The sequence below is a fragment of the Chenopodium album genome, chromosome 10 (assembly GCF_948465745.1).
Source record: "Chenopodium album chromosome 10, dcCheAlbu1.1, whole genome shotgun sequence".
Taxonomy (NCBI): Eukaryota; Viridiplantae; Streptophyta; class Magnoliopsida; order Caryophyllales; family Amaranthaceae; genus Chenopodium; species Chenopodium album.
In genome coordinates this window covers 50431709-50503797 of record NC_137843.1, presented here as the reverse complement: position 1 = coordinate 50503797, position 72089 = coordinate 50431709, and the positions used below count along the sequence as shown (strand labels likewise).

General features: G+C 34.2%; 4 protein-coding genes, 1 long non-coding RNA gene and 1 pseudogene across 6 annotated transcripts; 5 read left to right on the top strand and 1 right to left on the bottom strand.

The window, feature by feature from the left end:
- Positions 1-636: 636 nt before the first annotated feature.
- LOC145564047 (protein NRT1/ PTR FAMILY 4.6-like) lies at positions 637-12050 on the top strand. Its single transcript, XM_081624403.1, has 5 exons — positions 637-768; positions 860-1001; positions 1185-1402; positions 9728-10171; positions 10898-12050. Exons 1-5 carry the CDS (start codon positions 766-768, stop codon positions 11894-11896), a joined length of 1806 nt encoding a protein of 601 aa, XP_081480529.1. The 5' UTR covers positions 637-765; the 3' UTR covers positions 11897-12050.
- Positions 12051-36054: 24004 nt separating this feature from the next.
- On the top strand, positions 36055-41433 carry LOC145562502 (protein TWIN LOV 1-like). 2 transcript variants are annotated; one of them, XM_081622803.1, is made up of 9 exons: positions 36055-36207; positions 36833-37496; positions 38159-38366; positions 38463-38527; positions 39587-39666; positions 39748-39803; positions 39909-39972; positions 40943-40991; positions 41070-41208. In XM_081622803.1, exons 2-8 carry the CDS (start codon positions 36917-36919, stop codon positions 40967-40969), a joined length of 1080 nt encoding a protein of 359 aa, XP_081478929.1. In that variant the 5' UTR covers positions 36055-36207; positions 36833-36916; the 3' UTR covers positions 40970-40991; positions 41070-41208. The 2 variants fall into 2 exon arrangements, with proteins under 2 accessions (XP_081478929.1, XP_081478928.1); XM_081622802.1 differs by lacking the exon at positions 40943-40991 and having other exon boundaries at positions 41070-41433.
- A 9741-nt stretch (positions 41434-51174) lies between these two features.
- LOC145565333 (uncharacterized) lies at positions 51175-51964 on the top strand. Its single transcript, XM_081625374.1, has 2 exons — positions 51175-51213; positions 51491-51964. The coding sequence occupies exons 1-2, from the start codon at positions 51175-51177 to the stop codon at positions 51962-51964; spliced, it is 513 nt and encodes a 170-aa protein (XP_081481500.1).
- Positions 51965-53116: 1152 nt separating this feature from the next.
- On the top strand, positions 53117-54380 carry LOC145565332 (uncharacterized). Its single transcript, XM_081625373.1, has 2 exons — positions 53117-54163; positions 54240-54380. The coding sequence occupies exons 1-2, from the start codon at positions 53117-53119 to the stop codon at positions 54378-54380; spliced, it is 1188 nt and encodes a 395-aa protein (XP_081481499.1).
- Positions 54381-54577: 197 nt separating this feature from the next.
- Positions 54578-56841, bottom strand: LOC145564046 (uncharacterized). Its single transcript, XR_014094733.1, has 2 exons — positions 56706-56841; positions 54578-55092 (listed from the first exon to the last, which is right to left on the bottom strand). It is a non-coding gene; the product is annotated as an uncharacterized LOC145564046 (long non-coding RNA).
- A 3399-nt stretch (positions 56842-60240) lies between these two features.
- LOC145564045 (aldehyde oxidase GLOX pseudogene) lies at positions 60241-62223 on the top strand (annotated as a pseudogene).
- Positions 62224-72089: the final 9866 nt, after the last annotated feature.

Sequence of the window (72089 nt, the reverse complement as noted above, 5' to 3'; positions counted from 1 at the left end):
GCAATTACACCTCTTCATCATTATGTGCAGCTATAATCTACAAAATTCAATGATAAATTACAAAATTGCGAAACAAAACCTGAAATCGATAAAGGGTTCTCACCTTACCTGATTCGCTTGTTGTTTATAGCCTTTGATTGTCCTTCAATTGTGATTTGAAGGACAAGAATTCAAGATTTCTGACTTGCCTGGGCTAAAATTAGGTTTTTAATTGGGGAAAAAGGGAAAATCGATGGAATTAGAGGGAAGAAAGGGAAAAAAAAGAAAAAAAACAGGTACATTAAGTAGTCACGTGCAATGCACGTGACTTTATTTGGCCGGAAAAAAAAGTCAACGCCGCAGTTTGGTCAACAGACCCTCCACACAACCTAAAATAAATAAAAGTACATTTTGTGCCACATTTTTCGTAAAAGGGCCTTTTTCACAAAGTCGACCACTTAAAAAGGACGTTCCTCGTAAAATTTCCAAATATTTATTTTAAAACAGAGGAAATAATTAACCCGAGTTAACTAAAAATAGACAGAGAGGGTACCTATTGGATTCTTTTATTTTAAGTGTCCCATCATAACACCCCCTTTCCTCTCCCCAAGTCCTTCTCTCCAACCCCTTTTTATTTATAAATCTCTCGTATCCATCATCTTCTCTACCAATCACCTTCCCCTTAATTTCTCTCTCCCTTGACCATTTTATCACTACACAAATACATACGCGCTCCTTTCCCCTCTTCTATTTCCACCCTTTTTCCTCCTAACCAAAAAAATTAAAATGGTTAGTTTTCTAACACTTTAATTATTTTCTAACACCTTGTTCGTTAAATCTTTCATCAATCCCTAACTAACAATTGAATTTATTCTTGCAGGATGTAGAAAATCACCAACTTGCACAAAAACAACAAGGCGGCGGCGGCAGTGGTGAGAAATGGGATGGCTACGTCGATTGGAAGGGCCGGCCAGCTCGCCGTGGCCGCCATGGCGGATTTATATCCGCATCTTTTGTTTTAGGTAATAATCAATAAAGTATATAAAATCAATCCTGACACTCCAACCTCAGCTAATGGTAATAACAGTCTCAGGATTGGTTTTATACTCTATCTGTAACTATTGGTATCTCCATTTAAAATGTATATATTCAAAATTAATAATTCGCTATATATAATTTTGTGTATTATTATTATTATGTAACAGTGGTGGAAGTGATGGAAAATATGGCATTCTTGGCAAATGCAAGCAATTTAGTATTGTATGTATCAAAATACATGCATTTTACGCCATCAAAATCATCAAATACGGTCACAAATTTCATGGGCACCGCTTTTCTTCTTGCTTTGTTGGGTGGTTTTCTTTCGGATGCCTTTTTCACAACTTATCAAGTCTATCTTACTAGTGCTTTCATTGAATTTTTGGTAAGTTTTTTCAAATTTTCCTCTACTTTTAATTTAATATGTCTTTTTTTTAAAAAAAAATTATATTTTCCAACAATTATTAGTCAACTTGCCTTTGTTGATATTATTTACTTAAAGTTCTAGAGTATTTTTCTATGATTTGATTCGATATACCATTTGATTTTTCTTTAGGAATTGCCTCTTAATCGAATATTTGCATGGTTGAGCCAAATAGTTATTTGGTTTTGTTATCTTGAATTTCATTAATTATTGACTTCTTGGACTATAATTTAATTTAATTTTTGTATTTTTTTTAAACTAAAAGAAGCAAATGTTTCCTTTCACATTAAGGATTAACTTTTAATTTCCTAGAAATAATAATTTTACATTTTCTAAAGCCATGTACTGATAGGTTTAATTGTAATCAATGTTTTGACATATGTATTGCCATGGGGTGTCAGTTGACACGCCAATAATAAAAACAAATCTACATAATTCAATTATTTTTGTTTCAACAATATTTCTTTAATTTTAATTTTATACTTCGTATATATTTGTGTGACTATAATGATGTTGACATTAATAACTTATTACATAAAATAAAAGGTTAATATAATTTAATACATTCTTTTACTTGTCACCAATTAATTAGTTATTTTCAAAAAAAAAAAAAGAAAATAATTTTAAAATTAATTTTCCCAATTTGTGCAAAATAGAACTCGATTTGCTTCATTTGGTCATGAACCTCCTACAGAGAAATATTAAATTGATTAATTTTATAAAGAGACTTTAAAGTTAGGAAAAGAAAATAGGAAAACAACTAATCTTTGTTGCTAGTATGGACAATAAACGTTTAGATAAAGTAGTTTTAACAAAAATTGGTTTCAAAGAACATATAAAATAATAGTAAGCCCCGAAAGCTAAGGAAAAACCCATGTTGCTAATGTCAATTTACTTCATCTATATTGTCGTTTAATGATGGGTGATTCCTTTCACAAACACAACCTAAATTTGTTTGGTAGTAATAATATGAATTTCATATTGTCTTAATTAGTGAATGATTTAGCTTTTATATGAAAAGGAAAGGGTGAATAAGTTTAGTTGCTATTCTATTCTTTATTATCAAATTCATATTTTACTTGTCATGGTAAGGTTTATTAGTTTTAATGGGTAAGTCAAAGTAGGTAACATGTACATGTAACATTTTTTAGACTAGTAGTAATTAAGATAGATCATAACTTAAGGAGTCGATATCAAGCTTAGTATGAATATTTAATTAACCAAGTCAATTACCTTTCTCCTAATACTAATAACCGTTGAAAAATTTTATGATTTGAATTCTAATACTCTTAAATATATGGAGTAAAAAAAAAAAAAAAAAAATCTGATTTAGATTAAGGTATAACCGCGTAAACCCTTTAAAAAAAGTACATTTAGTGTTAATAATTTCTCAAAGAACCACTCTATAAATTATTTTTTAAATGCACAAATTTTTGCCTTTAAAAAAATAAAAAATAAAAAGTTTGGCACAGTACATTATCCAATTTTATTCTCTTTCGTACACACGATGCTGAATATGATTTCGAAAACATTAATTTGGACAGAGAAAATTATGACCATCGGTGGATTTTAATTCTATATTTTTTTTATTTAAATAATTTTGTTGAATAAATCAAAGGGCTCATAAAATCTGTTGATAAAATTTTGGACGGATATGATAAGTGCAGTCAGTATTGGAGAGTTATAAATCGCCACGCATTCCAATGTACAGTATAACTAACTGCACTGAACCCATGGTCTTAACAACGTGGGACTCTGATCTGGATAGGACTATCTATACAAGAGACATGTTGCCCAATGTCCACGGTGCATAAATAACTACGGACTATTTTATTTTCGGGTATTGTTATATGTAGTCCTAAATTCATAGTCCCTCCCTTTTTAATTATTTGCTTCATATTTTATTGGCGGCCGTTTTAAATATTTGCTCTATTTTCTTATTTGAAAAACTTTTATAATATTTAGTTTATTTCTCATAATTAGTGAACTCAATATAAATCACATTTAATAATTTCATATTTTCTCTCCTTCGATTCTCCCAATTACTTTTACCTTTTATAATTTTTTTTTTTTGTTCACCTATTCCACTACCTTTATATTTTATTATTTTCTTCAATTTCTCCTAAAACTCCATGCATGTAGAAATGAATCAAGTATTTAAAAATGAAGGGAGTATTATAGACCCTACTCATACTCGTGTTATAGAGTACATGTAACCATGTAAGCATTTTATTCATATGTGTATTTTGAAATTATTAATTAAAATACCAATAAGTTTGAAAATCAATAAATTAAATACGATAATTTAGTATAATGTATGGAGACAAATATAATAAATTCTACTATAATTATTAAGATATACTCCGTATAGAGTATTTATTTTTTTTACACATAAGATAAGATATGAGTAATATTTATAAACATAACAAATGTTTTAAAAAAAAATCTTGCTAATGAACGCTCCGGGGCGTTAGATAAATATTTAAAATATTACCTAAAGTGGTATTTATTTGAGAATGAATGATAAAATCACGCGTCAATCAATGTAATTAATATTCATTTTAGTTTAACTTTCTACTTTTAACTATCTTATTTTACGTTTTCAGGACATTCATTAACTTTTGTCCAAAAATAAAAATACAAAGTCAACATGTCGTGATATATATGTTGCGGTCTTTAAAAACTGTATGTAACATTTTCCATTAAATTATACGCATTAATTACTTCAAACTTGGGGCAGACCAACAAACAAATGTAGGAGCGCAATATTGTCTGGTGTATGCGTAATGTGTAGATTAATGTATCAATTTTTTTTTTTTTTTTTGGTTGTTATTTGGACTTGCATACACTATTAATTGCTAATACTAATAATATTGCTTACCCTATTAGTATCATGCAGCATCCTTTACTTTGCTTTTGCCTTTTGCAAGTTGATTATCCTCCGGTATAAACTTCTTGTTTTTGTTTTCTTTCTTTCTTTCTTTCTTTCTTTCTTTCTTTCTTCCTCATAATAATTCTCTCTTTATGATTTTGTTTTCTATTAAACTTTTGCAAGTTGAGTCTAAAGCTAAAATACTAAAGCGGTGGTTTCTTGCTAATAAATTAAATGCGCCCACAAGTTTTAACAATTAATGATCTGAGTAGTGGTTTTTGCTTATATGGTGCACTTTACTATTCACATTAGCTAGTTTTTAAACCTTCTCACTTTCAAGATAGCATTCCAAGAATAGAAAGTGATATATTTACAAGCCTTCGATCTATAATCTACCTAAACAAGTTCAAAGTAAAATTTAAGTTAATCGAAATATTTATTTTTTTTGAAAGCAAATCGAAATATTTATTATATCATTAATGAACGAGTGATTTTGTCATACAATCCTAAATTAATACAATACTTAAAACAATTTAGAAAATGTAATTTTAAACCCTAAAGTTCTAGTTATAACCTCATAAGAATCATGTCTCCACTATATATACCTAAAGCTGCGTTACTCATCATTCACCACTATATTTATATGCTATACTCCTCTCTGATTACCCGAAAATGCCATAGGACATGCCCAAGCTTCTTGGATCTAAACACATTAAAATTGAAAACATATTTTTAAAAATTTATAGAATTTTTACTAGCTATATTAAATTTATCAATATATTTTGCATAAAGTAGTTGTCAAACTTTGAATTGGAAAAGCTTTAAATTTGGGGATTGTGAAAAGTGGATTAAGAATTGGAGCATATATATACGAAGTATCCATTAATCAAATGGAAAATATGAGATACATTAAAATTAAAAATTAAAAAAAATTAAAAACTTCAGGACAAAAAAAAAAAATACTCATATGCATGATTTCTTCTGATTTGATTTGTTCCATTAATAAGGGATGCATTATGATTATCGTATACTTGTATACCATAATTTTAGGACATTTTGATACCATAAACCCATAACTAGTGGGTTATAATTAATTAAAGTAATTTTGCAATCAATTGTTAATTGTCTATCGACATGAATTGAATATGTAACAAGTGTGATTTCTTAATTAGAGTATATGATTCTTTCACTACTGCAATCAAGAATCTTTACCATTGAAGCTTTTAATACATATCATTTAGATGTTTCATTATTTAGTATTGATACACTGAAATAAACTTTTCTTTCTTTGGTCTGGATGATAATGATAAATATGCATTTTTATAGTATTACTTTCGTCCATGTTGCTAGAAGATGTTCTTATCTGTTGGTATAATATAAGAATAAGTCGTTTATGGAAGGGGTACGGGTCTCAATAAAAACTACTTTTTTATGCGTAATAGAATACTTTAATTTGTGAATTACGGTTTTAATCCTATAACGACGGACTAACAACTCATAAAACAAATACTAATTCGAAAATGTTTGATTAACAGATAGAGTTTTTGTGTGTTTAAAACACATAAATAGCGGAAGGTATACTTATAAAGTTACAATAGATGTATGTTTAATTAGCGCATTATTAGTATAAGGTTTATTAGGATACTTAATCTTGATGAATAAGCGATTTTTATGCATAGAATAATTATTTTAAGAAAACTTCCAATTAAGTAATGGGATCAAAAGTCCACCAAAATGTAGTTTATTCATATGTAATAATTTGTATTAGCCTCAAGATTTAGGCCGGTACTACAATTAGTACAATATACTTGCTCTTCACCCAAAAAAAAAAAAAAAAAAAAAAAAAAAAAAAGAAAAAAAAAAATATACTTGCAAGTGGAGCATAAAATATGGTTGAATTTATAAAAATAATTCTTAAGTAAGTTGTACTCATATGGCTTGTTAATATTGTTATCTTTTTCTAGCTGGCAAAATATTATATTTATTTAAAGTAAAATTAACAATAAAATCTAGGAAATTACGTTGACCAAAGGAAGAGTTGACCACTTGAATAACGTTGGATGCACTATAGATAAGTCAAACCACAACCACTTCAAAATAATACATGAAGTTTATGTTAGTTCTTAGTTAAGTGATTAAAAAGCTTAATTATTTATACATTGCTAATTATTTTATTTTTAAGGAGAAAATACATTATTGTGTATTATCATCAATTGATTATTGATATTATTAAGAAATACTGTTTTCTTAGAAAATGGTATGTTAAATTACACTTGTAAAAACTTCAGCGTCTCGATTGTTAATTGCTAGAATTTGATTGGAAACAATTTTTATGATCAATCAACGTTACAGGCTTAAATTATTAGCTGGTCAAATAATTCAAACCAATTGTATAACTACTACTCCGTATATTATTAAAGAATTAGCGTTTTGACCCGTTCGATGCACGGATTATTTCTTATAGAATTTTTTGAGGTGTGTTTAAGAAAATGAAACACTCCATCTATACATATATATTAAAATGCGTTCCTAAAAACCAATAAAGAGGCAATGTTAATTAAAAACGCATATAAAGAGGTTTGAACTCCTAACCTCATGGAATTACACCACATGTCTTACCATCTTAACTACCAATAATTTATGCTCAAGTCTTCCACATAATACAAAATTGCATCTAAACTCAAAAACAAAGAGACACATATTATTCTTTATATTCTCTTCAATATTCAACTTTACATTCCAAATTATTAATATTTTAAACACTTTATTACTAAAAAAAATTACTCAAAGTAACATCCCGGGACAACGCCCGGGTGACACACTAGTTTTGTTACTTAAATAATGCAAGTTATGAAATGTCTAGAATCTTCAATTGTTTAATGCTATATAATCTATATTTAATTTAATCAGAATGTGAAAAAAATAATGTTAATTACATGTAATGAATTAACTTAAAAAAATTATTGATGATTTTTATATAAATGTTTTATAATTATATAGAAAGAAAAAAAAATGTTAAATAGTAAATGTGATATGTGGTGCTATTTATTTGTGTATGACGGTTTGTGTCATTATATATATATACTATGAAATATACTAACTAAATATAGATAGATATACATGGTACGAGAGGAGCCAATTTTCAAACTTGGCCTTAAATTTTTTAAATTAGGAAGAGAAATGAATTATTATTATTTTTTTTTTAATTTTTTTATTTTTTTGTTTTTCAGATATGAATAAATGGATTTTATTAAGGATAAATCGACTCCAATTGTCCTAATTATGATATGTCTTCTTTAAAATGACCTTATTATCGACTAACTCAAGGAGACCCTAACTTTAAGGGGAGTCCTTCTCAAATTGGTCTTTTACATATTTTTTTTCCGGTTTGACCAATTAATAGTGCCACCTGTCCTGCTTTCATTAGGTGTACTTAAAATAATTAAAGTTTTATTGTACCACTCTAAATCCTTTAAACTTGTTCCATTCAGCTTAAAATAGTACAAAGTATTATTTAGTAAAACAGACCACAAAATATTCGACATATGTCAATTATAACCAATTTATCTAGTCATAATAAGGTAGAGATTGTTTTAAGATGAAACCCTTTAAAATTAAGACCGCCATGGATTAATTAATTAATTGTTGAGACCTTTTAATGAAGAATGTCCACATATAGAAATGGTACTGGTACATTAATCTTTCCTTTAATTAAATATATGTGGAAATGCTTAAGGGAACTTAGGGTCCCTTCTCCCATGCACACGCAACATGCACGTAATGACTTCTGACTTATGAGCGATTAAAATTTGTAGTGTACCAAAAACTCCAATATTATAATTTATAACTGGTCATTGGAGTGACTTATAAGAAATGGCTAAAACCCATGCATTTCCGTTATCGTAGTTTTTGTTGATAAAACAATTTCTGTTTTGGATTGGTTATACTTTATTTTGTTTGTTATTTGGCTGACCAACTAATTTTTTTGCTATGGATGATATCCACAAAAAAAGATATATAAGTAAATAAAGTATGCTATGGAAAATGTGCACCAATTTTTAAATTTTTCTCTTGGTTTAGTATTTTTAATTTTTCACCAAGAACAAGAATGAAATTGAATAAAGCCCTTATGTTTAATTTTTGGATTATTGGTGCTTGCAATGAGCATTAAAATTTTTACGTAAAGCTTTATTTATATACCTGCTTTGTGTTTTAAGATGACCACGGATACACGAAATACTTTATTTTTCTTTGCAAAGACTAATGTGAGATTAGTCTTACCATAACGACTTACAATTCACAACATTTCGAAAAATGCAGGTTAGTTTAGAGATGATATATATAAATCTAAGCGTGATTATTATTATTATTATTATTATTATTGAAGTACTTCTGAGACCGCTTTAGCATGCACATGTAAACTATTTCATACCAGGGAAGAGGGAAAAATCATCATACATATAAGCTTGTAAAGTTACTTTCCTATCAACTATTGGTTTTGGGACAGAATCTTCTATGGGTTTATAGTTAAGTTAGATTTATCATAATAACCCATATCCAGTTCATCTTGTTTAAGACATTCAACATTGTATCATAACCTATATTTGTTGAGCCCTTAATAATTGTGCATTATTGCCATGGCATAGGTTTAGGGCCTCTATTTAAAGAATTATAATCGTGTCTTGTGTGTATTTGTGTTACCTTCTAGTGTGATCTAATTCTAATGGAACTCATCAATGTAACTATGATTTAAGAGATTTTTTCTATATAATTGAGGAGTAACTTGATGTGTATGTCTCACCACCATATATAGATTGGTCGGATGATCATCGGATGATATTTCATTGTTATTTTTCTTTTGCTAAAGTTGGCCTAAATTATTCTAAACCGCATTAAAGTATAGTTTCTCCAGTCTTCTAACATTAAAGACAAAATCCCACATGAACGAAGTGACCCAACAGTTTTTTGTGTTTTCGCAAAGAAATTGACATTAAATAGTATTCTACGAAAATTATGTAAATATCAATGTCTACGTTTTTATTATGCATGATAATTGGGCCATATGGCCCACTAGTTTCCTAATCTATAGGGTTGATATCAACCAATGAGCAATTTTTCACAAATTAATTTGTTCCAAGTATGAAAAAAAAAATACATGCATTTTTGTAATTTGTTTCTTTTTGTCAAGAGATATGGTCCTAAATCACTTTCACTTATCAGTAATTGTCAAATGCGTAAACATAATATACATTTATACATTAAGTTATAGAAATTGCAATGCCATTGGTTACTCAAATCGTAAATTGTTGAGTTGGAATTATTATAAATAATAAATATAATAAGACAACATATTATTCGATCTACCTTGAAAGTAACTAATCTTGATTATGACTTTTTTTCTTTTTTTAATACAGGGATTAGTTGTCTTAACCGTGCAAGCTTACAAACCCTCCCTACAACCGCCGCAATGTAACCCAAAGGACCCCACAACAACACCATGCCGAGAACCTAACACCTCGGAAGCAGCAATGCTCTACATAGGACTCTACCTAGTGGCCGCAGGTGTTGGAGGGATTAAAGGGTCCTTACCAACCCATGGCGCGGAGCAATTTGATGAGAGCACTTCTCAAGGAAGGATAAAGAGATCTACGTTCTTCAACTACTTCGTGTTCTGCCTATCAGCTGGTGGCCTCATCGCCACAACTTTCGTGGTGTGGGTGGAGGACAACAAGGGATGGAAATGGGGCTTCTTTATCTCCACCTTGTCTATATTGTTATCTATTCCTGTCTTCCTTGGTGGCTCTCCATTTTATCGTAACAAGATCCCCTCTGGAAGTCCTTTAACTACCATATCAAAGGTATGCAAGATTATCATAATGTATTTTCTTTCAATATAAAATTATCTCAAAATATATATTTCTTGGAATTAATGTAGGTGCACAATCATACCATGTGAATTTAGTGTGCATCCAAAGTGTTTAAATTAGCAACCAATCAAATTGGTTTCTTTTTGGTTAATTAGTGAGGGTAATTGACAACTTTCTCACTAATTAGCGACATATGGGCTAATTTATGTAGGATCATAATCAACTCCATAGACAAAATATATATATATATATAAAGACTTTTACAACTGTCACGAAAAAGAGCTACATACATAAGAGCAATTTCAATGGTTAGTTGTATTTAGGGACTTGCTTGTAATTTTAAATAGTCTTTAATTACAAGCTTGACTAGCTAGCTAGAATATGCAATTAGATTGGCCAAACTAATTTGCTTAAAAAAGACTTGCTAAAAGTAAAATAGTCATAAAGATTAAAATTATAATTTAAACAGTAAGTTAATAGCTAACTATTGGGATCCAAACTAACTAGAAAGATAATTTGCTTTAAAGCTTGACAATTGGTTTGCCATTAGTAGAGTTGCTCTAAGAAGATAAGTTTATATTAAAAAGGTGCATTAGACTAATCAACTTATGATATTGACATTGTTGAAATCAAGATGTTTAGGCCTTACATCATTGTTTTATCTACCATATAAAAGATGGAGGAGTAACTAACTTTGCTTTATTTTTCTAAATGCAGGTATTAGTAGCTGCTACACTCAACAGCTGCATAAGCAAAAACACCTGCAATGCAGTAGCAAACATGGCCGCGAGCCCACAAAGCTATCCGCTACAAACGTCTAAGGAAGGCGAGGAATTAATGAAGAATTGCCAAGAGATAATAGAAACCGATCCTTTGGAAACATTTACAGAGAGCTTTAAACAGTTAAACAATGCAGTGAACTCAAACCCTTTTTCTCCATCACTAAAATGCACCATAAAAGAGGTAGAGGAAGTGAAAATAGTCCTGAAAATCTTTCCAATCTTTGCAAGTACAATACTTCTCAACTGTTGTCTAGCCCAACTGTCTACCTTCTCGGTAGAACAAGCTGCGTCTATGGACACCAACCTCGGCTCCTTGAAAGTACCCCCGGCCTCACTCCCCGTGTTTCCAATAGTCATCATCATGGCCCTTGCACCTGTCTATGACCACATTATCATCCCCTTTGCGCGTAACATTACTAAAAGAGAGACCGGTATTTCTCACCTCCAGAGGATTGGTGTTGGCCTAATCCTCTCGGTTGCAGCCATGGCCGTGGCTGCCCTAGTTGAGGTCAAAAGGAAACAAGTAGCAATCGATCAAGGAATGGTTGACTCGGTTGAACCATTGCCATTAACTTTCTTTTGGATTGCTATTCAGTACGCGTTGCTTGGATCAGCAGATCTCTTTTGCTTAGCCGGGATGCTAGAGTTCTTTTTTACTGAAGCTCCATCAAGCATGAGGTCTCTTGCAACCTCGCTCTCTTGGGCGTCGTTGGCCATTGGTTACTACCTTAGCTCGGTTATTGTTTCCATTGTTAACGCGGCTACTAGAAGAGGGCATGATGAGAATAATGCTTGGTTAGCCGGGAGCAATTTGAACCGTTACCACCTTGAGAGGTTTTACTGGTTGTTATGTGTTTTAGGTGCCTTAAACTTCTTAAACTACCTCTTTTGGGCATGTAAGTACAAATACAGATCAACTGGATCAATAAGGTGATTCAGAATTAAACCATTTTGCATTTTCCTTTAGGTGGGGAGAACCTATAAACTACATCTTAATTCATACTAGTGATATACTACGATCATCACTTGTACATTATTACATCTATTTTTGATTTTAACCCCGAAAAATTATGGGGGTCGAATTTTAATTAGGTGATCAACCAATATTAATACAATCATTTGTAACCAACAATAATCTAATTAAATGATATTAATAATGACAAACATATTAAAGGTAATAATTACAACATCTAGACAGGTGCAATATGAAACTCAATGGGCTACATTTAACCAATTATCCAAAGAGGCAAATAATCAGGCAAAGGTTGGCCTAAGTCATGAGATCAAATCCCACTACCTTGCGAGAGAGGCGAACCCTACCTTGAAAGAGAGGCGTTTTCTTGCGGCCAATTATGGCTGAGGATCTTGCTAAACACTGTGCGAACCTTCGTATCCATGATTCGGAGAATGAAATTGTCGACATAGGTGATGTTGAAGACTACGAGTCCAATGAACGAATATCGTTGATGCATGTAGGGAAATTATTGTCCGATCGTTCCTACAACCTTGAGGCTTTCAAGAAAACTATGATTCAGGCCTGGTATGTTTCGAAGAGGGTAATTATAAATGCAATTGGCACGAATTTGTTTGCCTTCTAATTTTTCCATTGGAAGGATAAAGAGAAGGTCCTCACAGGAAGATCGTGGTGTTTTGAGAACAACTTAGTGCTGATTGAGGAGATAACGGGAGATGAACAGCCAACTGATGTTACCCTTACCCATTCCCCCTTTTGGATTCGATTGGAAAACCTTCCTTTCAATCGGAGGTCTGATGCTGTTGTTAGGACATTAACTGCTTCCATGGGCGAACTGATTGAAATAAAAAACGATGACCTGGGCTGGAGAAGTATAGGAGAGTGAAATTGAACCTGGATATTACGAAACCTTTACGTCGATTCTTGAACGTGAAGGGGAAAGAGGGAAAGGTGATCCAAGTCGGAATTAAGTACGAACGACTTCCCTTTTTTTGCCTTATGTGTGGATTAATTGGCCACGACAAGAAAGATTGCCTCAATGTGTCTGAAGAAGATCAGGGGTTGGGGCTAGGGTGGAGCTTGCGCCTGAGAGAAACTCCTAGGAAAGGGAGGCAGAAGCTATTAGAGGAGGTGGAGGAGGTTAAGTCAATAAGGAAAACCCTGTTTGTGAGCAAAAAACCTTTTGCTGATAAGACGAATAAGGAAGACCTCTTTGTTATGATTGAAAACAAAGAAGCTGGAGGGCAACTCATCAGTGGAGAGCAAACAATAATAGAGATATAGGAACGTAGTAATACTCCCAATTGCCACATAGCAGGTTTGGAGATTATGACCTTGATGGATGCTGACAGAAGTATTCTGGAGGAAAGGGATGAAAATGAGGCAGAGAAGGATGAGAACAGAGAGTATGCCAAAAATTCAGCACCTTTGACTTTTGTAGTTGGAGCAGGTGGTACAAAAAAATCGGTGAAGAGGGGTGTGAAGTTTAAAAAGCATAGTGTAGAGGATAGCGAAATGGGTAAGCAGGAAGTAAAGAATGGGAAAAGGAAAGAGATGTTAGCTAGTGAGGAGATGGAGATTGATGAAGTGCACAAAAAAGCTAAAGTTGATAATGGTTTAGTAATCGTGGAAGTAGCGGGTGTTGGGTGCAACCAACCCCGCAAACAACAATGATAGGCCTTAGCTCGAACTGTCGGGGATTGGAGAGTCCCCGGGCAGTCACTGCTTTGAAGGGTATCCTTCAAAAAAAACATCCTCACTTTGTTTTTCTTTCCGAGACAAAGTTAATAGGTCATGAATGGGAAGGTGTGAAAAGGAAGTTGAATTTTCAAAATTTTGTTGGTGTAGACTGTGAAGATTCAGGGAGACATCGTAGTGGTGGCTTGGCTATGTTTTGGAATGATTCAATTGACTTGACTTTAAAGTCTTCTTCTTTGAATCATATGGATTTTGAGGTATGTGATGATGAGCAGTTTGTATGGAGGTTAACTGGAATATATGGTAACCCGAATGATGGGAAGAAACATGAGACTTGGCAACTGTTAGAGAGACTTGGTACTTCAAATGTGCACCCTTAGCTTTGCTTTGGAGACTTTAATTATATCCTAGCCCATGATGAAAAAAGGAGGTAATTCCACCAGGCAAAGTGACATAGATGGTTTTCGTGAAGCTATTACAAAATGTAACTTCCTGAATATAAATTTTGAAGGGCCATTATTTACATGGAGTAACAATAGGGTGGCTGATGATAATATAATGGAGAGATTGGATAGATTTTTTGCTACTGATGAATGGCTCAAGCTCTTCCCCCGTACCATTGTGGAGCATCTCTCGAAGCGTCGCTCTGATCATATTCCCTTAAAAATCACGATTCAAGAGCAGCTTATCATTAATAAGAAAAAAAAGAGAAGATACAAGGGGTTCAAGTTTGAAAAGGAGTGGCTTCGAGACGATGAATGTGGGAACATAGTTATCGAGTCCTGGAATGTACTTGATGGGTTTGATGTAAGAGGGAAAATTGAAAGATGTTCTGCCAACCTGAAACAGTGGAGCAGCAAGCGCCCGAGAGACTTTGATTTTGAGATAAGCTTGAGAAGGGAGAAGATGAAGCAAGCTATGTTAAAAGAGCCCACGGAAGAGAACTTGGAGGCAATTCGAGCCATTGATAATGAAATTGACGAGCTAGAAAAATGCGAGGAAACTTACTGGGCTCAACGTAGCAGGCAGGACTGGTTGAGGGAAGGAGATAAGAACACAACCTTTTTCCACAAAAAAGCCGAGCAGTGTAGACAAAGGAATACCATTAAGGGTATCATGGATGAAGGTGGGAATTGGAGTAAAACGGAGGTGGAGGTGGAGGCTATTTTTGTGGAGTATTTCAAGAATCTTTTTTCCACCTACGGGGATAATGAAATGCAAGAGGTGCTTGATGTTGTGGACTGCCATGTCACAAGTGAGATGAATGAGGAACTTGCAAAGCCATACACGAGGCAGGAGGTTGTCAAAGCGCTAAAACAAATGCACCCCACAAAAGCCCCGGGTCTGGATAGGATGCCTGCTCTCTTTTATAAGAAATTGTGGAACGTTATTGGTGATGATGTGACCGCATATGTGTTGAATATTCTGAACGATGGTGCTCCGATTGAACAAATAAATCACACCAATATTGTTCTCATCCCGAAGATAAAACAATGTAAGTCTACGAAGGATTACAAACCTATAAGTCTTTGCAATGTCCTCTATAAAATTGTGTCTAAAGTAATCTCGAATAGACTCAAGATTGTTCTCCCTGATGTGATTAGTGAATCCCAAAGCGCCTTTGTCCCTGGTAGGCTTATAACTGACAATGTCCTAGTTGCTTATGAATTATTCCACTACTTGAGGAAAAAAGAAAAGTGGAATAAAAGGGTATATGGCCTTAAAGCTCGATATAAGCAAGGCTTATGATAGGGTGTGTTGGACTTAATGATTTTGATGATGACACAACCTCACTTACTTACAAACTAATAAGTGCTTGATTGTTTAAGTGTGTACTCAGTTGCAAAGACCAGGAGAATTAAGTGTCTTGTAAAGATACCGTGAGGAACAAGAAGGCTAGAAGTAGAGCTATCCATAAAGAAGAGTTCCTTTGCAGGAATCGGTGCTTCAGAAATGAATACTTGAGAAGAGAAGGTTCACCTCAAGGAACAGAAGCTTCAGAGCAGAAGTTTCACCAGAGAAGAGAAGTTCCCCTTGAGGAACAGAAGCCTTGGAGTAGAAGCTTCACCAGAGGACATGAAGACTAAATATATTTTTATACTATAGGATTTATGTAAGTATGAGATATTAAGTTGCACTCGAAAATTCTGTGTGGATTTGGTCCAAAAGATAAAATTGTGCATGCTAATTTTTAGGAAAACTGTTTTCTAAACGTTTATCTTTTTCCAAATTAAAAGGGATTTTATCTTATTTCTGATTTTTGAAAATATCTTCTAAATTAAAAATCTCCCACGTTTTCTAATAACTTGCGGCCTACTCCTCCATGATTTTCTTCAAGTCATGGTGCTGCACATTGAGGAGTTCATGTTTCCTTAATTTTAGGAACATGATCTTCTTAAGTGGGTTGGAGTAGTGGCGTAGTGGATTTGCTGCACAAAGAAGTTTTTCCTAAAGAAAATTTTGGTCTATAAATAGCTGTTGATTTCAGATGGAAAAACTCACCTTTACTCATATAAGTTTTCAAGCTTTGATTCGAGTTAAGTGTCAATTCCACATAAGTGATATAGAGTGTTCTTATGTTCTTATACTAGAGTTATTTATTTTTCGAGTTGTAATTTGGGGAAAGAGAAAGTTTGAGTGAATTTTTGTATGTGAGAAAGAGAAGTGAGAAAGAGAAGAGAAAGAGAAGTGAGAAAGAGAAAGAGAAGAGAAGAGTAACAAGTTGGGTGACTTGTTCCTCGGGGTTTCAAGTTCGTTAAGGAACTTGAAGTTTGAGTCTTTAGTTTGTAATAGGACCATTTTCCCTATTCTAGTGAAGATTCTTTTCCCAAAATCCCAAGTGGTCGTGGTTTTTCTCCTTGTTAGGGCCAAGGAGTTTTCCACGTAAAAATCTCTCTTGCATCTTTTAGTTCCTTCAGTTTATCTTTCTGTTCCTTTAGCTTACTTAGTTTTAATTCCGCAAAAAGTTTGGCTAAACTCTCATACTACAATTCAACCCCCCCTTCTTGTAGTATTCATTGAAACAACAATTGGTATCAGAGCCTAACTTCTAGGAAAATCAGGAAACCCTGAAGAAGAAAGGTCTTGAAGAAAATGAATACTCATGAAAAGCTCGAGGAAGGATACTCAACTCAGAGGCCTCCTATGTTCAACGACAAGTTCTATACCTACTGGAAGAACCGCATGGAAATCTTTATCAAGGTGGAGAACTACCAAGTCTAGAGGGTCATCGAGGTTGGTGATTTCGAAGTCACCAAAAAAAACGCTCAAAATGAGGTAATCCCTAAGCCTATGTCTGAATTTGAGAAAGAGGATTTTGATAAAATGGAAATCAATGCTATGGCTGTGAAATTGCTCCATTGTGGACTTAGACCTCACGAACACAATCATGTTATGGGGTGCAAGAATGCTAAGGAAATCTGGGATTTGCTGCAGATTACTCATGAAGGAACCAATGAGGTTAAACGCTCAAAAATCGATCTGCTTATGTCAAAGTATGAAAGATTTGAGATGCAACCTAAGGAAACCATCCAAGAGATGCTAACCCGTTTTACTAACATCGTAAATGAGTTTGTTTCCCTTGGTAGACAGGTTCCTACAGATGAGCATGTTAAGAAGATTCTTAGAAGTCTTCCGCAAGTGAGAAATGGAGAGCTAAGGTGACAACCCTTCAGGAAACTAAGGACTTTACCAAGTTCAACATTGAACAACTAGCAGGTTCTCTCATGACTCATGAGCTGCACCTTGGAGTCAACAACGAATCCATGAGGAACAAGGGATTGGCTCTTAAGGCTGATGAGGAAGAAGACTCAGAAGTAGACGAGGATGAGGCTGCCCTAATTGTGCGAAGATTCAAGATGTTCAAGAAAGGCCGCACCTCAAGGAACTTCGGGAAAAAGACCTCAAATCTAAAACCTGACTACAGCTGCCACAAGTGTGGATCCCCAGATCACTTTATCAGAGACTGTCCCCTCTGGGAAAATGATAAAGGAAAAGGAAAGGCTAAGGAATAAGTAAGAGAAAAATTCAACAAAGCAAACTACCAAAAGTCAGACATGAGGAAGGCCATGATAGCAGCCTGTGGAGACTCAGACAGTGAAGAAGAAGAGGATGACCAACCAGAAGAGGAGACGACTAATCTTTGTCTGATGGCTAAATTAGATGATGAAAAGGCCTACCTTGAGGAACTCCAGAAAGAGGTATTTCTTGATCCTAAACAGCTTAAAACTCTCTCTAAAGATGTCCTAATAGTATGTCTAGAAGAAGAAGAATTCTTTAGAGATACTTGTCTGAAACTGAACAAATGTGAAAGAGCTCTTAAGTTTTGCAAAGAACATGGTGCTTGGTTGGAAATAGCCTATGCAAAGTCTCAAAGAAAATTAAGAGAGCTTGATTTTAAATATAAACACATAACAGAGATAGCTGATAGAATCAAGAATGAAAGTATTCTTCTGAATGTTGAATTAACTCAGTATAAGCTCATGAATTATGATATCAGTTCTAGCAGTTCCTCAAGCGATCAATTACTTAAATTCAATGTTGATTTTGAAAATTTGAAAAATGAACTCTCTACTTTAAAAAGTCAAAAGGATCAACTTGAATCAGAACTGAATGCTAGAAAGAATAGAAGTATTGACCCAAAGGTCATACCTAAGTGGATAGCTGAAGCTCAGGGAAAACGAACTGAAGGCCTTGGTTACATGACCAAGAGAAAAGGTAAACAAAAGAAATATGCTGAGCTACCTAGCATGAAGGTATGCACTTTTTGTGGTAAGACTGGACATCTCTATGGTCAATGTAGAATAAGAGAAGAAGCTGATAAAAGAAATGTAAAACAAGTGTGGGTCAAGAAAACTGATATTGCATCCACGTCTAAGGAACCCAAGGAAACCTGGGTTCCTGATCCTAATGCTTAGTTTTCTTACAGGTCCTAGTGAGGGGGAACAACTCGTGGTATCTCGACAGCGGGTGTTCAAAGCATGTGACTGGTGATAAATCAAAATTCCTCTCACTAGAAGACTACCCTAGAGGAACAGTAACCTTTGGGGATAATAAGAAGGGCGAGATCATTGGAAAAGGCAAAATTGAAATATCAAAATCTTATTCCATTGATAATGTGTTCCTGGTCGAGGGCTTAATGCACAATTTGCTCAGCATATCATAGTTTTGTGATAAAGGAAACTCTGTAATTTTTACTTCTAACTCTTGCAACATCATCAACAATAAGTCAGGAAAGGTTGTTCTAGAAGGAACAAGAAGAGGGAATACTTATACAGATGACCTCAACTTAATCCCAAGGAACAATTTTACATGTCTAAGTGTTGTTAAAGATGATCCCCTGCTATGGCATAAACGTTTTGGACATGCTAGCTTTTTATTACTGGACAAGCTAAGGTTAAGGAACCTAGTTATGGGACTTCCTATAATCAAGTTCCTACAGAGCAAAGTTTGTGATGCATGTGTGAAAGGCAAGCATGTTCGTTCATATTTTAAATTGAAGAAAATGGTAAGCACTACAAAGCCTTTGGAATTAATCCATATGGATTTGTGTGGTCCCATGAGGATTCAAAGCACGAGTGGCAAGAAATATGTTTTGGTTATTGTTGATGATTATTCCAGATTCACTTGGGTTATTTTTCTTGCTAGTAAAGATGAAACTTTTAACGAGTTTGTTGTTTTTGCCAAGAAAATACAGAAAATCAGTGGTCACTCCATGGTTCATCTCAGATCAGATCACGGAACTGAATTTGAGAACTCAAGATTCGATGAGTTTTGCAGGGAAAATGGCATGAATCATAACTTCTCAGCTCCAAGGACTCCCCAACAGAATGGAGTTGTAGAAAGGAAGAATCGAACCCTTGAGGAAATGGCTAGAACGATGTTGATTGCAAGTGGATTGCCAAGGAACTTCTGGGCTGAAGCCGTGAATACAGCATGTTACATCCTTAACAGTTGTAACAATCAGAAGTATCATCAACAAGACTCCCTATGAACTATTCAAGGGAAGGAAGCCAAGCATATCTCATTTTAGAGCCTTTGGTTGTAAGTGCTTTGTACATAACAATGGTAAGAAAAACCTAGGGAAATTTGATGAAAGAAGTAAAGAGGCCATATTTCTTGGATATGCCTCTGATAGCAAAGCTTATAGAGTTTACAATAAAAGTTCAATGTGTGTTGAGGAAAGCATTCACATAATCTTTGATGAAGTTAACTAGTTTGTGAGTGTGCAGGAACAAGAAGATGATAATGATTTTGAAATTGGATTGATAAGAGACAGGGATGAAGAAGAGACTCAGAAGCAAACCAAAGAAAAGCAGCCTGCTCAAAAAGAGGATCATCAAGAGAATGAGGAAGTTCCTCAACCAGATGAACAGGCGAATGAGGAACTAGCAGAAGAAGCAGAAGGGACAGATCAAGAAGCTCCTCAAATTGGAGTTACTTCTAGGGAATTTCAACCTAGGACATTCAAGTATAAAAGTTACCATCCAACTGATCTCATAATCAGTGACATAAGAAAAGGAACTCAAACAAGATCGCAGATGAGGAACTTCTGCGTGTTCCATGCATTTCTGTCCATCCTAGAGCCTCGAAATCATCAAGAAGCCTTGGGAGATGCTCATTGGATAGTGGCCATGCAAGAGGAACTAAATGAGTTCGAGAGAAACAAAGTTTGGCACCTTGAGCCAAAGCCTAAGGATAAGAAAGTCATTGGGCTCAAATGGGTGTTCAGGAACAAGCTTGATGAACATGGCACTATAGTAAGGAACAAGGCCAGATTGGTTGTGAAGGGCTACAACCAACAGGAAGGTATTGATTTCGATGAAACCTTTGCTCCTGTAGCTAGATTAGAAGCTATTAGAATCCTAGTAGCTTTTGCCTCTTTTATGGGTTTCAAACTCTATCAAATGGATGTGAAATGTGCTTTTCTTAATGGTTTCTTAAATAAGGAGGTATGTGTTGAACAACCTCCTGGTTTCGAAAATCCTAAATTTCCAAATCATGTTTTTAAGCTTGATAAAGCTCTCTATGGGCTTAAACAAGCTCCAAGAGCCTGGTATGAAAGGCTTTCAAAGTTCCTACTGAAAAATGATTTCAAAAGAGGAAAAGTAGATAAAACTCTTTTTCTTAAATCTCGAGGAACTAATTTGTTAGTTGTACAGATCTACGTAGATGATATTATATTTGGTGCTACTAACAATGGTTTGTGCAAGTACTTTGCTGAGCTAATGGGTGGTGAATTTGAAATGAGCATGATGGGTGAATTAAACTTCTTCCTTGGACTTCAAATAAAGCAAACAGCAGAAGGAATTATGATTCATCAACAGAAGTATGTCAAGGAACTTCTGAAGAAGTACAACATGGAAAATTCCAAGACAAATCTCACACCTATAGGAACAGCAACAAGACTTGATGAGGATCCACAAGGAACAAGTGTGCATCAAACCACTTACAGAGGTATGATTGGTTCATTGCTATATCTAACAGCCAGTAGGCCTGACATTTCTTTTAGTGTTGGATTGTGTGCTAGATTTCAGTATAATCCTAAAGAATCACATTTAACGGCTGTTAAGAGAATTTTGAGATACCTTAAAGGAACAGATGACCTATGTCTGTTCTATCCTAGAAGTGATGACTTTATGCTTAGAGGATTCACAGATGCTGACTATGCAGGTGACTTAGTCAACAGAAAAAGCATCTCGGGTATGGTTCAGTTCCTTGGCTATTGTCTAGTTTCTTAGGGTTCCAAGAAACAAAATACTGTTGCATTGTCTACTGCAGAGGCTGAGTATGTAGCAGCAGCTGCTTGTTGCTCTCAAGTCCTTTGGATCAAACAACAGTTGCGTGACTTTGGTATTAAATTTAATTGCATTACTATCTATTGTGATAACACTAGTTCAATTTGCATATCTAAAGATCCAGTCCATCATTCAAGAGTCAAGCATATTCATATAAGGCATCATTTCCTTGAGGATAATGTTGAAAAGGGTTTGATTAAATTCAATTTATGCCGAACTGACAATCAAATTGCAGATATTTTAACAAAACCCTTGAATAGAAAAAGGCATGAGAAGATGAGAATGGAACTTGGGATGATTAAGTTATACTAAGAAAAATGCATCAAGTTCCCTCAGGTATGAAACTCAAACTGACGTGCTTAATCATGGTATACTGTGCACAAGTGTTATATGTTTAATTACATAGTTAAGACAGGTTGTAAGCAGGAATAATATTTGCTAAGGGCATGTAAATTTGAAAGACATAGAATGTGAAAGTCCAAAATTGGTTGCATGAGCCTTGTTGAATTGTTCTATGTATCAAGTTGTATTTGCAAGTGATTTTTAACTGATTAAATTCAAGAGATAAAATTATTGTGTTTATCTATTTTTCAAAATTCCAAATTCTTTTTATCTAAACACAAAATTCGGATGAATGCATCAAATATTCATCATTATCTTTTGTTCAAAAGTAGCCCACTCACATTACTCTCTTAAAACACGGTTTGCGTTTCCCTAAGCAATAAATATGAGTTTCAAATCAACTTAATTCACCTCACCTCCCAAACGACACCTCACTTCACCAACTTACCTCCACCATAAAACATGTCAGCCTCACAAAAATTTACACCACACAAAAATTACCTTCTCTCTCATCACTCTGATCAAAACTACTCTCCAATGTCTACCTCTCCAAAAACCCAAATTGAAGCCGACTCAAACACAAACCCTATCCCAGACATTACCATGGAAATTCCACCGGAAATCACTCCCATCGAAGTTCAAGAGCCTCCAAAAGTCGAATCGACTACCGAATCTCAGTCTTCTAGCAAAAGGAAGTCTGATGACATGCAAGATGAAGAAGAAAGTGCTCCGGAACTTGGGGTCAATTACCGGGACAAGCCAGCAGCCATGAAAAGGCAAGAGAAAATTGGTGATCACTTTGTGACGGGTTTGGCTATGAATCTCCCTTGGTGTAAGTCTGTTAAGCTTTATGAATTGCTTGAGTCTCAAAATTGGGTGAATTTGTTGAGTGAATGCTTCAATCGGAGTTTGTATGTTGATGCTATGAAGGATTTTTACAAAAGTTTCAAGTACTCTAAAGGTATTATTCGTTGTTGTGTGTATGCAAAAGAAATTGAGTTTGATGCGATGTACTTGGCTGAGTTGTTTGATGTTCCTAATACTAGGTATGATATATATTTTAAAAGTAATGTGATAAGAAACCCTCTTCCTGATGCCAATATTGATGAAATAGTGGAGTTTTTAGGCGGTGACCCGGAGGAAACCTACATAAATCACAATGTCCAAACCCCTCTTGACAAAATCCTGCTAAAGTTTGTTTTCAATGATATAATCCCTCGTTCTCAGAAGAGATACAATGCCAACAAGCTTGATTCCGTCTTGATTTATTGCCTATCCAAAAAGATCCAAATCAACTTTCCCTCCATCATGATCCAACACCTTTCCCACTGTGTTCCAAAAGGATGGAAGGTGGGATAAGGAAACCTACTTACCTATGTGTTCGAAAGTTTTGGTATCTCCTTTGCTGATAAAGAACCCCTGCCCCTCAAAACACCGAATACATGCAGCCTATTTTCTTAAAAACCATAAGATGAAGGTTGTGGATGGATGTTTTGAAGTTGTGCTGGAGGAAAAGGAGAAAAGGCCAAAGGAAGTAGGAGCACCATCTGAGGAGGAAGAAGAGAGGGCTACGGGGATAGTTGAGGGAGTAGTGCAGGATATTCAGGAAGAGGAAGAGGAAAAGATAGTTGAGGAGGTCACTGAAACAGGGGGAACGAAGAAAAGGAAGAGCTTGAGGTTGATGAAGAAAAAGGAGACCTCTGCACCCATTTGCATTGATATCTCTGGGGTGCAAGAGGATTTGCAGAAAGTCACAAGCTCTCCTATTTCGGGCAAGTATGCATCTGAAGGAACAGGTTTTACAGCTTTCAGTTCCCCTCCAAAGGTTCCAAGCGAAGATGTGAAGGAGCTGAATGATACGCTCCTTAAGGTGTTGAAGGAATAAGAGCAGTCAAAGTTGCAGATGGAGGAATTGAAGAAGAGTGTGCTCACTCTGAATGCTGATGTCAAGAAGCTGGTCTCAAGCACTAAACAAGGGAGACAGTCCATTGTCAAGGACATAGTGTCTCAAATCAGCAAGAAGCTGGAGGATCTTGCTGTTGATGATGACCAGAGCATTGCTTCTTAACCTATCTTTCCTTGCAGCCTCTTTATGTTGATGAACCTTGTATTTTATCTGTTTTTGGGAAACAATTTTTAATTTGGTCTGTAATATTTTGGGCACTTTTTAATTTCTTTTGGTAAACTTGCAAATTTGGTACATTTGGCCGATGTTTTAAATCGGTTTTGGATGATTAATATCTATGTATATTCTGCCTATATGCTTTGTGAATGTTTCTCTCTATGCATGCTTCTTGTCTTAACACTAAACCACTAGATGGTGCTGTGTTATGGTATACTATATGCTTGTATGTTGGTTTTTGATAATGCCAAAAGGGGGAAAAGATGCAAACTATTAAGGAAACTTAATCATTCTATGGTCTCTGTTCGAAATCTTCACAAGCTGCCTACTCTCTACAAGCAGGTATAATGTAAATACAAGTTTTTTTCAAGTTTTTCAGTTTTTTTTTCTTAAGTATAGTTTTTACTTCCTTAGCATTAGTTCCCTTTTTGCATTGTACTTTGTTTTTGCATTTTCTTTTCTTTAAGAATAAGTTGGATTATCTCTGTTTCCTTGTAAGTAAGTTTGGTTTGTTTGTCATCATCAAAAAGGGGGAATATTGTTGGACTTCATGATTTTGATGATGACACAACCTCACTTACTTACAAACTAATAAGTGCTTGATTGTTTAAGTGTGTACTCAATTGCAAAGACCAGGAGAATTAAGTGTCTTGTAAAGATACCATGAGGAACAAGAAGGCCAGAAGCAGAGCTATCCATAAAGAAGAGTTCCTTTTCAGGAATCGGTGCTTCAGAAATGAATACTTGAGAAGAGAAGGTTCACCTCAAGGAACAGAAGCTTCAGAGCAGAAGTTTCACCAGAGAAGAGAAGTTCCCCTTGAGGAACAGAAGCCTCGGAGTAGAAGCTTCACCAGAGGACATGAAGACTAAATATATTTTTATATTATAGTATTTATGTAAGTATGAGATATTAAGTTGCACTCGAAAGTTCTGTGTGGAATTGGTCTAAAAGATAAAATTGTGCACGCTAATTTTTAGGAAAACTGTTTTCTAAACGTTTATCTTTTTCCAAATTAAAAGGGATTTTATCTTATTTCTGATTTTTGAAAATATCTTCTGAAAATAAAATCTCCCACGTTTTCTAATAACTTGCGGCCTACTCCTCCATGATTTTCTTCAAGTCATGGTGCTGCACATTGAGGAGTTCATGTTTCCTTAATTTTAGGAACATGATCTTCTTAAGTGGGTTGGAGTAGTGGCGTAGTGGATTTGCTGCACAAAGAAGTTTTTCCTAAAGAAAATTTTGGTCTATAAATAGCTGTTGATTTCAGATGGAAAAACTCACCTTTACTCATATAAGTTTTCAAGCTTTGATTCGAGTTAAGTGTCAATTCCACATAAGTGATATAGAGTGTTCTTATGTTCTTATACTAGAGTTATTTATTTTTCGAGTTGTAATTTGGGGAAAGAGAAAGTTTGAGTGAATTTTTGTATGTGAGAAAGAGAAGTGAGAAAGAGAAGAGAAAGAGAAGTGAGAAAGAGAAAGAGAAGAGAAGAGTAACAAGTTGGGTGACTTGTTCCTCGGGGTTTCAAGTTCGTTAAGGAACTTGAAGTTTGAGTCTTTAGTTTGTAATAGGACCATTTGCCCTATTCTAGTGAAGATTCTTTTCCCAAAATCCCAAGTGGTCGTGGTTTTTCTCCTTGTTAGGGCCAAGGAGTTTTCAACGTAAAAATCTCTCTTGCATCTTTTAGTTCCTTCAATTTATCTTTCTGTTCCTTTAGCTTACTTAGTTTTAATTCCGCAAAAAGTTTGGCTAAACTCTCATACTACAATTCAACCCCCCTTTCTTGTAGTATTCATTGAAACAACACCAACTTAAAATAAACATAACAAAGTTAGTCCATAATCAATTATCCAAAATATAAAACTAGGAAAGCATAACAAGTAGCTTTTGGCACTCATTCCCACCATGGTGTTCATGCTTCAAGTACCTGTCACTTCCCCCTTTATTTCAACCCTCTACTTACCATATAAATGGGTCATAGTAGGGCCAACCAAAGGAAAGCCAAACACAAACACAAAAGTACGAATCAGCAAAAGCTGAGTACATATGCACCACACTAACATGAACATCCGATCATCAATAAAGTAATTAAAATATGCTTGCCATACAATCACAACTCAACTTACCTTTGACTCATAACTAGCAATATTAGTTATTAAATAATAGCTTCGGATTATGCATCGAACGGGTTTCTTTCCTTAAAAATAGCCCATTACAAATGGAGCTTCCAATCAGGGAGCTACTTGGCACTTACTATGTCACACTTGGTGACGGGATTTCAGCGCATAAATAATAAAAGAAAGTATAGCGTCCTGTGCCCCTGTAGAAGCTATGCTCAAATATAAAGTCACATAACTCCCCCCATGTGTTCATACTCAAGGTGTATACGTTCTAAAAGTTTTGGTGCGTATCTTCTTACTCTTTACGTGATTCACCAATTTAACATGTGATGACTCCAACCAATCAATGAAGAATAAACATAACATTCAACACATACTTCCAGTTCATTCTTGAACTAATTAGTGAGCACATACTATTTATTTTAATTAAGGTTCCTTGCCTAGTTTTGTGCACAAAATTGCACGATTACTACCTTGGTGCATAGAATTCACTAATAACTTCCTTGACTCAATTTCAACTTACTTGAGCGAGTAAATAAATAAACTAATTCCTTGACTCAACTCCAATAATAAATGGGTGAGAATTAAATTCATGAATCATGCTCAATAATTCTAAATATAGTTCTTTTAAACATACATAAGTCTTGCTTATTAATATCATGCTTCCTTGATACTTGAAAATAAAACATACTTCCATGATTTACATATATTCAACTTGTATCATACTTCAAATAACATATTCACATGCTTGCATAATAATTCATGTTCAACCAACATCAATTCCAAGCATATAATCAACCAAACATGCTACTAATTCATCACTTCAATCATAATTCACAATCCTAACATGATACTACGCATACACAAATATTCTTGTGCACATACGTACCTTGGATATCGCCTAAAATCGGCCACACTCGCAAGAAATCACTTAGCTCAAACCTTCCTACAAATAAAAATACATAACTATAATTAGTCCAATATTCTCACAAATTTCCAGCAACTATAATACTCTTTAAACCTTATTAATCAACCCCTTTTAATGACTTAAAAGCCATAAAACCTTTTCTTTAAGTGGGTACTTCAAATCCTTTCAAAAAGACTTAGTTTTCATGACTTAAATAAAATTCCAGCATACTTAATTAATATAAAACATCACTTTTAGACTAGGAAATCATATTTAAATCATTAAAACTTTTTTCCCTTTTATGATCAAACCCTAACTCAACAATTAAATAGTAGTGTATATAATTTAATTCTAGCATTAAATTGAGGGCTTTAAACTCATTAAAAATATGTTTAGACAATGAATTAATCAACAACAACAACCTAACATCAATCCGTAATTAATTACACAAAATCCCCAATTTTTAGGGTTCATAATTTAGGGTTCTTGATTGAATAAAAATATGAAATTTATATCAATAATTTAACAACATCAAAATCCCAAAATCAATACCAAAACATAATCAAAATCATGCCTTAAAAAACTCTTTCTCGCTAAATTAATTCAATAGAATTAATTTAGGATGAGAAAGAGTTTTTTTTTATAATAATAAACCAAAAAAAGGAGAGGAGGAGGAGGAGAGGGACGGCTGGCAGTGGTGCACCGGTGCTGCTGCTGCCACCAGTGGTGGTGGTGGTGGCACCGGTGGCTGCTGCCGTCGTGAGAGGAGAAGAAGAGAGAGATAGAGAGAGAGCGGCATGGGAAAGAGGATAAAGGAAAGGAAAAAGAGAAGAAAAATAAGGAGAAAAAGGAGAGAGAAAATAAAGAGAAAAACTTTGAAATTTTTATGAAATCTGACAATTATGAATTTTGAATGGAAAAATCTCAAAGTTTTAAGGTATTTATACTCCCCTTTTAAAACAAAAACTCATAATTACAACATTGTCATTATTAATTCCTACTCCCCCCTCAACTTTTCACTTGGGGCCAACTTATTGGGCCTTAAAATTCTCAATAAGTTGGTCCACTTATTTTAAATAAGATTGACCCAATTAAAAATGCTTTTGTTGCCTCAATTCATGATTCATTTAATTTATACACACTTACCTTTTATTTAAATAATAAATTTCTTTTTAAAATGAAACGAATCATTTTAATGAATAAAATAAATAATTTTATATATATATAAATACGGAGTATTATAGTCTACCCCCCTTAAAAGAAGTTTTGTCCTCGAAACTTGAGCACGAAAATCATAAAACTTTATTCAAAACTTATTTAAAATCATACTTTTTAACCCACTTAATAAAAAATTTACTTAATACTTATAGTTGTTGTACTTTTTGTAAGCTTCCTTTATCTGTTTCTTTCTAAACTTGCATAAAATTGTGCAAAATATACTAAAAATGCACAAAAATGCTTGAAAATAAGGTAAAAAGCGCGAAATTCTACCGCAATCTACCCCGCTTAAAGAAAACAAGTTACGTCCCCGTAACTCAACTAACCTCAAACAATTCAGGGTACTTCTTTTTCATCTCATCTTTGGCTTCCTAAGTCGCTTCCTCAGTCTCTTGGTTTGACCACAAAACCTTTACTATCTTGACATCTTTCTTGCGTGTACTATGCACTTTACTATCAAAATCTTTACAGGTATTTCCTTATAGGTTAGGCTTTGGTCTAGTTCTATGGTTTCAGGTTGTAGGACATGCAACTTGTTCGGGATATACCTTCTTAGTTGAGAAACATAAAACACATCGTGCACCTTGCTAAGGTTCATAGGTAATGCTAACCTATAAGCAACTTTTCCTATTCATTGCAAAATCTCATATGGTCCAATGTACTTTGGACTCAACTTCCCTTTCTTCCCAAATCTCATAACTCTCTTCATTGGTGAAACCTTAAGCAAAACTTTATCACCAACTTGGAATTCCTCTTCTCTACGCTTTAAATCCGCGCAACTCTTTTGTCAATCCTGGGCAACTTGAATCTTAGCTTGTATTTCTCTCACTTGCTTTGTTGTTTCTTCTATCAATTGAGAACCTAGAATTATTTTCTCACTAATGACACTCCAACATAGTGGACTTTTACACTTACTTCCATACAAAGCCTCAAATGGTGCCATGCCAATGCTTACATGGTAACTATTATTGTAAGAGAATTCTACCAAGTCTAAACTATCTTCCCATCCAACTTGGTAGTCTAATACACAGGATCATAGCATATCCTCTAAGGTTTGGATAGTCTTTTCAGATTGTGCATCCGTTGCAGGGTGAAATGTTGTACTCATCTTCAATGTCGTACCAAAGTTCTCCTGGACGCTCTTCCAGAATTTCGAGAGAAACCTAGAATCCCTATCAGAAATGACATCCTTAGCAAGTCCACGTAGCCTCACAACGTTCTTAATGTAAGCCTTTGCAAGTTATTTCATTTTCCAAGTCTCCTTCATTGGTATAAACACTGCTGATTTGGTAAGTATATCCACTACAACCCAGATGGTATCATTTCCATTCTTGAACTTAGGTAAACTAGTGACAAAATCCATTGAGATGCGATCCCACTTCCAAGCCGAGATCTCGAGTGGTTGCACTGTTCCTTGAGGTCTCTTATGCACTGTTCCAAGCCAGGATCTCCCCAAAAACAAAACCTAGTGATGAGTATTTTTCACGTCATTGAATGTTGAGCGAGGTGAAATGTTGAAGAATATCGTGAATTCTTCTTTTTTCTAAAATGTTTTAACAATAATTCATTTCTTATTTCGAAAATCATTCATTTCGTATCCTATTTATTAAAAACGTCCAATCTAGTTTAGTTTGGTCCATGATATGGGTCCAATAGTTGTGTAGATGAATAGGGCTTGAAAAGAGATTTCCAACGATATATTATAAGCCCAATTCTGAGTTATAACAAGGAAATTATGGCCAAAATATTAAACTAGGCATAAACGGGTTTTATGTACGGCTCAATGATTATGTGGAGGGTCCATTAATTATAATTGTATTCCTAAAGTCATTCGGATTTATCTTAATCTTCTAGAATAATTATCTAGAATTTTATTTTGAATTCTCAAGGGATTAGAATTAATAATTATAATTATTATTGATTTTGAAAAGATAAAGAATTCTGCTTCGGATAAAACAAGTGTTTTAAAAGGATTAAATCTGATTTAATAAAAATAGTACGGATACCGGCTAACCCAATTTGATTGGGAGATGGATTTCATATGAATTTTATTGTACAGCATCTGTCGCGTCGCGATGACCCTGTCGTGTGGCGATGGAAACAGTTTTACTCCGATTCGAATTCTGACTCTTTTCTGATCTTTTTCGATTGTTTTTCTCTATATATAGGGACGATTTTCCTCGTTTTCAATTCACCCATAATCATCATCTCTTCACTCTCTAAGCTAAAGCCTATTATTTCTCTCTCTCTCTCTCTTGATTTTCTAAGCCTTTTTTTACACCTTTTTATAAAAATACACCATACGTCGTTCACAAGACTTAGACACACCTAGTCAAGCTTGAAGTTGCCTTAAACCTCGACGTGAAAGGTTGATAGTTTTGAGGGTTTGGTCTTAAATCTAATTTCATTAATATTGTTTTAATAGTCTGATTTAATATTTTCATTGAAATTATTAACGTGTGTATTGTTTTGATAGAAAGAGGTACGAGGCATCAAAGTAAATAATTAGATTAATTCTTCCTATTCTTTTAATATAGAAATCATGTTTAGAATATTATTCTAATTCCTATAATCATGTTAGGATGCTTTTATTACTTTCTAGTATCGTGTTAGGGATAAATCTTTGATTTTTATTGTTTAGTGACATGCTAGGATTTGTTAATCATATTAGTATCATGCCAGGATCTTGCTAAAATTATTATGTTTGGAGAATATTATGATGATGATTGTTGTGTCAAATTATATATATAATTTCACCTTATTGTAATTAATGAATTGTCTCACGTTATTTATTATCTTACGAATAGTTTCATGTTATTTGTTAATTTGCGAATAGTTTATATATAATTTATTAATAATTATAATGTTGCTTGATATTATTGTTATTGCTTGATCACACCCTTTTTTGTAGGTTTCATGGGAATTTGTACTTGAAATCACGCTTACTAAGATAATTAATAATTTGATTTTAGGCTAATATGATTTTAATTTAAGTGTTCATCAATAATAGATTTGTTTGTGCATTAATAATCAACCAACATAAATTAAACAGGCTAGGATTAATATATTGATTGTATGTTGATCGAAAAGCGCACATGAATATGAGAAGAACAAAGTAGAGGTCTATTTAGGGCGAATTCAATCTCTTTTAGGTTAGATTTGTATCTTCATCTCCGAATATCCAGTCATGGTTCAGGACCACTATTGAGTTAACGATCTCTGTGATCGTGAAGGGGTGTAACCTTCACCTCGTGAACGGTGTACAAGTTTCTAAAACTTGTTGGCGACTCTTTTACTCTAGCTTCCTTCCCTTTGGACGCCATCATACTTAAGTGCATGATCATAGTGGGGCTCAAAGTTGGGTGACTTGAAATATTCCCTACAGAGAGAGAGGGGAATGGAATGGGAAAGAGGAAAAAGAAGAGGAAAAATAGCAGAAAATAAGGAGAAAAGGGAGAGAGAAAATAAAGAGAAAACATTTGAAACTTTTATAAAATCTGACAATTATGAATCCTGAGTGGAAAAATCTTGAGGTTTTAAGGTATTTATACTCCCTTTTTTTAAAAAAAAAAACTCATAATACAACATTGTCATTACTAATTCCTACTCCCCCTCAACTTTTCACTTGGAGCCAACTTATTGGGCCTTTAAATTCTTAATAAGTTGGTCCACTCATTTAAATAAGATTGACCCAATTAAAAATGCTTTTGTTGCCTCAATTCATGATTCATTTAATTTATACACACTTACCTTTTATTTAAATAATAAATTTCTTTTTAAAATGAAACGAATCATTTTAATGAATAAAATAAATAGAATAAATAATTTATAATATATAAATATAATAAAAATACGGAGTATTACACTCGAGGTCTCGGATGCCCTAGCACTACATTGGAAGTGTTGGGTCATCTTAAGTGGGATGCTTAGCTTCCCACATTCGGAATGCAAAAAGGAGGCTAAAAGAACTAGTTTGTCCCTCCTAACATTTTCGGTTCATGTCTCCCAAAGATGGTGAGGCCTATAAATCTTTGCCAAAACTTTGGTACGAAATGGTGAATGATGGCGCCTTTGGCATGTTGGAGTTGGAGGTTTTCCAAAACCCCTCCCCGTGAGGGCCAAATAAACCTCGGTACAAAAATCCCTAGGTGGATCGGATGGTCTATCGAATTTCAAATAAAAAATCTTACCAAAATCCTTCAAAGATAATCCAGTGCTTTGAATGAATGTTGGCTATGCTAATAAACAATATAAAAAAGTAAAAAATAAATTACAAGTAACAAAATAATAAAGAATGCAAAAATTAGGGGGCTAACATCACAGCTGAGGGGGCTTTTCATTATATTAACATAAAGCAAAAGGTATTACAATGATTCATTATTAAAAAAATTGATCTCCTCGTATCGGTTCTTGTTGCCCCTAGGGCATCATTGTAAGAGAAAGGCATTCTTCAAACACAAAACCTTCGTAGGTTATGAAAATTCCCCAGGTGAATGACTTCTTTTATATTGTAAGGCCCCTCCCAATTTGGGATCAGTTTTCCAAATGCGGGGGGTTTGCCAGCAGCTTCACATTTTCTGAGTACCCAATCACCCTCAGCTAGGGGTTTAGCCTTGACTCTGTTGTGACCCTCTACTTATTCTATGGAGCAAAGCAAAGCATCTCCTCTTATCTCTGGGAGTAGGTCTATGGTCAAGGGCTTCAATTCACCATTTTAGGCATAGTCATAGAAAGTGACCCTGGGAAAAGGATCCCAACTTCCACCAGAAGCACAACATCGCTTCCATATATTAAGGAAAATGGAGTTTGCCCTGTAGCTTCCTTGGTAGTGGTGAGAATGGACCACAAGATCCCGAGTAGGTAATCAACCTAAGAGCCCTTCGTACCTTCAAGCATTGTCTCTAGCCCCTTCAAGATAGTTTTGTTAGCTGCCTTAGCTTGCCCATTTGTCTGGGGTCAGCATACAGGCGAGAACCTTGTTTGAATTCCGAATCGCCCACAATATTCTTTGATTGGCTTGCTGTTGAATTGACAACCATTGTTTGAGAACAAGATACGAGGCACCCTGAAGCGAGTGATAATGTTTCTCCATATGAACTTCTAAATTTTCTTATCAGTGATTGTTGCCACCGGCTTGGCCTCAACCCACTTAGTAAAATAATCAACAGCTACTATAAGAAACTTTCTTTTTCCCGAGGCCACAGGGGAAGGCCCTAGGATATCCATGCCCCACCAATCAAAGGGTAAGACTGATTGAATGCTCGTGAGGGTTTTGGCTAGGAGATGGGGGATGTCAGAGAACATCTGGCGTATATCATATTTCTTTATAAGTTTCATGGCATCGTGCCTCAAGGTTGGCCAATAAACCCGGCCCTCAGCGCTTTTCCTACGGTGGTTCATCCGCCCTGATGGCTGTCGTATGCCCCTTCATGAATTTCTCTAAGAACATAATTTCCCTCCTTCGGGGTGATACATTTGAGCAACGGGTGAGTGAAGGATTTCTTATAAAGGATCCCATCATGTAGTATGAACCACTCAGCCCACTTCTTGATTGTCTGATAGTCGGGGGTGTCAGTTGGCAATTCTCTCTTCAAGCAAAGAATAATTTGGTCCATCCAAGTGTCCCCTCTATCGATTTCAATGATGACAAGCTCATGAGTACTTGGTTTTTCTAGGACTTCCCACATGATGTTTCGAGGGGCTGTTCCCTCGGCTGAGCTTGCCAGACGAGCAAGAGCATCGACCTGCTTTTCGAGTAGGGGATATGCTTTAACTCAAAGTTTTCAAACATCTTTGCTAACTTGTCAGCCTTCTCAAAGTAGGCCTTCATATTTTCTTCCTTCGCCTAAAATTCTTTTGTAATTTGCCCTACAATGAGCTGGGAGTCTAAGCATACTTGAACTGACTTGATCTTCATGAATTAACATAGATTTAGCCCCAAGAGATGAGAGCTTCGTATTCAGCTTCATTGTTTAATGCATGGAAAGAAAAATTGATAGCATATTCATAACTTCATTCCCTCTAGGGAGGTGATTACTAGTTTAACCCCACTCCCTGCCTTACTAGACGACCCATCAACATAGAGAGTCTAGGGGGTTAAGGTGTCCCTTGGGGTTGGCTTGTGGGAGCATTTTGCTATGAAATCGGCTAAGTCTTATGCTTTTATGGCTTTGCAGGGCTCAAATTCAATTTCGAAATTAGCTAGATGGTCTGACCAATCTGTCATCTAGGCGGACTGATTTTTACTCTCTAACACTTTCTTTATTGGCTGGCTGGTGAGAACTTTGATTGGGTGTGCTTGAAAATATAGCTACAACTTCTTGCTATCCATCACTAAAGCTTACACCACCTTTTCAATAAGAGTGTATCTCGTCTTGGCCCCCCGTAGGACATGGCTGACAAAACATACTGGAATTTGGCCTTCTTCTCTTTTAGCAACAACAACCGCACTAGAGGTATAGTCAAATATAGCCAAGTACACAAACAATGTCTCCCCATACAGGGGGCTAACAAGCATCGAGGTGTTCATTAAGTGCTCTTTCAATTGTTGGAAGGCTTTCCCTCCTCCCCCTTCCTTCCCTTTCCCGGGAGACCTCTTAACCTCCACCACCTCAAATCACTAACCTTCACCCACACAACTCCACCAATAACTACCAACACATGCACCACAACCAAGAATGCCAGCCTTCACCACCACAACTCCCAAAAACTATGAGACGTAGATCGATTTTCTAACCCGTCCGGTCGTCTCCAGCCTTTTTTTACCTCCCCTCCCATTCCCCTCCATTAAATCGATTTTCCGACCACCCTCCCTCTTCTTGAATCCCCAACCTGAAAACCCTAATTAACCCGATACCCCAACCCATGACCCAGATAAACCACCAACCGAATCCCTAACCCAGAAACTCCCACCTTCTTGAAATTGTGAATTTCGGCACTGTAAACCACCTTGAAATTGAGAAATCGGGCACCGTGAACCCCTCACCTCTTGAAACCCAGAAAATAAGAAGGGGTGGTTGCCGGCCTTCCGTTGGGGGTAAAGAGGGTTGGCAGGGGAGCTTTTTTATTTTTATTTTTTTTGGAAAAAGATATATGCAACTAAAATGGAAAGAATTGATAATAAATAGACATTTATTACACCGATTTACTCGTGAATAGTTCATAAATTTCCAACTTAATAATAAAAAAAGAAGTATATTAAATGCTTATCATTAACCTTTTTTGTGTTAAAAATTGTAAAAGAATATATATATATATATATATATATATATATATATATATATATATATTATAGTACCGGAAGAAAAGGTTACCAGTCATCTTGGCCTAATAAAATAGAATACCCCCAAAACTTGGATTATTGGTGATTAATCGAAAGGTTGGGTTAATAAAAAAAGATCAGGCAAAAGTTGGAATATTAGAATCAAATTTTCCTAACTGTAAAGGGAAACTATGGAGTCATAAAAATACATTGAAAAGATAAATTTACATGAGATTTGTAAAAAAAAGTATAGAGAGAAAGTAATAAAAATACATGAAAAAAGCAAAATTTACATGGGGAATCTAATTTTGAACAAATATTATTATAAAATTAGAGTGTATATTAAAGCAAATGAGATGAATATTTTAGGACAAAAATTAGGCCAAAAAGATTGATCTGTTAAATACGAATGGGGTATATATTTAAGGTAAAACTAATACATTGGCACTAGTGCCATATTTGAGTTATCAAATTATTCAGAAACGGATAAAGTAATAAATTGACAGTGATACTGAATGGAACCTAACTATTGCCGAAGAGAACAATCAATAAATTTTAAGGTTATATTTTAAGTTAATTAAGGATTAAATCACTAACATTTCTCTCTCTACTTTATCCTTAGCTGGCTCATTATTGATATTTGTTCGTTACATAATCGAAAATAGCTTACTCAGATCTGCATCAGCCTAATCCAAATGCCATTAATGTTACCAAAATAAACATAACACTATGTGAGTCCCAGGAACACTTCCACATTCAAGCATCACCAACTTCAACTTTGGTCCACAATTCTCCCCCTCCAGGTGAATCACATAAAAATTTTATTTTTTTCTTTAATGATTTTGAATAAATATTTCACCATATATTTCTTTTCGTTAATTTTTTACATGTGATATAAATATTTCTACTTCAATTTCATAAGAAAACGAAAGTCTTCATCTCTTTTTCTCTCTCTCAATCATTAAAAAAAGTTTTGAATTTTCCTTTCCATATTGTTGAACCGGAAGCAATTGTTTATTTTACGGGTATCTAATACTTGTATTACTTGTTGAAATCCACATATTTAATCAGATATTTTCAATTCCACTAATCATGGGTCCATATTTTTCACTATAAACTTCACACCATAAACAAACATAATCCTTACAAAGGGAGTTTAAAAGGTATACCCTTTCAATCTTTGTGTTTTATAATAATAAATTAAAAATATTTGTGTCAATCTTCTTAATTTTTCAGTTGATTAAATATATACTTGTATTTGTTTGTTTATGTTAGGAGTAGTTATTTTTTGTTGATTGAACAACTATTTAACATTTTTTTTTTTTGGTAAACAACCAGTAGAGATTTTATGGTTGGTTCATGTAACTGACCCCATTTAATTGATTGGTATTAATGCATTGAAATTGCTGTTGTTGTACTATGTAACAGAATTAGGTGGTAAGATATTGCTTGGTTAAGTTGCCTGATGGGATTGGATTGTTGCACCATTGTAAGAAAAGAAGGGATAGGGTTATGGAATCACAATTGGAACTAGTAATTAAACAATCTGTTGATACCCATTACTCAAATTGGGTTTATGAAGCTTTAGATGAATTGCCCTGTAATTTTACTATAACTGATCCTTGTATTTCTGGAAACCCTATTGTGTTTGCAAGCCGGGGGTTTTTAGAGATGTTTGGATATTCTAGAGATGAGGTGATTGGGAGAAATGGGAGAATGTTTCAGGGAGAAGGGACTAGTAGGAGGACAGTGATGGAAATACGAGAGGCGATTCGTGAAGAACGAGCAATTCAAGTTAGTTTGTTGAATTATCATAAAAATGGGACACCCTTTTGGATTTTGTTTTCTATGAGTCCGGTTATTAGTGGGGAGAATGGAAGGGTAATCCATTTTGTTGCTGTTCAAGTCCCAATTTCGAGGAAGCCATTGTGTTCGGGGAGTGGACATAGTAGGAGTGATTTTTGCTTATGTGAAGATGGGGTTAAGTCGCGTGAATTTTTGCTCGGGTCTTGTAGGAGAGAGGTGTGCTCGGATTCTGTGTCTGAATTGAGTCATAGCGCCGCATTTGATTCATTTTTTGACTCGGATATAGGTAAGACATTTCCAGCAAAGATTTCCTTATTGCTTTGTTTTGCTTGTTTGATTGCATCATTTAATTCAGCTCAAGTCTGCTTGTATTAGGAGCTTATTCATTGGTAAGATTTTTAACCACATTAAGTGATTACAACTGTGGAATGCTTAAAGCTTGTGCTTGTTTGGTCAATTCTTAATGTGTGCATATGACATTAGAATGTGTATGTCACTATGGTGTTTTGGCAGCTTGTATATCTTTTTACATTGTGCTAACTAAATGCATATCATATTCTCAGTACATTGAAGCATTTTAATATTCTGATTTAGACTGGGACGTGGAAATTAGTATAGCTTTTTTGAGTTGCTTTACAGTATTTCTGTCGTCTTTATCTCAATTTTGCATTTTTGGAAGCTTCTCTTTGATAGTCATGATGTTGTGGGTAAATTGAACAATGTTTGCTCCACTGTTTGACCTTTATAAACTACGGAGTAGTCCCTAAGCTTATGAGCTAGCGAGCTGAGCATTGTTATTTTCTTTGTGATTTTCATCTTCGATTTGTCTGAAACAACTTTGAATAAATTTCTGTCTGCATCAAACATTCGTTTTGTGCTGTATAAAATTTGGTTCATATATGGCTTGATTGGCTTCTAACTTCTAAGGTGTTATATTGTGCTTGACAGGAGTAGAGGTTGAGGAATTTTGTGAAGCAAGTGAGCTTGATAAGCAAAAAGCTACTACGTCTATTACCAACATTTTGTCTGTGCTAACTCAGTACAGTGCATTACGGGGCAAATCTATTTCTGAGAAGAGGTGCTGTGTGGAGGGGCAGAGCACTTTAAACTCTGCCTTACTAACATCTCTTGGTAGAATCAAACAAAGCTTTGTATTGTGAGTTGTTAAGATTGTTATTTGTTGCCACTCATTATGAATCAGTTTTTTGAATAGGGTTTGAATATCTGATTAAACTTTTTCATTGGCTTTCAGAATTGATCCACTTTTACCGAGCATGCCCATTATTTATGCAAGTGAAGCATTCTTGAAACTAACTGGTGGGTTATGGTTCCCTATTAGTCTCAAGTTTTCTAAAAACTTTGGAATTTTTTTTTTTTTTTTAATTATGTCCATATTTTGATATGTAGTCTATGATTGAATATAATGACAATCTGTCACGTTGTCTCTTCCTGCTCTGACTCACATTTGAATCGCATATTGTGACTCTAGGTTAAGGTTAATCTGCCCTTTATGCTTTTCTTTTGTTGGTGCTAGTTGGGAGTTCAAATGGTCTTCCCTTGAAAATCCAAACTACTGAAATGAGAGGGAACTGGCTGAAAATTCTGCATTAGCGTAGATTTTAGTTAAAAGAGCAGGAGGCTTCTAAAATTCATGTTTATCTATGTCAAACCAGATCAGGATTACAAAATGATGAAGAGAATATAAAGGATGGGGTAGTTTTTTTGGTAGATGTGGCGGATTAAGAATAAATATAAGAAACATTTCTAAAAAGAATAATAGAGGGTAAGAGGACCCACATGAAGTAGAATACTTCCTACCTTCTTTTTTATTTGACTTAGTTTGACTATCAAACTATTCACATCCTCGTCTTTGACCGTCTTTTATGATTTATATGTAAGAATAAAATACAATTATGTAGGATCTTGTTGGAATCGTCTCAATAAATACTACAACAATATCTAACTTTTATAATTTTTACTCATTGAGAATTACTCGTAAAGATCTTGATGGATTATATGTTGGCAAGCAGGGCATGTAAAAAAGAACGAAGGAAGTATAAGAGAGAGTTAGTGGAGGGTTTCAAATCACATGGGTTGTGTGGGTGAGCTTTCTATTTTGAGTAACATGAATATTTTTGTGGAATATGTGAAGATTATTTATGGAAATGCCAGGGGAGTAGTTGTCTAAGTAACATTCTCATCCAATATGATATCAAATTATATATGATCATCTGTCCACCCAATTATCACCTTGCTTACCTGCTAATTAAGCAATTAATGACTCAGATGTTTTTTTTTTTTTTTTTTTTTTTTTTGAAAGAACTTAGATGTTTTTTGATTAATAGGAACTTGAATAATCTGATTGTTGCCCTGTAGGCTATGATAGACATGAAGTGTTGGGCCGCAAGCATAGATTCTTAAGTGGCTCTGATACGGATCCATCCACCTTGTTGCAGGTATTTCCTCTTAGGACCCCCCCCCCCCCAATCCTTGAAGTTGGAACTGAGTAGAATTACCGGTACCAATTTTTTGTGCAGATATATGAGTGCATTCAGACTGGCAAGCCATGCACAGCCCGAATCCTAGATTATAGGTTAGTACCTTAATTAGTATAGTACAGCAATTTAAATTCTTGATAAACAGCTTCTCTAGATTCTTGAGACAGTAGGATAATCTTGTTGGCTGGTTTACTTTTCAGAAAAGACATAACTTCATTCTGGAATCTACTTCATTTATCACCTGTACGAAATGCTTCTGGAAAGGTAATTTTAAAGCTTTTTAATTTTATTTTTCTTTTGTGTGGTAATCAAGTCAATGCCTTTTTCTTAAAAAAAATTTATGAGATGCACGATATACTGTTGCATTCACTTCAGTTGCATCTGGATGCATCTCATGTTTGAAACTTTCCCTTCCCATGTTATCAAATGCAAAACCATTATTCATCTTCAATTTAAGGTCCTGAGATCATAGTAATGGTCTTTGGAAGAATAAGTTGGGAAGTTTTAAGCCCACTCTATATAGCATGTTCTTGCTTTGGGAAGTTAGTTTTACATGGCTGTGGGTTTTTCTGTTCGGTTGGCATAGCCGCATAGGTTATAGAAAGTGGCCTATGGACACTTCATGATATGTTGAATATCCTAGTAGCTGTCTGAGACTTCAACTTCTTTTATTTATTTTTTCATTCATCAACTTCAAGGTGTTTGTTGATATATAAACTTTTCTTTGTGGGAGATTCAAGTCTTATTTGAATAATAGAATGTGGATTTCCGCTCTACGAAAAAAATAGTGCTAATTCTGCTTTTGGAGAGCAGTTTTCAGTTCCTTCAAGCTTCTCAATTGCTTGCAGAACACCTAGCTTTTACTGTGTTCTCTTGCATATTATCACCCTTGACCTGTGCGTCAATTATGCCGGCCACTTTGGTTTTAAGACCTCTTGGCCTACAGACTTGTCACTTGGTGTATAATACATGACTTGTCCTTCAGTTTTACGGAGCAGTGCTTTGCAAAAGGCTGTTACCTGTTTATCTAATGTTTGTCTAGTACTCTATGTTACTGTGGTTCAAATGTTGCACCATAACTACATCTCATTGTGTACAAGGACCGCTTTTGGAGTCTTGCTCATCCAATTGAACTTGGGAATAGAAAATGTTATGGGACCTCAATATTGTGCTTAAATGACATCGAAGGAATGAAAATTCTGTGTTTTTTTCACTTGTATGCTACATTGTGCAGCTAGTCTACACCACGTTTGCTAGTTGAAGTGGCATATTGTTAATTTGCTGTAATCCTCTATCTTCCTCTGTTGGGATTAAAGGCTTTATTGTACATTGTCTCAATCTTTGCGGTTTTCACTCTTCAGGTAGCATACTTTGTCGAGGTTCATATGGAAGATTGTATAAATCAAGATGAACAAACATTGAACCCAGAATTGAGGCAGCTTGGTGCTATAGCTGCAGTTAAAGTCGCTGTAAGGAGTGCAACTATGGGGCTTGGTTCTTCTAGACGATAGGAGCGATCATCCTGCATTTTGGCACACAACTTAGTGCTCAAAATTTTGCCTCTGCAATATTGTAATATATCTTAGTCGAATTCTCTGTAATCTCCATCGACATTGCATTACAGGAATGCAGCCTAAGAGACACTACCATATTTCTGATTTATCCTGATGAATTGTACAAAAATTATACTGGTATAAGATAAGAATTGAGATTTCAGTATGCATACCACATATATAATTTTACCTCTTATTATCAACTTTTGCTTTGTCTATTTATTCATTCTAATTAAGGTGAACAGGGAAATCGCCAATTAAATCTTGTTGAGGACAGGAAGGAGTTAAATTTAGACTGTTTAGATAGAGCTCTGTGGGTAGTACCGGAGTGTAGCTGCTAAGAAATGGAGTATTAGTACTAAAATTTTGCAGGAACTTAGTGCTAATACTTAGTTACTAACCAACACTTGGAATTTGGAGAAGGTGAGATGATATACTATCTAAAGTAAGAAAATGATGAGCTATTGAGCTACCTTCAAGCAGTTCTAGATAGCACTAGACTACGTAAGAGATAAGAGTGTGCAGGTTTCATCTCCTCTCAGTCATACAAAGTTGTTCTTCACTAGTTACGACAAAAGTACTTCAATCCTATAATTTAGTACGCATTAATCTTCATCTTGAGTAAGTTTGGGTCGCACCCATCATCATGTGAAGAGATATGACAATGAAATGAGACGAGTAACTCATTACTTTGAATGTGAATAAGTGCATTGGCTTGATTGACACAATGTGTTAAGGCACAACTTTGACCATTAATATCTTTCATTGTATATGAGCAAATAAAATATAATGTTGATATTATGGACATATACCTTACGACTATTTTAACAAAATTTTACATAATATCTATCTATTACATATTACTAAAGGCAAAACTATGAGGGACACTTGGCAGCATTACATTAAAAAATGTCCCTCCAATAGTATTTGCAAAAAAAACAAAGAAAAAAAAAAAAGATATTCGTATTCTTTCAAAGGATTGTACTTCGTATTTAAATTATTATATTTTCTTTACATAAACTTTAAACTAAACTTTCTGATATACTTGTAATAAGCTTTTTATAACTATCATCAGTGGTTATTTTTTAAACATACTTCATACTCTTTAGTAATTGGTGTGTTGAACCTTTATATTTTATATTATTTTTATAATTTTGTTGCCACTAAAATTATTTAACAATCGTGCATCTATTGCACGGGATTTAACCTAGTAATAGTCTAAAATCAAATCAACGTTTTGATATATATGAATAATCTATAAGTTAAATTGATGCACTTATTCAGACACGATTAACTCTCAATTTTCTTTTATCAATATGAGACATTCACATGTCATGTTTGATAAGACTATATCTAAACAATGTTTGCTACAAACTACGCACGAACGGGCATTTATAGAGGCACCATCATAAGCACACATGATGCATATGAATATTGCAGATGCTAGCAGATGTACATGCACCGCACAAGGGGAACCGGCGGTGTTGATGCAGAGTGCACAATTAACATAGTGCATTACTTATGTAAATGCATAATGTGTATGTAGCTCCCATAGTAATATTGCACGCAACAAATTAATTTAGAGACATAAATACCAATATACCATACATAGGCAAATAGCTACATCAATGTTAAGGTTATGTAACCCTTTATAGAGCAAGTTTTATGGTAGGTGCATTTAAGTTATAGCGGTACAAGACACTAAGACAGAGTGTGGTCAGTGTCTTTAAACTTCACCAACCAATCCCCTCTTATTTCAATTCTGCAGCTAAATTAGAATACATTTTACTAAGAATACATTTTGACACAGCTGCAATCGTGCCCTTGATGCCAAAAACAGAAAACTAAAAACCAAAAATGATGTCAAACAAGCCCTTAATTAATAATATTAAAGAAATTGAGTTTATTTATCGAACTTGATCAATTCCCTTTTATTAATCTCAACTATTAGTTATTTTAACATAACTTAACATTAAGGGAAATTCGCCTTTTGTTTTTCAAAAATAATTAGTACTAAGTATAAAAACCCTCCCTTCCCCTTCACCCACCACCAAAACCACCCCCCCCCCCACCACCATCGAAAAACCATTCCCTCCACTTATCACTACTAAAAACGACTTCCTCCTCTCCTTCACCACTCGAAAAACCATCCTTCAATTCCCCTACCCCCAGGCCACCACCAAAAATGGTGTTGGTAGTGGTCTTAATGGTGCTAGGAGCGGCGGACAAAGTACAATGTGATGGTCAAAATTAAAGGATAAAACAATTATTTGGGTTGTCGGGTATCTAGTACAAAAAAAGGCAAATTTCTTTCACAGTTTTGATTTTTCAAAAGTAATTGATAGCTGGAATGAATAAAATCAATTTTCTTATTATATAACTACTCCGTAATATTGACATTTCATAATCAATATAATTAATGAATAAAAATAATTCATAATAAATTATCACTTTATAACTAACCGTAACTCCATTTGTCTCATAAATTAAAATACATTGCATACTCAAAATGTGGAAAAATTGTCAGGAATAATACGACATTTTAGCGATGTTTCAAAAATAAAACAACCTTTTGATTATTTCGAAATAAAACGACCTTTGACATGCATCTGCTATAAATAGGATAGAAAACCAGCAACTTGTTTAGTAGGTTAACTCGAACACTTGTCGCGTGGTGATTGGTTAAGATTTTTTATTATTATTATTTTAAAAGTTTTCTATTAATAATAATGAATCAACTAAAAAAACTTAAATAAAAACAGAATCCTTTCCCCATCCCCGTTCAATAGCACATTACTTCCCCCTCCCCAACCTCCTTCCTCGGTCATCCACCGGCGGTCAGCATTCCCCCACCTCTACCCCGACTCCAATCCGACCCTTTCTTCTCTCCAAACAACCACCACCCTGCTCTCTGTTAGTAGATAAGCGAATTAAACGAAAGTACTTATCTCAATGTTGTGTAGACCAATTGACAAATGCCGCGTCGTGGTAAACCACTGAGCTAAAAGACGATTCCGCGCTACCCCGGTGCAGTAGACATCAAGCGGTCGCCCTCCAGGATAAGCACGACGCCGGAATTTGTGTGCACTCACAAACCCGACTGGAATTCAGAATACTTGCCCAAAAACCGAAGGGATATATTTTAAGAGAAGGTAAGAAGTTAAATATGGATGGTTTTTTTTGTCATATCTTTCGGAGGTGAATAATGTTGATTTATAAGGCAATGGAGGGAGTAAAAACAACCAGCAATTAAGGGGAAATGGTCATCAATCAAGTGGTGTAACATCCACCCATTAATCCCCAATAAGAGCTAGCTTTAATCAACATTAAAAGGGTAACGGCTAGTTTTAAGTAACAACATTAATCAGCAATAATGCCCATTAAATTAGCAATAAGAGGAAGCTAAAATTAAGGGATTCCAATAGCCATTAAATCCCAACAGTCAAAAGAATAAACACCGTAACTTTCTTGGTTTTACTTCAAGAACTTCCAACAATCCCCCACACGTTCGAAGAAGTGAAAAGAAAGAAAGAGAGAAAATTGGTTTTGGGCAAAACAAAACAATTGCATAAGTGTCAATGTCTCGCGACTTGAATTAACACATAGTGGACATCAAGCTATGATCCCTCACCTACCAAGTGACCTTCGTCTTGAACTTAATAGGGAGTTAGGGACCCGTCACTTTGAGCCACACAATTGAACATGTATAATATTCTGAAATTCCGCGAATAAAGGTGACGCATTATACTGGCCATACGTCCAGCCTGGATGCTCATAGGTGCTCTAGAGTATTAGCCCACCCAATACTCATAGGAAGCGGCCACACTTCCACACCTAAGTAGGTGAATCCCATCAAGTGTGAGCTACATCACACCACCAAAAATATGGATATGGGTTCATTAAGAGCCATTTGCTCATCCTCTTTCCATTTGTAGCAAGCACACATCAAACATCTAGGGATGGACAAAATCAAATTTTGTGCTTCCGAATTATTTCATAATGTTCCCCTTTGAACTCATGATGAGTAGGAGTTGATTACTTGTAATTCATACTTTGGGCTTTTAGTCCCATCCCTTCCGATGTTACCAAAACTAGTTTTATACACAGGCCTTTATTAGTTAACGGATCCGTAACATTCCTTTTAGACTTTTTCTAGTCTAGTGATATCACTCTATTCGACAATTTATCTTTGACATCAACCATTATAGGCATGGTTCAATCAAAAGTAACCACGACCTGCAAATCACAAGGAATTCTCCTTCAATGGGACATTTGCAAACACATGTGCTCATAAGAGCCATATACCCTTGACCATCTTGCCTCATAACCTGTCAATTCAAAAGCAATAAATTTAGATTATTCCAAAACAAACATAGCAAAACAAGGCTGCTTAGCACAATTCCAAAACATAGCTCCACCACTTAGTGGTGCTGACATAACCGCTTGAGTTTGAACTCATCTTCGAACTCCAATCACTCATGGAATTGAAACTTGCAATAGTGCAAACTCTAATCTTGTGTACTTTTCAAGTACCTATGCAACCTCCTCAAACCGATCTAAAGATCATTGCTCGAGTTAAGAGTATACTTTCTTAATCTACTTACATAATAAGCAATAATAGACTAAGAATAGTTCCCAAGAAACATAGCAATACTAAATGGACACAATTGCTCCCATATAATCAATAAATTCAAAAAATTTATCTGATAGCAATGACTCATCCAAATCAAATTTTTAGCCTTAAAGACTTCTAACGAGAACTCGGTGAATTAGCAACACAATCCATAAAAGAGATATTAAGCATCACAATCCCAGGAAAAAGATTGTAATATTCTGCACATAGTTAGACATAATCTAACTAATATTCAATGACTTCTTCCATGGAAACAATCACTCATGATATTCCACTGATTTAAAGTAGATACTCTAAAGACATAGAGACACCAAAACAAATTGTAAGGCAAACACCATCAAATTAAAACCCGTCTTTAGCACAATTAATCACTTTCAGGCTTTGCATTAAACAATAGAAAACTCTAACATTAATGTGCATTTTCAGGCTTTGTTCAAAGAAGAAAGAAAGACATATGGCATTCCATTGTGCATATCTAATCACTTGAAACATAGTGCTAACAAACATACATATATGCTCAAAGACAAATTATCCATATAAAGGATCAATCAGGCTCAGGATAAAATTACTCCAAGACTCGCATAAAAAGTCATGAACTAAAATGCAATTACCAAGCAAAAACTGAGCCTAGACTTTGAGTCCAATACTAATTCTTTATTATTTCCCCCACATTGGACAACAAAGTCCGATTCAGATCAAAGCCCTTAGCAGTACGCCTAAAACCTACATTCTCAATGAATGAAACTCCCTCCAAAATTCATATGGGGTCTTTAATAACATAAATTAATTATAAAGAAATTACATAAGTTTATAAAAAACCTGAACCCCCACATGAAAGGATAAGGTCCAAATCCAAAAAAAAAAAAAAAAAAAAAAAAATCACAACTATGTCATAGAACTTGGGTGTAATAACATGATTAAAAATAGATCTTTGAAACATTGAATTAATTAAAGATAATAATTCAACAACACTTCAAAATATTAATTCTCATTCCAACATATGAAATTCAGGGCATTTACAAATTACCCATGCTTTATCCATAAAGAATTATAACACAATAAAGAGTTATAGGCGGTAACACTAAACCATCATAAAAATTGGAAAAAAATTGTAGTCTAATTCCCAAAATATACTTTACTATCCTTACAGAAAAATTATCATATAATTTCCCTTCACAAAACTCAACAAGTTTAAGAATTATAAATTTTACTCATGTTAATGAAATACCGAAAATAAGGTAATGAATCAAATGAGAACAAAGCTTCTCAATACGAGTATTGCATATCATGGGTTCAATCAATTGACATAGTATACCTCAACTCCGATCCATACTCAACACCATACATGAATCATGCTAAAAAGTAGTACTCGGAGTACATACATGCACCTCAAAAACATGTTAAAAAACATTGCTCAAAACATCCTACTGAATAACAAGTTAATCCATAAAATGTAGAACCAACAAATTAAAGGTAACTGATTATATGCAATAAAATGTCATATTCATAAAATATTGACATTATAACTTTAATTTCTATTAATCATTCAACAAATATTTACTTGACAAATTCAACATTCAACATACTTTGTCAACAACCACAAAAGCATATTTCGTCAAGATGATTACTAGGAATTAATCCAAATGATAAACATAATATCATGAGACTTGGTTTAGAATGAACCTCCCTTGAATTAAATCAAGTAACATGTGTGAGACCTCTATGAGATGTCCAACCGTCTTCGTTGTAAATAAGGGCCTCAAGATGTCATCATAACTTACTAATTTGAGCAGCTAGTGAGAATCCAACCGTTGAAAAATAAGCCTCATGTGTCCCAAACATGCTCCTAAAATTTCAGCCCAAACCGACCAAGGATGACCTTTGATCGGGGGTCATCTTTGGGACTGCTCCCAGAAATCCGCGAATAACGAACAAGTCCTAAAATCTCAAAAATATAGCATAGGCATTAGAGAATATCAACAAAAACTCCACAAAACAATGAGATTTAGGAAACATTATAACACTCCGTCATGTTATTATATAAGATTGCAACTAGTTATATTGCACCATATATTCAACAACATAATATCATTGATCAATTAAAATAAAGTAACCCATATTACAATATTAGTAACATGTACCAAACAAATCTATTCAAATTATTGTAAAGTACCAAGTACAATCTTATGCATAAGTACATAACATAAAGCAATCACTCAACCATTTAAGAAATAAAATCAATTTAATAATTAATTGGAAAGCATCCAACAAAGTGAAATAATAATGATAACAATCATCTCAACAATACAACCTTCATTGCAGTACTATAATACAATACTTCATAAAAATTCATGAATAATAATACAAATAACATATGCTTGGTATTACGGTATTACTCAAGAAAAGTCCCAGCAAAAAGTTCAGAGGATAAAATCCCATTATCCCAATCATAATATGAAATTATTCCATCATCAGTCTAACAGTATATCTACGCAACATAAAAATTGCTCCATAAAAGAAAACTATCCTAAATAATAAGCCAACATTCACAATTCTCAAAACTTTAGCAAAAAATTAAATTCTTAAATTCAGCCAACCAACCACTGCAAATTAATAATCATAGATATAGCATGAAGACAACCTATAAGCAATACTATTATAATCCGTAATAAAGATTGCTTGATAAATCATGATAGCAACAGCAAGTCAACAACAGTATACTCAATAAAATAAATTGGTCAGAATGCAATCAAATCACAACATTGTCTAAATTTGACATATCAAAAATTCAAATATTTAGAAATCATATCAATCGTCTTTTAGATTGTTAGTAGATAAGCAAATTAAACGAAAGTACTTATCTCAATGTTGTGTAGACCAATTGACAAATGCCGCGTCGTGGTAAACCACTGAGCTAAAAGACGATTCCGCGCTACCCCGGTGCAGTAGACATCAAGTGGTCGCCCTCCAGGATAAGCACGGCGCCGGAATTTGTGTGCACTCACAAATCCGACTGGAATTCAGAATACTTGCCCAAAAACCGAAGGGATATATTTTAAGAGAAGGTAAGAATTTAAAGATGGATGGTTTTTTTTGTCATATCTTTCGGAGGTGAATAATGTTGATTTATAAGGCAATGGAGGGAGTAAAAACAACCAGCAATTAAGGGGAAATGGTCATCAATCAAGTGGTGTAACATCCACCCATTAATCCCCAATAAGAGCTAGCTTTAATCAACATTAAAAGGGTAACGGCTAGTTTTAAGTAACAACATTAATCAGCAATAATGCCCATTAAATTAGCAATAAGAGGAAGCTAAAATTAAGGGATTCCAATAGCCATTAAATCCCAACAGTCAAAAGAATAAACACCGTAACTTTCTTGGTTTTACTTCAAGAACTTCCAACACTCTCCCCCGCCGCTACCCCGACCTTGACTTGTTTTGAGAGATTTCAACCATGGTGGAGGGCGGGTTTAAAGTTTTGGGGCTTCGTCAAAGATGGGGTGGAAGTTTTGAGGCTCTGGAGGGCTAAGGTGGGGTGGTGATATTGTAGTGGAGTAGGGGGTTTCGGGCTCTGTGGAAGGGATGCGGTGGTGGTTTCGGTCGGGCGGCTAGGGGCTAAGGTGGGGATATGTATTGTGGGGGGTGGGGGTTAGGGCGGGTTGGGTTTCTTCCGAGATACAATGGGAGTTTTCGATGACGATGGTGGTGATGCTTATGGGTTTCGCTGTTAGTAGGGGATGTAGTGGTCAGTGGTGGTGGAGGTAGTTGACTGCGATGACTTACTTGGTTTGACGGGGAAAGGGGCTGTTAAGGGTGTTTTTTTTTTTTTAAAAATTAAATTCAACTTTTTTTAAAAAAAAAAAGGACTAATTATAGCGCGAAACGTGTAAATTAAACCTATCAAACAAGTGACTAACCGGTTTTAGCAAATGCATATAAAAGGTTGTTTTATTCCAGAATAATTAAAAGGTTATATTATTTTTGAAAGACCGTTGAAAGGTCGTATTATTGTTGACAATTTTTACCTCAAAATGTTGTGCATGTTTCTCGTATTTTTATATATTCGTTTTACTTTACGTAATTAAACCATAATATGTTTACCTGAGAAAATACTAATTTATCTCTTTAATAAACAAAATATGTTTATCAAATAGCAAAATTGTAAATAAATCAACAACTTTTTTGTTAAAAATGATCCTTACAATAGTTGATTTATTTACAAATATGTCATGATGACTAGAAAATGGATACCACAATAATTGATTTATTTTGATAAATAAATTTTGTTTATTAAGGAGATAAAATAGGGCTTGCTCATAAAGTAGTCATATATCCAAAGCTTTAATAAATCTCATTATTTTAACCATTTTTTTTTTGTATAAAATATAACCTCTTCACTTTTTAAAATAATACACACTCCCTTTACTGCTATTGTATCATCATAGAGTAGAGTGGGTGAGTAATAATTACTCTCCTCATCCCCAAAAGTTCGACCCTTATGGCCAAAATTTAAGTCCCAAAATGATCATTCCATCTGCGTTAAAATTTCCTCTAATTTGCAACATAGAACTATCTTTCTCGTGAAAATTTTGCTTTTTCATGTACTTTTATTACTTTCTCTTTCTACTTTTTTGCAACCCCATGTAAAATTACCTTTCAAATGTACTTTAACTACTTCTTATTTAATTTTCTTAATACCCATGAAAATTGGGCCCATAAGGGTCGATCTTTCGGGGACGAATGGGAGTAATAATTACTTATATAGTTAATATTTTGTAATTAATAATTACATGAATAATTAATAATTACTTCAATAATTAATATTGTGCAATTAATTATTTCAGAATTACTTAATAATTACTCCAACAATTATTAATAGATAATTACAAAAAAAATTATCAATAATTACTGCAATTATTATAGTGATAATTACTCCAATGATCATTAATATTTTTTAAGTTCTTTTTTAAAATAGTTGTTCCACTTTTACTTTTCATATTTACCATCACCCTTTTACTTTGATCCTTATTATCTTTAATTTTTGTAATTTTAAAAATAATAAATATTTTCGGGGTGTGCTAAACGCAACCTAAGTTTACTTGACGTAACCCTTTTTCCCTTAGTTTTTAACCCTAATAGAAATATAAAAGTTATCTTTTCTCCTCACCCTTTTCCCCTTATTTTTTAACCCTAATAGAAATATATAAATTATCTTTTCTCCTCCTCTTTCAACTTGATAAAGAATCTGAATAAATGTAATACTCATTGGGATTACAATGGATGATAATTTTGATCTGGAAGATCTTGGAATTAATGTAAGTTTATCTATTTCTTATATTTTTTTTCCAAGTACAAAATATCAAGATTATGGACGAACAATTGATATGAGTACTCTTTTAACACAAGTTGCATGATTATCTGTTGTGGCATGTTATATGCTTTTAATGAAATGATATGCTTTAATTTTGTTATCATACATGAATAATAAAAGGCTTGAAAAAGTATTGTTATATGCTTTTTACGAGGCTTGAAAAATATAATTTTGATATGTTATATGATTTTTTTTTTTTTAATGTTGTTTAACTTTGATAGGATGATGCATACATTGAAAAAGTATGTGAGAATGCAATTGACTATAGTGAATATTTTACAACCACAACTATATTTCCTTCTAGAAAAGCCATGCTTGATTGGGTCATAGAAGTTGGTAAAATGCACAATATGGTCATTATCATTGCTCGTTCACAATATGGAGAAGGTCATGGACTAGGTACGGCAAAAGCTACCTTAACTTGTGAGAGAGCCGGTAAATATAGGCTCAGCAAGTCTGGAATTCCCGTGGATGTGGAAAAATTTACAGGAACAAAAAAAATGATGTGTCCTTTCAGACTTCAAGCAAAAGAGCATGTTGGTGGTGGATGGAGTGTGTTTGTCCGCCATGGTATACACAATCATAAACTTCCAGACTATAATGAGGGTCGTGCAATTATCGGCAAGTTGAGTAAAGATGACCCATCATTAGTACAAGAGCTTTCAAAGCTCATGTACAACCACTTCAAATTATGAATATTTTGAAAACAGTGAATAAAAAGACTCTGGTTACAGTGAAGCACATATACAATGCCCGTCAAAAGTTTAAAACAGAGTCACTAGGAGGTCGATCTGTGATGCAACAACTTATGAAACTAATTGTTGATAATGGTTATTTTCAGTGGCATCGGGAAGAAGTAGGCACGGATGTGGTAAGGGATATATTTTTTGCACATCCTAATGTAATTAGTATGCTGCGTTTATTTCACTACGTTTTGATAGTTGATTGCACCTACAAGACAAATAAATATAAAATGCCTTTTCTAGAAATAGTTGGCATGGTTCCCACAGGTAAAAATTTTGCTATTGGATTTGCTTGGTTAAAAGATGAACAAAGAGGGAGTTATGAATGGGCTCTTAGTTGTGTGAAACAATTATTTGATCCAGATAAATTACCAGGTGCAATTGTAACTGATAGGGAATTGGCTCTTATGAATGCTATTGCCATTGTATTTCCCAATTCTTTTCATCTTTTATGTACTAGGCATATTCAGAAAAATGTGGAGAATTATGTGTGAAAGTTGACAAAAAATCGACTTATTGTGAATGCTTATGTGAAAAGGTGGCAAAGAGTAGTAGAAGCTAACACTATTGCTATGTATGAGAAAAGGTTCAAAGAAATGACTACCGCTTTTGCTAAAATGCCTGCTATCCTCAAATATGTGAATAAATCATGGATTATTCCATATAGAAACAGATTTGTTCGATCTTATACATGAATGTTCTACATTTTGGAAACAGGACAAGTAACAGGTACTTAATTAATTTTATAAGAAATCTATATATATATATATATATATATATATATATATATATATATATATATATATATATATATATATATATATATTTATGAAAATAAGTAGATTAATAATTTTTCTCTTACTATCTAGGGCGAAAAGTGGGCATTCATCATTAAAATGTTGGTTGAAGACCTCGACTGGGAGTTTGGATACCATATGGCCTAAAATTCACTCATTTTTAGAGTCACAAACACACGAAATCAAGGCAACTTTTCAAAGGTCGCAAAACAGAGATCCCCATGTCACTGTATTACGACTCTTCATGTTTTTAAGAGGCAAAATTACTCATAAAGCTTTACGCTTACTTGACAATGAGTATAAACGGATGGAATCTGTTGGTGTGGATGATAGTATTTGTGGGTGTTATTTGAGAAAGACACATGGTCTTCCGTGCGCGCATGAGATGATGGCAATGGAACGTGAAGGTAGGAGTATTCAACTTTCAGATATTCATCCTTTTTGGAAATTGCTTAATATAGATGATGCCTCTTCACAAGATATGCCATCAAATAAATTTGAATTTGAGTGTCAACATGATATTGATAAAGTATTACATTCATATTTTATGGCGATTTTGAATCAACCTGAAGATAGGAAGAAAAAATTGGCAGCTGAATTAGAAAAAATGATTTATCCTGAATTCACAAGTTTGAGAGAGCCAGAGTGTAATGAAAATAACAGAGGTCGTCCATCAACAAAGAATAATTCTACAAAAAGAGACCCATGCAATTGGGAGTACACTGAACAAATGTGCTCTAAATATTCTAAAACGACAGTCACAGGTCGTGGTCGTGGACGATCTTCTTCATCTGCCTCTGTTCCAGGACGTGGTAGGTCTTCTTCTTGTGGTCGTGGAAAGTCTCCTACACATGTCTCTTCTAATAAAAGTGTTAAATCCTCAAATAGTTTCCAAGGTCTGTCTTTGAATGTTGCTCCATTTGTTGATGATCTACCTTTGCCCATTCTGCCTTTTGTTCAGTATATCCATAATGTTATTGGAGATGGAAATTGTAGGTATAGAGCCATTGCTCGATGGATGTACGAGGATGAACATCGATGGCCAACCGTGAGGCATGAACTAGCTATTGAAATTGAATATAGATATACCTTGTATTTTGATGTATTAGGGGAATGTGATTGTAACAGGACTTTGCAATCTGTTCAACATTACGTGGGACCAACACCAAAATTTTACTGGATGAGTATGATTGATATGGGTTTCGTCATTGCCACTAAATATAATGTTGTGGTTGTTAGTTGGGCAGTGGACCAGTCTTTAACCTTTCTACCCTTAGTTGCAGATGAAGGAAAAAACTCTCCAGAACGGATTATAACACTTGGGTTTTTAAAGTCATCTGAGCACTTTATAATGGTATGTGTACTGTTGGTAGTATATTTAATTTAATTCAATGTTACTTTGCATCTAATTAACTTTATTAATTGAACAGATTGAGATGAAAGAGGATTCTCCGCTTCCACCCATATATCCATATTGGCGCCATCATCATGCTAGTGTCAATGGATGGGACATACCTTTGCAATCAAGAATTAATCAGTGGCACAAAATTGCAAACGTTCGAGGACGTTAAACAGTAGCTTAGCTTGTTTGAAAAAGTTTGTTTTGTGTTTCAACTACAACATTAGAGATTAATTTAAGGAATTATATTCTATTGATTTCATTTAGTATTATGTTTTGCACTATTTAGGAATTTAAATTTTAAGTGCTAAGTGATTATAATTTTTTTTATGAGGGAAAAGATAGCAATTATTATTGAAAAATTAAACAAGTCCAAATCCGCAGCCCCTGACTATTTCAAGAATTATCACATTTAAGTACAAAGTACTCTGTATAATTTTACAAATTCCAATTGTATGACAGTATAGATGCATCATAATTGAGCTACTAAAGCATCATATTAAGTACATGCAACAGAGTTTAACTCAAAGCTCAGGCACAAACGTTCCGCTCCACATGGAATACATACAGGTGCATCTTATATAAAGAACCACTAAAACCCAATAAGTTATAGAACTGAGAACACCATCAACAGTTCAACACAGACTGAGATAAATCGGACCACCCGGCGCTGGAATTGTTAGTTTCCAATCAAAAGTGCGAGGTCTTTTGTTCCATGCCCGTTTTCCTCCAACTTCCTTAGGCTCCTCTTGGGCTTCCTCCGGAATCTCTTGAGTAATGTTATCAGGTAATGGATCTTGAAATGCCCTCACTAATGCACGTTTTGCTCGAGCAGAAATTGTAATTTGCTTATTATGTAGCCGATTTTTCTTTCCATCGACCATCTACATCCAAGTAAAAATTAGATAATGACAAAATTACGGAGTAACTATTTAACAATGCCAACTCTTCCAAGTTACCACTCCATTGTCTTATTACATTTCAAGAAAGAAATTATAAAAGGGGTCACATACTACTTACTTTATTATATGGAGTACTATGCAAATAACATAATATACACTTCTAGGGAGTATGTATTTAGTTATCAAGTAATCTTGAAATCACTTCGGTAAAATCTAATTAATGAGGTCTTAAAAAGAATCATAAATTTGCATTAGGCACCATACACTAGACAAAACGAGGTCATCAATATACTAAGCAAGCTTATAACATGGAATAATGTAGTTGTCCAAGATGCTTATGTTAAGGTTAGAAGAAGAAAAGGGAGAGAAGAAAGGTTAAGGTTTCCAAAAATAGAAAGATGATAATTTTATTTTGTGAGTTTAAGTGAAAAATTAGAGAAAAGAGAGAAAGAGAGGCAAGTATTGTCGGCTCTACTAATGGCATATAGTGGACCCCACTGTCGGCTAATGGCCATGGAGAAAGATATCAATTACATACTATATCACAGCAGAAGAAAAAAAACTGTTGTTATCATCCAGTCCTTTCAGGACCAATGTTCTGTTCTCATGTTCTCTGATCTTGGTTATTGCCTTAATATTTCTAGCTTAGTTTATCTGGACTTTTAATTTTCACTTTTCCCCAAAGCATATTGTTATTTTCCCTTCCAGCAAGATGGTTTGGGTTTTGCATGATTTGGATGATTTGGTTTTAAAGGCTTTAAGCCTGTAATATAATTACTTCGTTTTCTGAGTAAAAAAAAATATCACAGCAGTAACATGACAACACCACAACACCAGACTGCATCGTCACCAAAACAACAACAATTTTGGGTCATAAGTCACTAATTTTGGGTCATTAGTCACCAATTTTTGGTCATTAGTCAATACTACTACTACTCTACTCCACAAGAACTAGTATACTATTCAAAATCTTCAATTCAAATAGCAATCACTGAAATAGCAATTTCGGATAAGCCATATGAGACAGTACCCTAAATTTCATTACTAAGGCATGAATTAGATGCCTCTATTACAACCCACTTATATGAAACCTAGTCATCTATTATATCCCAGCTACATGAAATATCTCCATCTGTTTTAGCCCAACTATATGAAATACTCAATCTATTTCACACAAGATACTCAAATTAGATGATATTAAATTATACAAAATATATGAAATACTGCTCTTAACCAACAATTTACCCAATTTGTTTTTTTTAAAGGACCCAATTAGATTATTTTTTTTTAATCAATTGAATAACAAAGATTGAATACAGAGTACTAAACAAAACCAATAATCATCAATTTGATTGACAAAAAATAACCCCAATTATACACTTGCATCTAACCCCAATTATATACATAGTACAAAAAATAACAATAATCATGAAATTCAATTGAAAAAAAAAACAAAAAAACGACCACAATTAAACAGATAACACCCACGAAATCAATAATCGCATCAAATTCGACTGTAGAAAACACAATAAATAAACCCTAATATTAATTAAAAACTTAGAGGAACAAAAATTATGATAATTGTGAGATTATACCTTAACAACAATGGGATATTGACGAAAATTCGATTTTAATTGCCCCTTTTTCGTCGAAAGAACACCAACTTTGCAACCATGGAATCGTTTTCAATTGTTTGAGTTTTTGCAGCAAAAGAGTCGTGTAAAAATTAAGGGGAGGATTAGTGAGCAATTGAAACAACAACATAGGGAGAAGGGTATTTTGGGGATTTCAAGGGGGTGTGTTAAGTAAATAGGGGTTGTATTTAGCAACCGTGATATTTTCAAAGTAATATTGAAACAAATCTCACAGACCTAACTATATTTTCCTCGTCAAAAAAATATATGAGTATATTTTCATTACGTGTAATTAGTAAATAATGGTTAATGAGTGAATAGAGTCAAAAGCTAAAATGGAATAAGTAATAAAATATGGAGAATTATATAATAATCAAAGTAATAATAACTGATATATGGTAATTAATCTAATGAATATTAATTTAATTATTAAAATCATCTATATATACTATATTAAACATATTTAGTGATCTATTTTGTCATTAATTTACTTAGTTACAATCAATTTACAACAAAAAATGTACCATATATGTTTGTTAACTTTCACTAATCTTTCTCTCACACGCGCACGCATGCACGCTCGCGCACTCACATACAAAAAAAAAATACAAATGTTTAGTCAACCTAGCAAAGTTATATTAAATGTAAAGTAACTAATTTTCAAATATTGCTAATATCTTCGTTTTTTTCATGTAATTTTGTTTGGAATCGCTTTAATGTACCATCAATATTCCATATAATCCTGAGAGTGAGGGATAACTCAAGTGGTTAGAGCTCCTCTTCCGGTTTGAAGTGTTTTTAGGATCGATACTCATCACTCGCCCTTATTAAAAACCAAAAAAAATTTCCTTATAAACCTTATATTCATGGTCAATAATTTCTTTTATTTTGATCGAGCTTTTATTAATAATATTGCCAAAAACCTAATTAATTCGGAGTATTAATAACTAAAGATATTATGTGTCAAAAAGATAGCACTTATCTCATCATTTTATCTAAATTACAATAAAGGATTATTTGAAATTTTAAATTAAGGAATAATATTATGGATTTACATAGAGAGTAATAATTACTAATCACTCCAACAATTAATAATTACTTTTAGAATTAGTATTATTAATAATTAATAATTACTCCTATAATTAATAGCATTAATAATTAAAAATTACTCTTATAATTAATACGGAGTAGTATTATTAATCAATAATTACTCCAATGATTCTAATTAGTTATTACTCCAATGATTAATATTTAATACTTATAGTAATAATTGATTTGGGGTAATTAATAATTACTCTGTATTAATAATTAATAATTGCTTCATTAATTAATGAATAATAAGTATGGAGTAATAATTGTCCTCAAAAAAAAAGTATGGAGTAATAATTTTCTAATTAATAAATACTTCAAAAATCATAGTTAGTAGCCTTAAAAGTCAATTTACTAGTTACAACTTACAAGATTACAACCAATAGACAACAACTAATTTTTCCAAACATGCATATTCATTAACATTCAATAATACTTAAATACAAAGTAGACAACAGCTAATTCTCAAACAATATGGCAAATGTCTCAAATACTCCGTAGTTAGTAAGTTATAGTAGTTCCAACATTTATATAGTCAAATACTATCAAATTCATAGATCTAGGTGGGATAAGAGAATTGATAAAGGGAATAGAGATGATGATAGAGATCATACTGAAAAACAGAAGAATTCCTTACGGGTATAACTCTTATTTGAACGAAGTGAAAAAAATGCGATCTTTACTGTCCATCTTATGAAACGGATAGTTATCTTATAGGGTGGATCACTTCGAAAACGTACACTATGAAGTTCGTTAACAAAAAAAGGGGTTTATGTTGCTGAACAGATGTTACTTATTTAGTTATTCTTATTCTTTTGTTCGGACTCATCTCTTAACCACTTCAATCCTGTTCACTTCACCTTATTTTTGCTGAACTAAAATTATAATTACTGAACTGAAATTATATTTGCTGAACTTAAATTATTTTTACTAAACTTAAATTAATTTTATTGAATTTAAATTACTTTTGCTGAACTGAAATAATTTTTACTGATTTTCAGTTATATTTATTCTTTAAAGTTACTTATTTTTACTGAACTGAACTTACTTTTGCTAAACTGAAATGATTTTTACTGAATATTATTTTTGTAAGGTGAAGTAAACATGGCCTCAATGTTGAGCATCAATATTTCATCTATAGTCCTTATATATTTTTTTCTAAGGAAAATGATTAACATGAATGAGTCTAAAAATTGAATTTCTCATTTAATTGAATTTCTAAATGAGTCTTGATGCCACATTTGGCCCCGTTCACTTCAACTTATTTTTGTTGAACTGAAATTATTTTTGCTGAATTACTAAATTATTTTACTGAATTGAAATTAATTTTACTAAACTTAGATTATTTTTGCTGAACTGAAATTATTTTTACTGATTTTCAGTTATATTTCTTTTTTAAAATTACTGAATTTTATTGAACTGAACTTATTTTTACTAAATTGAACTTATTTTTGTTGAACTGAAATTATTTTTACTGAATATTATTTTTGTAAGGTGAAGTGAACAGGGCCAAAGAGATACCCATTCCTAAATTGATATAAGTACTAATATGCATCCATTTATATTATTTTTGTGCTTGTATTTTAATTTAATATTGGTAAATTCGTAGTTAATACAGATTATTAATAACTGGAGATATAATGCGTGAAATAGATTTTCATTATCTCATTAAACTACTACAGAGTATAAACGATTGTTTGATTGAAATACAAATATATGTTTTAAACTGATTTTATACTTAGGTCCTGTTCTCATCAGATTATTTTCAGTTCAGTTTAGGTTTAATAAATTCAGTTCACTTCAGTTCAGTTCAATTCAGTTCAGTTTAGTTCAGTTCAGCTCTTAATTTCTTTCTCTCATAAAATATTCATTTCAGTTCAGTTCAGTTCAGTTCAGCTCTAATTAGTTTAGTTTAGTTCAGTTCAGACTTCAGCTCATTTCAGTCAATGAGAACAGGCCCCTTAATTCTTAAGAAAATGCTCCATAGATTGATCTCAAATTAGTTGTCTTACCATAGGACTTTCTAAATATCTTGATCAGATTCCTCACTGCGGCATAACAAAAAACAATTAACACATGAAACATTGCTAGATTAAAGAAAAAGTATGCGAAAAAATATACATGCTCATCAATCTCATCATACAAGCATATCTTAAAAGCTTAAAAGAGTAACGAATCAAGTAACTTGAGAGAGTACAATTGTAGAAAGAATAATAATCATTAATTACTTGGAGCTGTAACATTGGCATAAACAGCTCCGTAACAGTAAATCCAGTAATTAGTTAGGCTGAATAATAAAGTAGCCAGCCCTAATAAAGGATTATAAGGCGCCATAATTACACCACCTCTGTGATTTTAAAATTTTCTTCCAACTTAACCAAATATCTCGTCCTCCCTAAAAAATAGAGTGATGACTTAGATTTATTTTTAACATTATTTCACGGATCATCCGACCCTTTTATTTTTAATCTAACAACATTTCCCGTGTTTCATTCCATTAAACCCCCTTTCCAAATTTATCATAAACCTCTGCTCATTTTATAAATAACATCGAAATAATTCACAGGATTAACAACATTCTCTTAACAAATAACAATGGCGGGTTTTATTATCAAGAAAACCATTTTCTTGATTTTCTCTCTCCTCCTTTTTACGCTTTCTTTCTCCTCCCCTCTTCTTCCGACGCTTCCTGATGTCTTTTTTTCCGACGAGGATTCTTTCTCTGGCGTCGGGATTCCTCTGGGTCAGTGGAGTTTACTTCAGAAAAGCGTCGGAATTTCTGCAATGCACATGCAACTTTTAAACAATGATCAGATTGTGATATTCGATCGTACTGATTTTGGACCGTCTAATCTCTCTCTTCCCGCCGGAAAATGCGTCTCAGACGATTGCACAGCGCATTCGATACTCTACGACGTCACTTTGAATTCATTCCGCCCTCTCACGGTGGTTTCCGACACGTGGTGCTCCTCCGGGTCAGTGGACCCCACTGGGAAATTAATCCAAACCGGAGGGTACGCGCAGGGTGAGCGTATCATCCGCACGTTCACCCCGTGCGCACGACCCGCGGGTGTAGTAGTCCCGTGCGACTGGGAGGAGCTCGAAGTCTCTCTCTCCTCCCGAAGATGGTACGCCTCGAATGTCCTCCTACCCGACGGCCGCGTAATCATCGTAGGAGGCCGTGGGTCCCACAACTACGAGTTCTTCCCTAAACCACCGGGTCAACTTGGCGGGAGATTCCCCCTCCAATTCTTGTTTGACACGTGGGATGGTCGTAACAAGGAGAACAACCTCTACCCTTTCTTGCACCTCCTCCCTAATGGCAACCTCTTCATCTTCGCCAACAACAGGTCAATCGAATTCGATTACGTCACAGGACACGTCATCAGAAAGTTTCCGATTATGCCCTCGTTGGCGAGACGGAATTACCCTTCCACCGGCTCCTCCGTCATCCTCCCCATCGCCGGAAACTCAACGACACCCGACATCGAAATCTTGATCTGCGGCGGCGCAAGGCCGGAGTCCTATGACTTGGCCAATAACAAGAGTATCTACGTGGCAGCAGCACAGTCCTGCGGCCGTATGGTAATCACTGACAGTAGCCCACACTGGATCATGGAGAAGCTCCCTATGCCACGTGTCATGCCGGATATGATAATGTTACCCACCGGTGACGTACTCATCATCAACGGCGCAGGGAATGGGACCGCCGGTTGGGAAAACGCGGATAACCCGGTTTTAAACCCGGTTTTGTACAGAACCTATGAGCCCGACCCGACCCGGAGGTTCGTTGTTTTAAACCCGACAAAAATACCCCGCATGTATCACTCCTCTGCAGTACTTGTATCTGATGGGAGGGTCATCATTGGCGGGTCAAACCCGCATGTAAATTACAATTTTACTCCTGGTGTAAGATTTCCGACGGAGTTGAGCCTAGAATCATTCTCACCACCGTACCTTGACCAGCAATACGCCGTGTTACGACCGTCAATCTTGGCCGTTGAAACGGAGAGCATGGTAGTAACGTACGGTCAGATGGTGTCAGTGACGTACGTGTTGGGGATGTACAAAAGAGAAGAGGCAGAGGGAAATGGAAGTGGTAGTAGTAGTAGTGTTAAGGTGACAATGGTGCTACCGCCTTTTACGACACATTCGTTTGGGATGAACCAGAGGTTGTTGGTGTTAGGAGAGGAGAGAGTAGAACAGCTATCGACGTATGCATATAAGGTTACGGCGAGGGTGGCGGAGAGTGTGAATGTAGCACCACCAGGGTATTACTTGTTGTTTGTGGTTCATGCTGGGGTTCCTAGTCGTGGTGTTTGGGTTCAACTTAAACGTCCTAGTTCTTGGTGAATGGTGGTGGGGTAGCTTAATTAGTGATTGTTTTATACTTTTATTAGGAGATGGGCAATTCTTTGGTTTGTTAAATCATTTGTCATTTGTAAAAGTGATTGATTTGGATAAATGAATATTGGTGAATTAGTTTAGTTATACATATGTTCTGCTTTTAATTTTAATTGTCAATATATCAATCAGTCTACATCTAATTAATAGAATGAGTCCCTATAAGTAAGGACTAAATCCTAGATTATATAGTTGTCAAACTGAATACTCTCAAGTAGTTAACTTAGGTTTACATTTACTTAGACTTCCAAGTGCTCCTAAGCCTACAAGATGATCAAAAGTATAGTTGTCTATGAACCTTACAATGGTTAATAATTATTACCTCAAGGAATTTTTAAGTTAAAAAAAAGAGAGAGTGAGGGCCTGTTCTCTTCCGTTGAAATTCAGTTCAGTTCAGTTTAGCTCAGCTCAGTTCAGTTCAACTCTTAATTTATGTCTAATGATATTGCTAATGATATAAAGCCAAATTTCATTCTTTTAAGCTCTTATTACAACGACGACGACAACAACAACAACAATAATAATAATAATAATAATCAGTAATTAATAAATAATAATAATAATAATAATAATAATAATAATAATCATCATCAATAAATAATAATAATAATAATCAATAATTAATTATATTAATAATAATAATTATTATTATATTAATAATAATAATAATAAATAATCAAAGATCACTAATCCGTAGTTAAAAATCACTAATTAATAAGTCAATTCAGTTCAGCTCAGCTCAGCTCAGTTAAGTTCAACTCAGCTCAGTTTAGTTCAGTTCAGTTCAGTTCAATTCAGTTCAATTCAGTTCAGTTCAGTTCAGTTCAGCTGAGTTCAGTCAATCAGAACAGGCCCTGAGTATTTAATAGTTATCTACAGTCGCATGGATTAATAGAAAGAAAAATTATCTGTTTTTAACGGGTAATGAAATGATGATAGAAATTAATTGTAAGTTAATATGCACTTGTCATTCGACGTCATAAATAGAAGTTAAACATCTTGTTTACCAAAATCATTGTTCTCCTCATAAAGAATTGATACATATATCAATATACGTAGTAGATTAACTTTACAATAAGGATCTTTTATTTTCATTGAATTGAAACATATAATAATGTAAATGGTGAAAGGTCCAATGCACATTTAAATCTTTAAGATCAGAAATAGATGGAGTAATTTTTTTTTTTTTTAAAAAAAAAATTGAACTTTTTTTTTTGTTAGAATTACAATTAGTAGTTCACTGTAAATAAAATGGTGTTATGACATACATAAGAGCTAGTTTACCAATAAAGATAGAGTAATCAATTTTAAATATACCCTAGCTAATGTTGGGATAAATTTTGTGTTTTATCCACAAGTCAAATACCCTATATTGTTCTATGATATTAAGGGGCTGCTTCAACTGTTACTGATTATACTTTGATAATCTCACTAATGTAACAATAACAAATAAGTTAAATCATAATATTTGAAGAAGTTAAGCAAGAATTGAATCAACCAAAGAAATGAGCATGCAGATGAACGCAAATGAAAGATGTTAATGTCTTCCATTATATAAATGATAAAGTCAAGGCTAGAATTGTATTTTAAGAGGGGAAAATTACCACCATGTTCATACAATTGTAAATGATCAAGTAGATTTCAGAACATTTTAACTAAAACTACCTATTACTTGGCTACTAAGCCTTTAAGAAATGAAATGCTTTTGCTAGATGTTTTGTCGATATGATGTTCTTCTCCTTGTGAGTTTCTGCTATTTATAGGCAAATCTTAAGAGAACATTACCCTGACCTTTGAGCCTTAACCGTTCGACGGTTCCTTGTTCTTTGCCACCAATTGCTTCCTTATTTGAACAGGTTTGAATCAATAATATGATCATGTGCTTGACCATGCTTCTTTTAACAGTGTGGGATTCAACAATATTGGGTTGTCTCCTTTATGCCTATGGAGTCTACATTACTATTGGATCCATAAGTTGGTATCTGTAAACATACCATCGCCCGTAGGTTCACTACTAAAATTCGGCTAAATTGCGACCGTTTTTTTACGACCGTCTGAAAAACGGTCACAAAATTCATATTTTGCGACCGTTTTTTATGCGGTCGCAATATTACGACTGCTTTGACAACGGTCGCAAATTTGCGACCGTTTTACGACCGTTTTTAGCCTTTTAGACGGTCGCTAGGATGTTTGAACAAATAAAATTAATTCCAAATTAAAATAAATCGTTTGCGACCGTCAAAGACGGTCGTAAATGTCATAATCTGCGACCGTCAAAGAGACGGTCGTAAATGTCAAAATCTGCGACCGTCTCTGACGGTCGTAAACGTCATAATCTGCGACCGTCAAAGAGACGGTCGTAAAAATCATAATCTGCGACCGGCAAAGCCGGTCGTAAAAGACCCTTTTTTTAATTAAAAAAATACGGTATAAAAGCATACCTTATTCACAAACCCTAATCTACTTCACACTCCCTCACGCCGCTCACCCCTCCTCTTTCTTTTCTCTCTCCTGCTCTTTCCTTCTTACTTCTCTTTCTCACGCTCCTCCATCTCTTTCTTCTCTATCCTTACTTCTTTTATTTCCTTTCTTCTTCTTCTAACTTCTCCATTTTTGTTCGCTTCTCACGCCCCTCCATCTTCATTCTCTTTTTCTTCTTCATTTTTTTTCAGAGCTGTAGTTTTGGTGTACGTATTTTCGTCGACAAACAAATTATGGTGTTTGGATTTCTTTAACAAACGAGTTATGGTTTTTCATGGTCAAATTCGACCTTAAAAATTCCAGATCTGGAGTTTTCTTGGTCGAATTTGACCATATAAACCTAAAGAGGAAGATATATTATTAAAGGTATGTTTATTTTTCTGAAAATTTTGTTTATTTTCGAATTTTTTGGTTGAAATTCGTTTTCCGTTCGAATTTCCATGTTTGTTTGATTTTGTTATCGATTTTTAATTGCTTTTCTGTTCGAATTCCTTTGATTTTGGTTTTATTTCGAGTTTTTCATAATTTTGTTCGAATTTGTTCTATAATTGTTCGAATTTCATAGATTTTTTGTTTGATTTTTTTGTCAAATTTTTTGTTCGAATTGTGGGTTTAATTGTTGTGGGTTTAATTTTTTTTTTTGGGTATAATTATTGGGCCATTTTTTTATTAAATTTTTGCTCGTTTTTTGGTTTAATTTTTGTGCATTTTTGGGCGATTTTTTTTATTTAATTTTTGTGCATTTTATTTGCTCGAATTTGTTCTTTATGTGTTCGAATTTCATAGATTGTTTGATGATGTTTTATTTCATTTTTGTTTGCTTTTTGTTCAAAATTATGTAGGTGATTTTTTTTTCCTTTTTCTGTTTTTCTGGGTTAAAGGTGGGTAGGTGGTGGTGGGTATTGGTGGTTGAAGGTGGGCGAAGGTGATGGTGGGTAATGGGTGGCGGAGGCGGGTAGTGGTTGTTTAAGAAGGGTAGTGGTGGTGCGTGGTTTGGGTGAATCTGGGTGGGTCTTTTTCTTTTTTTTTTTTTTGTTTTTTTTAATACTTTTAGCGACAGCTTATGGCGGTCGCTAAATTCAATATTTGCGACCGTTTCATAAGACGGTCGCAATTTTTAATATTTGCGACCGTTTTTTTTACGGTCGTTGAAAGTAGGTAAAACGGCCGTTAAAAATTTGCGACCGCCAAACAGTCGTAATATTTTTTTTTGCGACCATGATAATAACGACCGCCATGTTGCGACCGTTGACGGTCGCAATTATGCATTGCGACCGTTTTCACTATTTTTTGCGACCGTTTACGCCGGTCGCAATTTGGCCAATTTTTAGTAGTGGTTCCAAGTCAAACCGTTACTTATTAAATCAAGCTTTAATCCAATCTTCATTAAGATGGTCGAAGTCAACAAATTAAAAGTCAACGGAAACTTTAATTTGGGTGTAATAATACCTAAATAAAAATAACATACTTCCAATTTAATTTCATTATCAAGATTGTAACACCCCAAAATCTCCCTCTACGGAAATACCAGAAAAATACGTATAATTATATCGTAGAGATAGACTTAGGCGTATTACCGCCACGTAATTACGCAAGGCTACCAAATTTACTAAATAAAACCAATACTTTGCAGTGGAAACTTCAAAACTCTTTTATTAATAAAACCATAAATAGTAACCACTGTCTTGAGTACTCATAATTAAAAACAAGAACTGATATTCCTAATCTAGGTGAAGACATTCCCGGGACTCCATATGCTCACATATTGACTTCACCTGAAATTAGTCAACACTGCATACCATTAAGATAAAGAGGGAAAACCAAAACAAATAGGAAATACGAATTAGCAAAATATGCTAAGTACGATAAGTGCAAGATAATTAAATTCAATTTATTAGCAAACATGCTTTTGAAAATCAATTCCAATAATTAAACCAATAATTCCAATCCATAATTCAAAATCAATTCCAATATTTCAACCATTCTAGTAATTCAATAATAATTAATAGAACCAATTCCTCTTTAAATCCAATTCCTCACCCAAGTGTGCACACCCCCCAAACTAGTCTCCTTATATTACAAAGCTATTCTTGAGGAAAGACTCGGTCATACAAAATCCAAAGTCTTATCAAACCAAATCTACATAGTGGGATTACTAACATGATTAAAAATCTTTAATAATAATTATTCAATAATTCAATAAATCCTTTTTAATAATTTCAATATAATTCAATCTCCTTTTTATTAAATTCCACATGCTTTCAAAAATCAAACCTTAAAACATGATTTATAATTTAATTAACCAAGACATGATATAAAATCAACCCTTAATTTATTTATTAAAACCAATCCTTTAAACATACTTTTATTTCATAAACCATAACTCAATAAAATCATTATTTCAAGATCAATTTATTAAAACACACATTAAAATCATACTTTATTCCATAAATCATAATTCAAATCAATTTAATTCAATCACTAATAAAAATCATATAAACATGTTATTCAAACCAATCATTTTCAAAGGTATCTAGCCACCTAAACGTACCTCGATCCTTGCTTAGCAAAACCATACAAAAAGAACCTCAAGAACCTTGATTGAACACACCCTACAAATAAATATAACCTTAATTAATATAAGGTTAACAAATAATCACAACAATTAAATTAAAAAAACTCCAACTATATGCACATGAACCTTTTAAATTATTTTCTCATAAATATCATTAAAATTCTGATTTTATTTAATTAAAAACTAGTCATAATAATTTTTATAAATCCCCATAATAATAATAATTAATTAAATAAAATAAGAGAAGAAGAAAAGGTAGAAAACCAAAGGAAAAGAGGAGGAGAGGTGGCAGCAAGGGGCGGCTGCCAATGGTGGCTGGCGGCGGCTGCTGGTGGCAGCCGTGGGTGGAGGTGGTGCTTGGTGGTGGTGGCGCACCAAAAGGAGGAGGAGAGTAAAAGAAAAAGAAGAGAAATAAGAGAATTTGTGTGAGTGTTTGGTCATGAAATAAAGGGGTATTTATAGGCTAGCATGGGCATGAATTATGGTAGGAAAATGTAGGAAGAATTATAGCAAGAAGAGTTAAGGAAATACTTGGAGAAGTGAATAAATAAATATGGAAACTTTTGATATTAAGGTGGTGATTGTGCATAATAAATATATGGAAGGTGTGTTGTCATGAAAAAAATATGGTAAGGGAGATTACTTGGGGAATAATCAAGGTAAATAAAAGGTAGGAAAATAAGATGATCAAGTATTTAGGAGATGGAAAAATAGAATTAAGGAAATAAGATATTTTAAGGAGATAATTAAAAATACAATTGACCAAAATAAATTCCCCCAAATTTAACCATGAAGGCCGAAAATCTTGAGCTTACCATAGCTCAGATTTTCGGACATCATTAGTGAAAGTAAGGAAGATATTTGCTAGATTTTAAGAAATAAAAATAATTGTGTAAATAATATTTAATGTATAAAATAATTAATTAAATCAGTACCAATTATTCACCAATAAAATAACTAAGAAAATTAGATCTTCTATACATAGAAAATCTGAAATTCTTAGCTACAATTGGGAATTATCGGACTTCTTAATTAATTAATAAAATATAGTTTTTGCTTTAATTAAAATATCCGAAATATATAAATAATCTGGTTTTAAAAATAATATAAATGGATGATAAATCTTATCCAAAATCTGAAAATAATAATTAGGTTTCAAAATATTTTTGGCGCCAAAATTCAAATATCATTTTGGCTCCAAAATTCAAATAGTAAGTTAGTTTACTAAAATACCCTTTTATGAAATAATAAATAATTAATTAATTAGGAAAATACGTATGAAATTACGGGGTATTACAAAGATAGTCTTTCATGGTAAATGAGATACAAGTACGTACATTAATGCATTAATATGTATGAGTACATTTAGTTAGGAGAGTTTAAAAATTGGTATAAACTAATAAAATGAATCTCTTAGTCTAATAATTTGATTTTGGAACACTAGTTAGATATAGATTTTTGCTATCCAATCCACTCAATCTGATTGAATCTACTTTATGCCTAAAAACTTTTAAAATGATTAATTTCTGCTTCAGCTGCTTCAAGGTAAAAAAAAATTGATTCTAATAATCCAACCTTTGAGCGGCCTTTTTTTTTAAAATTATTTTTTATTAGTCCGACCTTTCGATTATTACACAATAATCCAAGGTTTGGAGGGTGTTCTATTCTATTAGGCTAAGCTGACCTACTACTTGGTCCTTAGGTAATTTTTATTTTATTTTTTTTCATTTTCAAATTTTTTAGCTTAAAAAAAATGAACATCAGCCTTCCCTTCCCCCATTGATTCCGACAATTAGGGCTGAGCGAAACTACCCGAAAAACCGAAAACTCGAAAAACCGATCCGCAATCGTTCCGAAAATTAGGGTACCTGATCTGATAACCATAACGGTTTGGGTACCCGTTCCTTTATGATTTGTTATCGGGTATGATTATTGGGTATCATTTTAATATTAACGGTTACCTGATCTGTTCCGATAAGCACTTTTTTGTTTTTTTTTCCCTACTTAAATCTATTTTTTTAAAATCTAAACTCTTACTTTACTTCATAATTACTTTATAATATCAATTATTAGTAATATTATTAATAAATTGGTCAAAATCATATGATAGTGTTGTTAATTAGTGGTAAATTATATCATAATAACTACATAATTAAGTTTAATTATCATTATTGGATATCTTATTGGGTACTCGATAACTGATCCGAAAATCCGGATACCCGAACTTATCGGTTCGGGTAATGGATATCACTTTTAGGGATTTTGGTTATCGCCTTATCGGGTACCCGAACCGTTAGTACTAACGGTACGGGTACCCGTCTCATGTTCACCCCTACCGACATCCCCCATTTCTGGTCACACCCTCCCCCTTCGCCTTAACCTCCCTTTTTCGGCCACTCCTTCCCCTCTCTTTCAGCCGTTCCAGCTACCCCTCCCCCCAGCCACGCCTCACCCTACAAAAACCCAAATTTCAAAGAAAAATCGAGAATTTTAAATCAAAACCCATCGAGTACAAATCTAAACTCAAAATTCCAAATCCCCTAGTATAATCGATTGACTTTTTGCTTAAATCATTGAGTTCTTGAGAAAGTTCCATTCTTGATATTGCAAAACCCTAATCAAATTGGGGGTAGATTCTAGAGTTTTGAATATCGAAGATTTCTTGCAAATGGAGGGAAATTGAAACGGAGAGAAAGAGGGAAGAGGGTCGGGTTTTCGATGATTTTGGACAAAATTCGTCCCGACACCCTTAAGATTGCTACGAAAACTACTCTAAACACCCAGAAACCCAAAAATCGGCGGTGGGGAAGGGGTTTTCGATGGTTTTGAGCAAGGTTTTGGGGGAGGATGGATAGGTTTTCGTTCTGGTTTCGTGTGGGTGGGGTTTTCTAGGTTCGAGGTTCAGGTTTGAGGTGGTTGGGTGTCGTGTTTCTATGTTTCGACTAGGGTGGTGGCTGGTAGGGTAGGTTTCCTTGCTGGCGGAGGTGGAGGTGTGGTGGGCGGAGGTCTGGCCGGAAATGGAGCCATTGATGGAGGTGTGGAAGGGAGGAAGAAGATGAAGAAGAAAGGGGAAATAAAGAGGAAAAAAAGGGATTTTTTTTTTCATTTAATTTTTTTTTTAAATCAAAATATTTTTTGGACAAATTAAAATGTGGCACATGGTAGGAGACTTATTATTGTAGGTTAAGTGACCTGCTTGACCTAATAGAATTAGGACTGAAAAAAGCTGACTCGACCCGAAAACCCAACCTAAAAATACCGGGTTTGGGTTGAGGTTTTTGACCCAAAAACTTAAATGGGTCGACACGAACCTAACCTGATAATTAAATGGGTTAGGTTAATGTTGAAAATTTCAACCCGAAAATGACCCATGTAACCCGAAAAAATTTATGGGTCAAAATCAAATGTAAAACTAATCCAACCTGCCAAAACATTTAGCCCAAAATAAACCCTCAACGTAATCCCAAGTATATATAACCTTTCTTTTTTTTCCAGTGTTTTCACTTCCTCAAACTTCAAATGTTGTGGCTGTCCTAAATTACAAATCCCATCTCATTTTTACATTTCATCTCTTTATTGTTTGCTCCATACTCCACAAAAACACTGACCACCATTAATTTACCTCCACTTTCCGTCTGCTTCATGAAAAGTAGTTGTGTGTTGTTATTTTCCATTGATACTTGAATCAATGATTATATACAAACATTCCCAACTTCATATTCTAATTAATAGGTTTGGGCTAACCCACTTTATACCCAAAGCAACAAAATAAATTGGGTTACACAGATCATTAAAAAAAATTAATAAATCTAGTTTTCAGATCATTAAAAAAAAAGTTTAAATGGATCATTTTAGGTTGACCCGAAAACTAAGCAGATCAAGTCGGGTCATACTTTTCAACCCGAAAAACAAAACGGATCAGGTTAGGATTAAGGGTTTCTGACCCGAAACCGAAATGAACTAAACATGAAAGTGACCCGATCTAATCTGTTTGCCAGCCCTAAATAGAATAGAACACCCCTCTGTAGGGAATATTTCAAGCCATCCCACACTTGAACCCCACTGTGATCATACACTTAAGTATGGTGGCGTCCAAAGGGAAGGAAGGTAGAGCAAAAGAGTCGCCAACAAGTTTTAGGAACTTGTAAACCGTTCACAGGGTGAAGGTTACACCCCTTAACGATCCAGGAGATCGTTAACTCCAATAGGTCTGGAACCATGACTGGAAGTTCGGGGATGAAGGTATAAATCCAACCTAAAAGAGATTGAACCTGCCCTAAATAGGCCTCTACTTTATTCTTCTAGTATTCATGTGCGCTTTCTGAATAACATACAATCAATAGGTTAACCCTAAACCTGTTTAATCTATGTTGGTTGAATATAATGCACAAACAACTCTATTATTGGCGATCACTTGAATTATAATCATATTAGTCTAAACAAGATTATTCATTATCTTATTAAGCGTGATTACAAGTACAAATTCCCTTTAAACATGCATAAAAAGCGTGATCAAGCAATAACAATAATATAATATCAAGCAACATAATAACAACAATCATCATCATATTAATAATAATAATCTCAATCTCATTAAAGCATAATAATAATAGCAAGATCCTAGGCATGATACTAACAAGATTAATAACAAACCCTAGCATATCACTAAACAATAAAGATCAAAGCTTTATTCCTAGCATGATACTAACATGATATTAGGAAAGAAATAGGAAGCATCATAATAATACATGATATTAGAAATTTTAGTTATCCCTAAACATGATACTAGGAAGCAA

Excerpts from the sequence above, each read along its gene's own strand:
- LOC145565333 (XM_081625374.1), top strand. The coding sequence starts at position 51,175 with ATGGATGATAATTTTGATCTGGAAGATCTTGGAATTAAT. Across the intron at positions 51,214-51,490 it reads TGGAAGATCTTGGAATTAAT|GATGATGCATACATTGAAAA; the intron begins GTAAGTTTATCT and ends TAACTTTGATAG.
- LOC145562502 (XM_081622802.1), top strand. The coding sequence starts at position 36,917 with ATGGAATCACAATTGGAACTAGTAATTAAACAATCTGTTGATACCCAT. Across the intron at positions 38,367-38,462 it reads ATCAAACAAAGCTTTGTATT|AATTGATCCACTTTTACCGA; the intron begins GTGAGTTGTTAA and ends ATTGGCTTTCAG. Across the intron at positions 39,804-39,908 it reads GCCCGAATCCTAGATTATAG|AAAAGACATAACTTCATTCT; the intron begins GTTAGTACCTTA and ends TTTACTTTTCAG.
- LOC145565332 (XM_081625373.1), top strand. The coding sequence starts at position 53,117 with ATGGAATCTGTTGGTGTGGATGATAGTATTTGTGGGTGTTATTTGAGA. Across the intron at positions 54,164-54,239 it reads CATCTGAGCACTTTATAATG|ATTGAGATGAAAGAGGATTC; the intron begins GTATGTGTACTG and ends TTAATTGAACAG.
- LOC145564047 (XM_081624403.1), top strand. Across the intron at positions 1,403-9,727 it reads GTGCTTTCATTGAATTTTTG|GGATTAGTTGTCTTAACCGT; the intron begins GTAAGTTTTTTC and ends TTTTTAATACAG. Across the intron at positions 10,172-10,897 it reads CTTTAACTACCATATCAAAG|GTATTAGTAGCTGCTACACT; the intron begins GTATGCAAGATT and ends TTCTAAATGCAG.